At 26.8% G+C, this 72,089-nt stretch overlaps 2 protein-coding genes across 5 annotated transcripts; one reads left to right on the forward strand and one right to left on the reverse strand.

Moving 5' to 3' along the window:
* The first annotated feature begins 4,166 nt into the window (after positions 1-4,166).
* LOC132935545 (DNA excision repair protein ERCC-5 homolog) lies at positions 4,167-24,197 on the forward strand. 2 transcript variants are annotated; one of them, XM_061002137.1, is made up of 16 exons: positions 4,167-4,349; positions 7,451-7,626; positions 11,398-11,612; positions 11,729-11,900; positions 11,994-12,210; positions 12,956-13,114; positions 14,854-14,964; positions 15,033-15,263; positions 15,521-15,838; positions 17,421-17,525; positions 17,649-17,764; positions 17,820-17,918; positions 19,274-19,487; positions 19,567-19,806; positions 19,887-20,074; positions 20,688-24,197. In XM_061002137.1, exons 1-16 carry the CDS (start codon positions 4,262-4,264, stop codon positions 20,895-20,897), a joined length of 2,859 nt encoding a protein of 952 aa, XP_060858120.1. In that variant the 5' UTR covers positions 4,167-4,261; the 3' UTR covers positions 20,898-24,197. The 2 variants fall into 2 exon arrangements, with proteins under 2 accessions (XP_060858120.1, XP_060858121.1); XM_061002138.1 differs by having other exon boundaries at positions 15,078-15,263.
* Positions 24,198-24,764: 567 nt separating this feature from the next.
* LOC132934881 (protein timeless) lies at positions 24,765-45,849 on the reverse strand. 3 transcript variants are annotated; one of them, XM_061001275.1, is made up of 16 exons: positions 45,780-45,849; positions 40,005-40,139; positions 38,454-38,548; positions 35,731-35,789; positions 35,486-35,669; positions 34,689-34,838; positions 32,768-32,953; positions 32,517-32,597; positions 32,177-32,346; positions 31,711-31,989; positions 31,403-31,645; positions 31,172-31,298; positions 30,989-31,088; positions 29,233-29,440; positions 28,927-29,125; positions 24,765-28,811 (listed from the first exon to the last, which is right to left on the reverse strand). In XM_061001275.1, exons 2-16 carry the CDS (start codon positions 40,099-40,101, stop codon positions 28,680-28,682), a joined length of 2,310 nt encoding a protein of 769 aa, XP_060857258.1. In that variant the 5' UTR covers positions 40,102-40,139; positions 45,780-45,849; the 3' UTR covers positions 24,765-28,679. The 3 variants fall into 3 exon arrangements, with proteins under 3 accessions (XP_060857258.1, XP_060857257.1, XP_060857260.1); XM_061001274.1 differs by having other exon boundaries at positions 32,508-32,597; XM_061001277.1 differs by lacking the exon at positions 32,517-32,597.
* Positions 45,850-72,089: the final 26,240 nt, after the last annotated feature.

Here is a 72,089-nt window from a genome sequence, read left to right on the forward strand (position 1 = left end):
ATACTGATAGCTGAATAGCCGATATAGTATATTTTATATTATCATAACTTAATAAAGCGATATTCCACTTATTCCGTGTTCGCGTAAAACCATGTGAAATATGGGTAGGTCGTAGGTACCTAATGATTAAATGCCTTACTTAACGGGTTAAAATAAATTGATAACTGAGAGATCTAGATGACACCAATCTATTTTTTAATTTTTTCTAATTTAAAATCAGTTGAAACAATGAATTAACAATTACAAGTAAAAGCATTAAAATAAAATATGCTTTAAAAGCATATGGCTTTTGTATTTATCGCATCGGTGGACTAGAAAATGCGCTCCAAATGATAATATTGAAATAATTTTGTAAAACAAAAGTACAAAACTATGTAGGTAATTGGTAAATAATGTGTATAAAACTAAAAACTAAAAACCAACTCTGTAAATGAAATATTTTTATTATTCATTTCCTGATGGCCTCAGCTGCCGTTGTTTCAGAACAATAAAATGTTTATTTAAATAATAGGTACCTGATATAGGCAAATAAGTAATACGATTTATTAGATAGTTAGGTTTAATTTTCAAGAAATGTTAGAATGGTTTTTTCTTTCCTGAAAACGACAACAAGCAGGCGATTTAGTATAGGTAACAAATGTACAATTTATACGTACCTAGTATAATATAAACAATTATCTCCATAGGCTGTTTATAATATATAATATATAAGAGCCTATATTATAACCATAGCTGAATATCCCGGCTTTGCACACGTGCACATGTGCAGTTTTTTTGTGGCAAATCCTATATAGTATATACGCTATATATAGGTAATAGGTGTATATTGGTTTGAGTGTATCTCAGTTTTAATGTACCTCGGTTCACGGACAAATCGGCGTCATTGTATGACTTGTATACTTAGCTTTGTGAAATAGTTTGACCTAGACGGATAACCGCAAGTCGCGGATTGGATTTAGCATTTGGTATATTTAAATATTTAAGAGGTTTATAATTCTTACTCTCTATACTTTTCTGATATCTCTAAAAACAGTCTCTGAGATATTCGTCTAATTCAATTGAGTAGTTTTTGAGTATAGACTATAGAAGCTACACCTGCAGATGGCGTAGCCAGGATTAATTTCGGGTAGGGGGGGTGGGAGCGTATCAATTTTTACACTTATATACATTAAATACGTACTAGCACAGATAGATAGCTGAAAAGTGTCAATACTTATAGGTAATTTTTTTAATATTTTAAATAAAATGTAAGACTTTTTGAGCGACTTTCATAGACCATTAAAATAATTTTTAAATTTTCTTAAAATTTGACACTGAGCTACACACATACGTTTGGGTTTAAGATATAGTTTCTTTATTAGAGGTCATATGCGAGACAATTTAATGCATGCTTGTACCTGATCTGCTATGTGCCCGAGTAACCATTTATTATTTATACACAAAATAGTTAAATTTAATATTATAGACCGTCTTTGCTCAGAATCGTTTTTCGTATACAATTCATTGAATTCCGATTTAACACATACATTACTGTGACTCTCTAGAAGTCTAGACACCGCATGTACACCAGAGCGTTACCCTCGTACCCGCTTTTTATACTTAATATATTTTCAATAAAGTTTTTTTAAATAATTATTCCAAAATAAAAAAAATGTTCTACATAATATTTTATAATGTTACTTTTTCCACTTATTTTATAAATAACCGATTTTGGTTTTTGGTGCACTCTAAAACAAATTACCGTAGTTACATGAAAATTTGACTGAATGTTAATATTAGCATTTTCTATACAACCGTAACATTGTCCACATATTTTGACTTATTTTGAACTGTTAACAGACATTTTCAGTTTCCATTTTTTTTAGTTTTTTTTCTATAAGCTTGAAAATTTAATAGAAGGCTCTTGGTATATTGTTTCAATGGCAGATGAAAAAAATTTAAAATCCACAGTCACAATTTTTTTTTATAATCAGTTCAAATATTGACAAAATAAGTAGAAATGACGAAAATTTGCAAATTATTTTAGTTAGCAATTCATAAAAAATGTTCTTTTTAAATCTAAGATTTGAAAATGTAAAACAAGATTCCTCATAAGTTTTCTTACCTTTATCAAAAAAAAAATGTCTACAAGAAAGTCAAATTAAATTTTTACGAGTGTTTGAATTTCATATTTTTACAACATTTGATATTCACTCCATTTCTCATGTAACGATTTTCTTATTTTGTTGTCATTAAAAAAAAAATGACTAGATACTTGAAAATTTCACTGAATGTTTATACACCATACCTACAATTTTAAAAATAATTTGACTCTTTTTAAACATTTTACGGGCATTGCCAGTTTTCAATTTTTTTCTATAAATACCAATAAAATTTAATTTGTTGGTCCAAAAAGCGTGAAAATTTGATACGAGGCTCCTGATATATTGTTACAATAGCGATTGAAAAATATTAAAAATACAAAGGCACAAATTTATTTTTATTAACATTTAAAGTTTGAATTTTGACATATTTTATCAAATTTAAAATTTAATAATTATTTTGTAGTTAAAAATTTATAAAATGTTCAACTTTTATAGCTAAGGATTGAAAATTTAAAACAAGGTTCCACGTAAATGGGTTCCATTAACAATAAATTATTTTTTTTTCTCGTACCTTTTCATCGCCACCTTTCTTTTGTTTTTCACCAGCACCACGCATAATTTAAATTGTACAGTTCAATTGAAATTGTACATTAAACAAACTTCTGTCAGTACTGTAACTGACTCGCGGGTAACTCGTTTGTGTTCAAAAGAGTTCAAAATCAAAATACATACAAAAAACGATAAGATAAGGTTATCAATGTTATCACGCAACCAACTGAATTATATCATTGAGTTTAAAATATTAATACTAAAATACCAATACCACAGATTTCTAAATAATACATTAGCATGAATCGGTGGAAAAATAGTGTAAATACCAAAATTCCTACTATATGAATTTCAATAGTTTAAAATATTAAAAATAATACCTTCGTAGGTATTTGATTTTTCAATAAATTGTATGCTTAATTTATAAAAATATAATTTTTTTTTGTAATTATATTATAATAATTATAGCTGCCTTCACAAAAACCGGCCCATCGGGAAGATTTCCGATTTCCCGATAGGCCAATCTGCCCCTGCATAAGTACATATTATTTTTGTATTTTAATTACATATACATCCGAATCCTATATATATATATACGATATATGTACCGATAATATAATAATATCAAATCAAAATTATTTTTACTCTATTTATTTTAATAGTTATGTTAAATTTGAATTCAACGATAATTTATGGAAAACGATTCTGAACAGAGATGGTGTGTCAGCCTAACATACTTAAACAAAAAAATCAAATTTATTAAAAGTTGATAATATCTCAAGGCTATAAATAGCCTTACTTTCCACGGGTAATATATTTTTTTTATTTTTTTTTTTGTTTAAGGTAGAAAAACGTATAATGAATCTTCCATCGAATTTTCAAATGATAGCTATGAAAAATAATAATTTATGAATTAATTTTTTCAAAAATTCTCATTTTTCCTTAAGTTTTTTTTCTCCCCGACGCTTTTGAACATTACTGCGAATTTTCAATTTTGACCTCTTGTATGCATCAATTAGATTCCCAACAGAAAAGATACCGAACTTCTGAAGTTGAAAGTCGAAGCACTTTTACTAGCCACTAGGAAGGTACCCCAAAAGTTGACAACAGACAGCACAAAAAAAACTCACATAATAATATTTTATTATAGGTACCTACGATACGCTCAGAATCTAAAAAGACGAATGACGTTGAATATTGTAATAACTTCAAATATCTTCAAGTCTTCTCGACCAGTCTCAATTCGAACAGTACCTAATACATTTTACCTTCAGTAGTCACCAGTCAGTGATCACAGATAATAATATTACCACAGATAATATGAAAATAATTAAATAATTTTCATATAATCTGTGATGTTACGTTGATGCTGTGATCGGCTGTGCTACGTCGCTTACGACCACCGATACCACGTTATCGTCGCATACATCGTTATCACAATAATACTGTACGAGTTGTGTTATCTAAGCAGACCGAGTAGATACCACTTGATATTATCACAGAATAGATAAATGGTATTATTGTGTACAATAGTTTGTGGATTATGAGTGGCACCGACCGAAATGTTTTTTTTTTCTACATAACGTTTTAAATTATTTTAGTCTTCCAATTTTTAAATTTAATACATTATGGGTGTCCAAGGCTTATGGAAATTATTGGAATCCGCTGGAAAACCGATTCCCGTTGAAAAGTTGGAGAACAAAGTACTGAGTATCGGTATCCTTTTATTAAAGAATTATTATTTTAATTGGTCATAATATAATATAATAACGATTAGTCTGTTTTCATATAACAGTTGAAACACCATACAGGTATTGATCTGACTTCAGTAAAATATTTGTACACATTTCATGAATAATAATTAAAACTAATTAAGTAAGTTCTACAGTTTGTGTTACCTACCTATGTATTAAATACTTAAAGAACCGGTTGATTTACTTTCAATCAAGTTAACTTTAATTGTCTTATTATTAAACACATTAAAATAGTTTAACTTCCAATACAATACATTGTGTATGTTTGATTATTTCCATATGGTATATTTCAAGTCGGTGGCGTACATACAAATTATTTTAACTTTGGGCCAATTTTGGCAATTTATCACTAGTCAAGCATAGTACGACCAACATAGCCATATCTATACATATTTTAGGGAGCTGGGTGGTTATAATTATTACTAACCTAACCTAACCCATTGTATCCGCTCTTGTATGTTCATAGAATCTACTGGCATACACTGAAGTAGATTTAAATATTATTTAGCAACTTTTGTTGAGTGGTATCAACTACTTTTTAAAATTAAAAATTTTAATTGTTCAATGTAACTGATGTAAATAAATTAAAAAAACAAAACCAACAATTAAAATGTTAATATTAACTCATAATAAGCTGTTTATTTAACAGTAAGTAATAGCACCTACCGCCTTTGTGGCTTTATTATTATTCACTATTATTTATTATTGATAAAATACAGTTTATAAAAACTGTTAATAGGTAGTTTGAATTTTTTATATTATAGTGACAATTATTTGATTTTGCATGATGATTTTTAGGTAAAAGAATGTTATAAATTGTTATAGGATATTAGAATCGGCACTAATTATCAGAAGATAGATTGTATCTGAAAATTAACTGTTAAAATTGATAAGTATTGTGTATTCTGAAAAATCAATTTAAATCAGTTTTTTTATCTACCCAGACAGCAATTTTTTGTTTAAAAATATTATTATAACATTATAATCAAGAATAATATTAGTTTTAAGTTATTTTAATAATATTATAATTTTATCATTACAGAATGCTGTCTGGGTAGTTTATACAACTAGTTTTAAAACTAATTTAATGCCCTAATTTTTTTTTTCAGGTATGTAAGTAACTTTTGACTTACACCTATACTTTTTTCAGTGAGAGAACACGCTGTGGCCATACAAAAATTGTTTCTCCTGCACATCCCTGCGTGATAACCTGCCATACTAAAACCGATCTTTGGCAGTATGTCGCTTGGGGATGCGCAAACTCAGCGTGTTCTCTCGTTGGACAGAGTATAATTATAACTATTGCCTATTAACCTTTATCTATTGATTAAGTCTTCTAATAACTTAAAAAGAATTTTTTTAAATTATGATTAAATTTTAATTTAAACTCAAATTTTACTTCATTATAATTTATTTTCTGAAATTCTTAGAATTTAAAATATGTTATTTATTCATATAAATAGGTAGATAATAAATACTATACAAATTATAAATGAACAAATATTTGTTATATCATAATATGAAGCCGAATTAATTATTATTTAAAATTAAGTTACAAAAAAATACATTTGAAATTAGCTAAATACTTATGATTTGAAAATATTGTTTTATTACATTAAATACTTAATTTAGTTCAGTTAACTCAAGAATTTAAGTATGTGATACTTAAAATAATTTTAATATTAAATAAATATTAGTTATTTTTTTTCAAAATATCTAAGCAAAGTATCTGTTGTTCTTGATTTATAGTTTGTATAATATTTATTATATAAATTAACTATTTTTTTTTTCAATTTCGTCAAATTATAACTCATTTTTAGAAGTATAAATTGCCTAGTTAACAACAGTGTTGATAAGTTTATGACTTAAAATATAATTAATTTAGTCTTGTTATGAGTTTTATATCCTTCAACATTAGTAATATATACAATTTTGTGATTAGAGTAAAAAATCTACCCAATGAAAATTATTAAAAAATAATCAATTATTTAGGAATTCATTACTATGATTTTGTTGAAATGTATAACAAAATAACCAACAATAAATTGTTATAGGCACATAAATTAATTATAAAGTATATATTTGTACCTACTAATATGTTTATTATAAAATGTTCATATATTATGTATTTTAGATTGATTAAAAAAAATGAATCGGTTCTCTATTTTGAAATTTTCATCTGAAGTCTTAATATAAATTATTATTGCTGTTTATTTATTATGAACTACTATTAATTTTTAAAATGAGCTATTTGTTACAATTTTACACAATGCAGTTATTTTATAATTTAATTCACTATTACCTATAAATAAATAAATAATAATTTAGATTACAGTTATTTTCTTGATAGTATAATAATATATCCTTAACATTCTTTGTATTGATTAAAATATAATTAATAGTTTCTTACTATATACATTTTTAGGATGTGAAAGCCCTTCTATTTCAGTTGTTATTGACTTGATATTTAATATGCTCTAAAGTACACTCAAATTTTCATTTTCCCATGGTCGTACAAAGATGTATTGTTGATTGTATATAAAGCAATTATACAACTATTATGTGTACAATAATTAATTATGGGAATTCAGAAGAATATTGTATGTATTCGTGTAATTAAAAAAGAAAAAATTAAACACTTTATCCTTATAACTTTCACAAATTTTCAAATTTAATCATTTTTTTTTGTAACTAATGACCATTGATATATAAAATAATTTTAAAATACTTTTTAAAACAAATAGTATGATTTAAATGATAAAAATAAATTAGACATTCATCAAAGTAACACGGGTTCATACAAATGTAAACTATTTTTTCTTCTATTTAGTGTTATTACAAAAGTTGATATACTATAGTATAGATGCGTTTTTGTTTTTCTTCGGTACCTGATTGAAAGCACAAAAATTTAGATATAACATGGAAAATAAATAAAAGTTATTATTTGTTAAATTATTCTATTTTTAAAAATTGTAATTAGTTTATGAAATATATTTATGACATGTGGAGGAGCAATAAAAATATGGCAATTAAATGAATTTCCTTAATTATATTATCAAATAGATGTTTCAATATGGATGTACCAAATAATTAAAGGTGTTCAAGAAAGTGAACATGGCGCTACAACAAATGGACATTTAATTGTAATGTTTCATAGAATATGTAAATTATTGTTCTATGGTATTAAACCAATATTTGTATTTGATGGCGGTGTACCAGAGCTTAAAAAAATAACTATCGTAAGTATATAATTTGAATGTTAATTACCTATGTGTAAGCTTATATTTTATTGATCTTAAAAGATTTGTTGAACAAATTAGGCTATAGAAATTGAATATTTGTATTGCCATTAGGTAGTATAACAAATTAGTTGTATATTTTAAAATTTTATCGACAAATTTAAAAATTCATTTTTATTAAAAGTAATTAATTTTATATTTGAAAGTTTAAGTACTAAACAATTTTTTGATAGTTTTAAACAAAATAAACATCTAATTTAAAAATTAATTGATCCTAGTTTTCTAAAATAGGTTACGTTGAGTACTATTAACAATTTACTATATCTTTGATTTTGAATGACAAATATTACTATGTTTTTCTGTTTATATTATTTATATTCATAGAGTTAAATAGAGTTTAAAATATTTAATTTAATTTAAATAGTTAAATTATGTTATTTTGGAGTATTTGTGATAAAATAACGAAATTGCATTAAGTACTATTATTTTTTCACATTATTTTCGAGTTATTTAACAGTTAGGTATTAAATAAAACTAGAATATATATCATTGGTTGTTTCTGTTTTTAGTTTTGACAACCACAATCATTTTTGAGAATCCATGGGAAAATTGTTATATGTTAACTTGTTGTTACAGATTCTGTGGGAACAAAAATACATTTTCTTGACTAATAACTGTTTGAAATGCATAGTAATTTATTTTAGCTATAATTAGTCCTTAATTACCATGCATCAGCTTTGGCATTGTTTTCATGAGTGTGCTACTTAAATACAATACAATTTGTAAAAAACCATCTGATTATAATCAAAACTAGTGGAAATGTCAATAATTTTTCCTATTCATACTTGCTTTAATTTAATGTATACTAGAAATAAAACATAAAAAAATATTATTTTTCTTATACACATCAGTTGTGTACACATATTTCCAATTGTAGTAATTGTTACAATATTATACATAATTATTCATCATTATATTATATATATTTAATTAATTTATAATAATTGAAAGTAACTAAGTATTATACTATTATAATTTTATAGAGTACATACATAGTTTATAAATGTATATAAATAATATAATTAATACAAGTAGTTATGTAATATACTGATATTACACAATGTTAGAATTTATTTACTATAGTTTAAAGTAAATATATTTTAAGTATAAAATGTTATTGGTTGATAAAATAAAATAAATTAAACTATACAAAAAAAATATTATAAAACCAAATTATTTTTACATGTATCCTGGTAAGTAAAAGCTTTATCGATCAGACAAGAGTTATTGATTTTGTGATGATAATTGGTAATTAATATAATACAGTACAACTTCTATTTAACAAAATATTTTTTAGAATCAAATGTATTTAATCCTGTTTAACCAATTTCTCTACTGGGCGATTCTTTTATCATTGAACACTCATTATTTCAAAAAGTATAAATGTGGAAAAATCAGAAAATATTTTTTTACATGGTTTCCAACTGTTCAAAAACAATATTTAAAAAATATATATTTATATTCTAATACTTTAAAAGTTTTTTTCTTTTTTGAAGGACAACATACAGTTATAATTTCATATTCCAAAGCAAAATATTTTCTAAGTGTTTCATTTCATAAAAATTAAATTTAGGAGAAGTAGCTTATGAGTTATAAATATTTAAAGTTTTGATTAGCGGAGTGGAGTGGTACGTAGCTACCCCACTAAATGTTATCAATATAGATCATCTAAACTTTAAATAGTAATAAAGTTCTAATTCATAAACTACTCATCCTAAATTTGATTTTTATGTATCGAAATACTTTCAGGAGTTATTTTCTCTTTGGAATATTTCTAGTTAATGATACTTTATTATTTATTCATTTATTCATGCTAAATTAATGATAATGTAAAATGTTTTAGTATTTTTGCAAGTACCTATTTATGGAATAAATACATTTTAGTTTTACCTTACTTTTTTGGTAATTTACAAATAGATCTGTTATAAATGTATACAACACAAGTGTTTTTTTATTAGTTTAATAATATAATAATATAAAATAAGTATTATACGTGTTATTCTATTTTAAATTTATGTTTTCTTAGTTTAAATGAGTGCTTGTATAAAAATACTTTAAGAAGATGTTCATACACTATTTGTTTTCTCTCTCCAACACTTGGAGAATTTGTTTTTTGCAGAATCAATCTTTTGTTATTAGCTTTATGGTTGAAGTAAATTGACTTATATCGAGTTTAATGTAAAGAAGATAATTAAATTATATTCAAATTTTGTGTTTGTGCGTTAGTTGTTTTACAATATTTAAATTGTTTGGAAGTATATAAGAAATTTTAAATTATAATAATTTACTTACCCAGTACCACACCTGGTTAGAATTAGTTGAGGGGGCATTTATATTCCTGGTTCCATTTATTTGAATTTCAATACTCAAGATGGGCATTTAAAAAAAATATTTTTTATATTTGATATTAATGCATTTATTTTTGAAAATTTTTTACGTATTTCTGTAAGATATGTGCCAAACATATAATGTGTTCCATTTTTGAATAGAACGCTTTTAATATTTTTCCCTGCCATGACCATATAAGGGCTGCATCCAGAGCATTTGCATGTTTTTTTAACAGTCCAAAAAGTAGCTAGATAAGCTACAAATTTGAATCATATTTATTAGTTCTGGTATACAAAGTTTTATTTTGCATATTTCATCATTTTTTGAAGTGTACTGCATATTTCCAAGGCTGGGCATTAACGAGTTAAAAAGTTAATTTAATTTTAACTTTTTAACTTAACTAGTTACTTTTGGCTTTTCATTAACTTAACTGTTAATTTACTAATTTTCTTTCTTAATTAACAAGTTAATATTTCACTATTTCAGTCTATTATGTTTTCATGTCAAAAAATATGTATCGTAAATTGTTTAAAGTTAAAAATGTATATCATTCAAATCTAACTTATATGGAAATACTGTATGAAGTATTAACACTATATCCTATAATTTAGTTTTGGGTTGGAAAAAAATTAAGTACGCTAGCGTTGTATAAACAAATTAACTTTTTTTTAACTTAACAAAAAGTTTGTATAACTTTTAACTTAACTGAGTTAACCTATAGTTAAATTAACTTTTAACTTTTAACTTTTTGTTATTGGTGCATATTAACTTAACTTAACTGAGTTAATAAAAAAATCATTAACTTGCCCAGCCTTGCATATTTCTGTATTTCACGATTTTTCATTGCATATAGATGGCACTCACAATTTTTTACTCTCAACGTAAGCTCTTATAGAGTTCATATGCAATGATGAATATTGTAACAATCATTTACATAGTTCTTCCGTATTGTTGAATACTCTGGAACATTTTTAATTTTAATAAGTTTAATTTTTTAATTCTTTGATATATGAAACGTATTTTTGCTTGGACAGCATTGTTTTAGGATATTCAGAAAAAAATGCATCTTGCATGGAAGTACTCTCCTTACTTACATAAAAATTTAAATATTGTAAAAACACAGATAATGTTCCTCACTTTAAGTTTGATAATAGGTTAATTTACTCTAATAATATAACTAACAATGCAAATTTTCTAAATTGCTTATAGGTCACAGAGAGATAATAAATATTGTGGCTCTTCTTTAGGTATTTGGTTATTTTCTATTTTTGTTCAGATATTTTTATAAGGATACATACTTTTTTAAATATGTGTTTGTAATAGTTATCTTAGTTGTTACTCAAGTTAAAATAGCGTTCATTTGTTTGTAAATATTCATTTCAGGCTCAAAGACAAGCTCAAAAAAGCCGTGCCAAAAAATCAACTGGTAAAACCAAAGAAAAATTATTAAAAAACATGTTAGAACAGGCAGCCTTAAAAACTGTTATGAATGCTGGAAATGCATTGACTGAAGATGAAGTGATCTCAAAAACTGTTGACAGTTTGAATAAAGGAGCAGACATTGATTTGTTTGAGCTACCAAAATTGCCAGAACCTATGTAAATTGATTTTTATTTATAATTTATTAAATAAATAGAGTAATTTTGTTTTTAAGTGTATAACTATATATTATTATTTTTTAATTGAAATAGAGTTTTTAAAATTTATTTTATAGTGAAATAGACAAGACTAAAATACCTATAAATGAAAAAGATCGGACATACTTGAATTTGTCAAATGAAAAAAATGAAAATATTCTACTATTAGCAGTAGAAAATCAAAACAATGATTTTTTGTACACAAACATCGCAAAAGACAAGGAAAAAAGTTCTCCTAAGAAATTAAATGTATGTACAATATTATACACATATTGAAAGTTCTAATCATTTATAAAAACAACACCATTATATACAGTTTTACATACCAATATTTGATTTCAGGCATTTTCTTCTATGCAAATTGGTGAACTTTTAAATGGGTTTTCAGAAGATCAAAAACGTTTATCAGAAAAAAAAAATCAACAAAAATCAAAGCGTGAAATGACATTTAATGAATTAGAAATGTTTTTGAACAATGACAGTGAAACTATCAAAAATATTGATGAATTCAGTCAAAAAATTGATTCTGATCAAGATACTGTTTTTTATTACGAGTCTGGTATGTGACTAAAACAGTTGATAATACAAAGGGATTAAATATAGAATTATATTAATGTAAAAATGTCAAATTAAAAACTGGGATGATTAGCTTTAGTTAAAATAAAAACCCTTTGAACGCACTTTTATAACTCCTAAAAAAAAATAATAAAATGAGTATCTTCCCAATCAATATAGCATTACACAACTGTAGATGTAAACTATAATAATAAAGAAGTATAATGTTATGGTTTTAATACCATCTTTAAAATTAAAAAAGAGTTTCATATTTCAATTTTATTTATGAACCCTATTGTTTGTTGATATTAATATAGATTAAAATAATTTCTTGTATCTTATATTGTATTCAATATATTTATTCTTGTAATTTGCATGTATTGGTTTATTACTATGGTATTTTCAACAATAGAAATTCTAGTTCTGAGTAAAACCTGATGTTACTTTAGCCACATTTCATAATTTCATAACTATCTTAAGATGGTTGAATATTCAATAGAATTCATTTTTCTCTTTCAGAGAGTTTCTTAGTTAACGGCATCCAATTAATGCTGTATAATAAGGCTGTAAATCAGCAGTGGTGTCATCATTGTTCCATTATCCGATGAAAACAGAAAATACTCCAAAATGTGAGGGTTATCCAATATTAACATGGAGAATCTCTTAACTATAAAGATTAATCAATGATAAACTATAATTCAAACTAAGCCAGTAGATACTGTATTATAATATAATTTTTGTTAATATAGGTATCAACAAATCAGCCAAAAGTAGTAATTCAGAGAATATTGAAATTCCCAAAAAAATAAAAACTTCAAATTTTGAAAAAAGTGTTGAAACTGAATCGAAGAGTACAAGCCAAAAGATTTTTACTACGGATACCATTGGATCACCTACTTTAACAGACGGTCTGCATTTAAATTTGTTATAATTGTGTTTTTCATTACAGACTTACAATATATCAAATTTGAATTCAGTAGAATCTATCTTGAGTTGTGAGTCTTAGTACAATTATAGTTAACTTACCTAATATCAAATTTAAAGACAAGTATATTATAAGTGTTTCCTTTTCTGTTTTTTTTTTCATTATTATTCTACATTTATACTTTAATTAGAACCAAGTTATAAGTATTAAAAAATGTTAAATATTCTGATTTGAAATAAAAAATAAGGAAAATCATAAAAACATACATAATATTCTTAAATAATTGTAAATCTACTGTAATATTGAAACTAACAACACAAATTTGATTCTACCTGAATGTTATACATTTGTCAGATGGAAATTATACATCCACATTTTCTTAAGAAGATATCAGTGACCCTTTGTTTTTTCTCTGACACATTAGAAACAAAGCAAATGTATGTTTAGCAGAACTAAAACTGTGTTATTACTTTTAATATTAGAGTGAATTCACCTATTTTCAAACTTTAAGCTAAGAACATTACTTCTGTTCCTACGATGGTTTTATTACAATATTTTATTTTGTATACAATTCATAAACAATTTTTTACACGCTCATAACTTACATAAAAATAAAAATATTATAAAATAATCAACATAGAGACACAGGTCATGTTCTTAAGACGATGCGACACGAGCATTTTTTGTCTCCGTCTTCTAAACGTACAACATGGCAAATTTTACATTGATAACAACACATTTTACTCCGTAATTTCTAAAATTAAAATGAATTTACCACTTATAAAATTTAAAGGTAGGATTACTATCTAAGGCAGCGGATCCCAAAGTGTACTCTGTGGCGCCCTGGTTACTTTACAGGGGTGCCACAGTAGAATTTTATATGGTTCAAAAATAAATTTGAAAACCCAACGATGGTGGTGACGGAAACAATGATGATTATGTAAATAAAAATATAAAAATGTACAATTTAAATTAAATAAATATTTTTGTATTACCAATTACAATTTTTACTGGTTTTTATTTAATTTTTCTATTTTTATGATTAGTCATGATATGACTTGGGGAAGGGCACCCTGAGAAAACCTTGGTTCAAAAATGGCGTCGCGAACCATAAAAGATTATGAATCCCTAATTTAGGGTATCTCTGAGGCTTTTATTGATATTTTTATTAAGAGGCAAGTTATGGCCTTTTTTAAACTATATTTATTGTACATTTTAAAATTATCATAAAATACTGAAAAATAATAATATTAATTAAATACTATAATGATGCCATAGATAATATTCTTGGGGGCCGGAGGAGAAGTAATGCTCACCCAGTCCCTCCTCCGGTTCTCGATTCAAACAGTAAAAAAAAAAGATAATATTCTTACCTTTAAATTTTATATGAGTTGAATTCTCGCTAATTTTAGAAATTACAGAATAAAATGTGTTATTGTGAATGTAAAATTTAACATGTTGTACTTTTCTATGACGGGGATAACAAATGACCGTGTGGGGACACTCTTAACTTATATTTTAATAATATGTCAATTCACTCTAAAATTAAAAGTAATAACACAGGTTTAGTTAAACTAAATGTGAATTTGCTATGTTGCGGGTAGGTCACAAAAAAAAATAGTGCACTGACATCCTCTTAAGCTAAGTTGTTATAATATGTTATAGAAATTGTACACTCATAGAGTATATGTATATTAATTATTAAATATATTGATTTTATAGACATTGATGAAGATATATTTAAAGCACTTGCTGGTGATGAATCCCTCGAAGAAGATAGATTAGCTTGGCTTATCTTCAATGAGAATAAAATAGCTAGTAAAAGACGATCAAGTAATCCTTTATAAATTAATACTATTAAAAATACAACTACATTTTCTATTCGGAATTAATTGTTGTAGGTGAATTTGAGTCACCAAATATAAATAGTCCTAAACCTGATACAGGTTTTAGTAGCAGTTCCGAAGTATTAACATCAGACATAGAAGAAGATGTAACTATGAAAAATAACAAAGTATCATCCAAAAAATATTCTTCCAGAAGTATTTTTATTACAGAAGATAATATGTCTAATGAAGATGTAGATAGTTTTAATGAAGAAGATTATCTGTCATGGGTGTCACATAGTAAAGGTACACATAATATATTTCAATTTATTAATTTGTAATTTTAATTTAAGGGTTCCTGTTTTAAGACAAGTTTTATCTCAACATTCCCCGTGAGTTTAAGACAGACATTTAATACATTCAGATTCACGCCAAGAAATCATATTAAATAAAACATAATTTAAAATTTAATATTTAAATGGCTACGTCATCATACTAAAATTATACACTGTTAGTTAATGGTAATTACTAAGCTTATTTATGTTTGTATTATTTAATATTAGATGAACCTAGTGAGACAAAATTGGAAAGCAAGAATCCAAGTATTAATCATCATGATATTCCATCTACAAGCAAATCTCCATCATTTCTAGGAAATGAAGATAATGTATCTAATAAAAAAAATAATATTGTGGATCAGCAAAATATCAATGAGTCAATATATTTTGTATCAAAATCTATAAAAACACAAGAATTTAAGACATTTAGTAATGTTTCATCCTCAATAGAATCTGATAATTCAAACGGCTCTCTTTCTGAAAATTCTGTTAATTTTTCACCTGAAGAAAGTTTATCTGAAGATGATAATATAATATTACAAGGTTTGTTTAAATTTTTATAAAAATATTGTTAACAATAATTAAAACGGATTTATTAAGTTCTACAACTTACAATAATATTTTGTACATATATATTTTTAAGTTAAGCCTAGGCAGGGGCCCACTGGAAAAAGTTATAGTAAATAATATATGTTAAGGTGAATGTCAGCATGTTTAATGAATATTCAAAATATACCAACAGTGACCGGTGAATATTGGTGAGTGTTGACATTCACAATTGAGTTTTAATGAATGTTAGAACTTAGAATTAGTAACTTTGATTTTCATAATAAATTATTATGATAATTATCAGTTGTTGCTTATCAATATTTATCTATATGGAGGTTAGAGAGACACATGAAAGAGTATTAGCTAGTATATACTAGTACCTAACCTAACCTAACGTTAAAAACCTAGTGATTAAAACAAAGCAGGCACAAAAAGCAACAAGCTGAAAGTATGCTACGTTCATCTAGATGAACGTTTGATATAAATGTATAATCTATTTTTTGAGTTTTTATTAAAGAAGCATAAAACACAAAAAATAAGTTTTTTTTAATTTGGAAGAATGTTCAATTCTAAGAATAATGGTATAGGTTTTATATTTCTTCTCACATATTCAATAAATGCAGTGAGCAATTGGAAAAAGTAGCGTGACGTCATTGGCCCCGGCTCATCGTAATTGCCTATCCTATACTTGTAAAAGTTCCTCGCTTCACTCAACGATTTACCAACCTAAAAATTTTATTTACATATAAATGTATGGTATTATGTGTTTAAGACAATACAAGTATCAGAATTTCATTATAACGTTTAATTATTTAAATATTAAAAATTTTTAAAGAGATATTTTTGTATTTGTATTTTATATTTAAATGGCTATGACACGTTTAACAAAATTATCACTTATAAGATTTATTAATAATTAAAAAAATAAACGTAATATTGAAATTCTGATACTTTTATCATCTTAATACATAAAATCACACATTTACACGTAAACTAAATTTCAAAAATAAAATTTTTAGATCGGTAAATTATTGTGTGAGTTAAGAAACTTTTACACATATAAGATAGGCAATTACTATGAGCTGGGCCCAATGACATCACACGGCTATTCTACATTTCTTAATATCTCTTAGGACTATTCTTACAATGTCCGGTTAAGTGTCAGTTAACACTAACCGACTGATAACAGATTTTATTGCCGGCAGAATTCCGCCAGTTAAGTGTCCGTCAACTTTACTTCATCTTTTTTTACAAAATGTCAACATTCAGCAAAAACAGATTGTGCATATTAATATTCACCAGTGAATGTCTACATCTATAAATAAATTGATATTCACCAGAAATGTTTGTGAATATATCACCTTATATTATATAATATATATAATTATACACACATTTAAGTTAAATTAATAATAACTTAAGGATATGTTAAATGTGGATTTTACACAATTTTATAAGGCTTAGATAAGTTGGTTTAGTTCTGTTTCTCCAAGAATAGGATTTTTATTTGTATAGCTATGATTTTTAAATATATTTGTTTACAACTTATTTACTGACTTATATTTAAACTATTTAGAGAATCAAAAAAACAAACAAAAAGTCAATAAATGTTCTAAAAAAGAGTCGGATGTTCCAATAGTTGCTAAAAATGAATTCAAAGAAATAAATTCAACAAAAAATGGTAATAATAATAATTGTATTGCAAATTATGATTTAAATTTTATTTGCCTATATTATAAAACTGTCCAATATTTTACTATATTATTTCTACATTTACATATTTAATAATTTGTTTTATAATTAGTAATAAGAGAAAAATTTAATTCTCCAACAAAATTAAATAAAATATCTACGAAACGGCCCGAACCTCCTGACAATCAAACAAATTCTATGAATGAACAATATTTACAGTCCATACAAGTACTTATATTACATTTTAATATAAAAAAATAATAATTAATAATTGGTTTTTTAGGATACATTAGTTAAGCGTCAAAATGATTTGGCTAGTTTACAAAGAACATCTGATCGAATGGCTTCTTCTGTAACACAAAAAATAACTTCAGAAATAAAGGTAATATTTGTCAGTTATTATAAACAGCTAGTTTTCTATAACAATTTGATTAAAGAAATGCTTAATATTTTTAGAATAAACTGAAATTAAAAACAAAATATATTATTTTTCTGAGCTTTTAGAATATTGTTGTTTTTTACTTTATAATATAATATGTCAATCATAAATATAATTTTATTATCATCTTATTATTTGCAAGGCTGGGCAAGTTAACTATTTTTTTTAACTCGTTAAGTTAAGTTAATATAGAAAAATATAAGTTAGGTTTAAAATTAAAACTTACCTTGGTTTTTTTTTTTTTAAAGTTACTAGTTGATCAGAAAATAAAACTAATTTAATTTAGTTAAAAATCTAGGTTTTTTTTCATATAAAATGAATAAATATACTTACCTTTTTTAATGCAATCAAATTACATAGTAATCAATAAAATAATGTATGTATTAAAATTATTACTGTACATACTATATATTATAATCAAAATCATTATTAGAATATAACTAATTGGTTAAACATCTCACAGCTCCACAAAAAGCAATATAAAAACAAAATTGTGAAAAATAATTTTTAACGACACGTGACATAGTCAACAGACTATTATTTTATTACTTTATGTCCATTATTAAAAACTATACGTAGACACATAGTACCTACATAGTCTTAGCAAGAGAATTCCAAACTTTGTTTTCTGCTTATTACGACCTGGATTTATCGGGTGGTTTATTTAAAAATAAAAGTTAACCCACGTCCCACAGTATTTTTAAATAACTTGTTCATTTATTTAATTAGGTAAATTGTAAATACTATGAAATATACTACTACGGGTTTGCATTATTTGCACCGATGGGCCAACTTTTAACTTCTAAAAAAAAGTATCTCTTTATTTAACTTTGTGAAAAGTAAATTAACTTTTTAACTCGTTAATGCCCAGCCTTGATTATTTGTACTAATTGTATTTTGTTAGTTAAACAAATAATCTAATAAATTAACAATATTATTATTTTTTTTTAAGTATCAATTACAATAATATACTTTTAAAAATATTCCAATAATATTTTAAAGTAAAGTTCATTATACAAATTGTAGAATTTTGTTTATATTTTAATTTATGGTTAAAATCTTATAAAATATAATGTTTAATAATATTCATGAATTTGGTTTTAGCAATTTATAAAATAATGTTATATTATTTTTATTTTGTTATTATTATTACTATTATATTGACTCCAATATTTTATACCTTCTAACACTGAAATCTGTGCATCATTAGTTTTGATCGTCATCTATTACCACATAAAATACATTATTCAAATAAAAATGTAAAACAATTATTAATAAATACTTCTTTAAATGTGTAGGGTCTCTTGAAGTTGTTTGGCATACCATATATAACAGCACCAATGGAAGCAGAAGCACAATGTGCTTTTTTAGAAAAAATCGGACGAACAGAAGGTACTGTGACAGATGATAGTGATGTGTGGTTGTTCGGGGCTAATGTTGTTTATAAAGATTTTTTTGACAGCCAAAAATATGTTAAACAATTCAAAAGCATCGATATTAAACAACAATTTGGTACCTATTATGTCTTTGTGTATAATATGCAGTATGCAGTATAAAATTATATACTTAAATGTGTTTTAATTTATTTTAGCTTTGTCTCAAAATAGTTTTATTCAATTAGCATTTCTTGTGGGAAGTGATTACACAAATGGTATTGATGGTATTGGTCCAGTATCTGCTATTGAAATTTTATCTTTTTTTGAATCTAAGACTAAAAATATGAACATTGAAGAAAAATTACTAAAAATTAAGGAGATTGCTAACTCAAAAGCTGAAGTATATCGTGATATACCATTTATGAAAAAATTAAAATCGACCAAAATTGGCAATGGTAAATCTATATGTTTAATATTATTATAAAGTTATAATTGTACTAAAATGAAATGTTTTAATTTATAATTAAAAATTTAGATTTTCCGAATAAAGCTGTTATTAATGCATATCTCCACCCAATTGTAAATGAATCAAATGAAAGCTTTAATTGGGGTACACTCCAAGTAGATTCAATCGTTCAATTTGCTCAAACTAATTTTGATTGGGATGTTTCTAAAACAAAAAGCAAACTAGCGCCAGTGTTAAAAAAAGTTTCTGAACGGACAGTAAGTTTATTAAATATTCTTATTACAGTGAACTCTTGTTATGTCAAATCTCAAGCGGAACAGGAAAAAGTTTGCGATATAAAGTCTTAATAACAATAATATAAACAATTTGTAATTAATTTGAATGCTTAAAATACATAATTTAAATACTTGAAATACTTACACTAATAAAAAAATTAATTTGATCAACAACAAAATTCTATTTATTATCAGGAATATTTGAGTTATTTATTGGAATTATATCAGTCCTTAAAACCGGCTTTTATGAAGCAATTTAATATATTCTGTGATTTACTGGCGTTACACTTCTCTGAACTTAATCATGAAAATGATTCATTATTATCGATATTATCGACTAACAGTGTCATTATTTCTTCAAGCTAATAAAAAACGAGTTATATATCGATTTATCCAGAGTAAAACGCTATTGAATTTAATAATATCTTCAAGGGAATTTCATTGAGATAGCGACGTTTGTCATAATAAGAATATACTGTATTTATATTGTAAAAGATTTACCTAAACATTGTAATTTTTTTTATTATGTATTTTACATTTAAAAATGTTATATTTTATTTAATATTTGGTTAAAATGTGATTGTTTTTGCTTTAGACCCAAACAACATTGGATTCATTTGTCAAAGCTCTTCCTAAATTGAGCAATACAAATACTGGTATGAGTAAACGTGTCAGTCATGCTGTAAAAAGGTTACGAAATGATAGCAGTTCTGTTGAATCTAATAAAAAAACTGGTGTTTCAAAAAAATCATTAACTGATTCAAATGATAGTACAGATAAAAAACGTAGGAGAAACCTAAAATAAATGTTAATTAAATAATTGTCATAGAGAATGAAACTGTGCCAAAATGTATTATGTCCAATGTTGCACGAATTTTTTTTTATACAATAGGTTTTAAATGATTTTTTCTATAGATACCTACTGTGTATAATACTTTAAACCTATATATATATATATTTGAACAAAACAACTATTTATTAAATTTAAATACATTTTTATGTGATTTACAAGCTTCAATGTTTTTGATATTATATTACTGTTATTATTACAACTCATTATTCTTTGAGTAAATTCAGCTTACAATTTCTAGTCATTCATAATGTGAATTTATTCTTATAACATTCTTAAGTATTGAAATGTCTACTAACCAATAATGAGAGGAAATTTAAATTAAATTTTTTGATTTAATACTATTTTTTTTATTAAAATTATTCATTCTAGAATGTAAAATAACTTAAATCTTTATTTAGATAATAATATTTATAATTATCCAATGAGCGTGGTTTCACATTTGACCGTTAAAAATGTACTATAAGTATTAATAATTTATTATTCTCTTAAATATTATTGTTATAATAAGGTCTGTTATATAGTTTAATAAACATTTATTAACTGTTTACTTACCTACGTTGTATTTCAAAATAAACTATTCTAGTAAATCATTTATTGTAAATATGAACATGAAAACATATTATATAATGCATCACATATTACATTTATATTGATTCATAAATTAAAACTATTTTATGAGAAACTCACCTATGGTTTTTAAATGTTCTACTCTGTATTAAAAGTTCCAAACTACTTTTAAGGAATAATTGTTGTTTTTTTTTTTACACTTACAAGTTTATTAATAATTGTATTAATGTTTATGTGGGACTGATGAAAAGTGTACAACATAATATCTTAGAGCCTATGTAGAATCATAGATAAGTAAATGTGTGATTAAAAATTGATTGAAGGAAATGGGGTTTTCTATAGATATAATACATCTGTTGTTTTTTTTTTTGAAGAGAACTGCCATATAATATATTGTTTGTGAAAACCCTGTTGCACATAAAAATAACCATTGAGGTTACAGTTATTGTTGAGAAACCACATTTATATATGATACTGGAAATATTGTCTTCTTTATTGTGTATATATTTGGTTTCTGAACTAAGATTAGCTTCAGGCTTAAGTGGTTGTTTTTTGAGCGTAAAACTTTTCTTGTATGTTATAATTTACGTTTTTAATATCAACAGTGGTACTAACATGTTACCTCTTGTTAGTTATTTTGAATTGGTATTAAAAATGTTTAATATAATTAAAAATGTTAGTTTTTGATTTTCTCAATATGTCATTATGTATACATGTAATATGTAGCTAATAAAATGATGATACATCGTTACCTACAAGTTAATTATATTTAACTCTTCACAATACATGTAGTGTGAACTCACCGTAACTCTAAATATAACTGTTCTTGTTATGTATGAGATGACATATTTGATTTAGCTTTAACCAAGAAATCAGTAACTAAAAATAATTTATTTTTATTATTAAGCACACTTACTAATCTATGGTACTAGATATGTGTAAAAAGTATTCCTAACATTCCTAACTCAATAGGAATTGAATTGAAAACAGATTTATTTTTTAACACCTTGACTACCATGTGACCGCCAGCAATCACTCAATATCTATTATCGGTACGCAATGCATACTTTTTTAGTGTCATTCCAAATGTGTATGTTTATACTATTGTATTTGAAAAAAACATTTAAAATATATAAAAAAAATATGTTTATTACATCAGAAAAATTGTAATGATTCCTGCTAAGCCACGGTACTTTTTTAGTGCATTATTGTAGTGCTATGGAAATGTTAATAACATAAAACCAAATTAATTTATAATCGCTGGTAGTCATATCGCAGTTAATGTGTTAAACCTTACCTAATCACAACAATTTAGAAATATTCATGTTTTAGACCAGTTGTGAATTTTTTTTTTACACATTTTAATTTGTTATTCTTAGTTATATTCATATGTACATTTAGTCAAAAACGTGTAGGTATATGTTTAAATTTAGTGTTTGAAATTTACCAAAATAATAAAATATTATTAATGAACATTTTTTGTTTCTTGTACCTATTTCAGTACCTACATATTCATATTAATTTTAATTATATTATATTTTTAAATGCATTAATCTATGAAATTTTGCAAATGGCCCCAGTCGCCAAAGTTAAAGATCAATAAAAAAAAAAAATCTGAAAATGTAATTTTTAAGAGATATTTCACCATAAATTATTATTTTGATTCACTTATAAGAGTATATTAAGCTAGTGTTACATCTTTCCAAACTAAGAATATTGAATGATTAAATTCAATCAATTAGATATAATAAGTAATTTTATTTTTTAACTTGAATTTATTATAATTAACAATACATTTATATAGTTTGTATATGGTATCGGTATATCTTATTTATAATTTTATCATTAATATGTTAAAAAACATCCAAGTAGTTAAGAGGACGTTATACTCGCATGTGTTGTCTCCGTCTCACAAGTGCGTAACATAGCAAATTGTACGCTCAGAAAAACACGTGTAGCTCCATTAATTTAAAAATTAGAGTGAATTGACCTCTTATAAAATCTAAATGTAAGATTATTATCTAGGCAACCTCTTAGGCTTTTTAGTATATTTTGATTTTAAAGCGAGTTACGATATTTTAAGATGTATAAAAAATTTACAATTTTAAAATACTCATAACTCGCGTTAAAATGGAAATATAAATAGCCCATAAGGTTGCCTAGATAATAATCTTACCTTAAGATTTTATAAGAGGTCAATTCGCTCTAATTTTTAAACTAACGGAGCTACGTGTGTTCCGCTGAGCGTAAAATTTGGTATGTTACGCACGTGTAATACGGAGACAACACATGCGGGTATAACGTCCTCTCAAACAAAAGAATGTTATTATGTTAAAAGATTTCATAATTATTTTTTGTTTTTAATTTATTATATTATGGTATACACAATTATTTATAAAACTAAGTGTTTAATTATAACAGTAACAAAAAATGTAAAATGTAAAATGTTTGATTGAAGTTATTATTATTTAGTATATGAGTAGATTTTATAATTATAACTACAAGCCGAAAATCTATATTAACATATTTAATTATTTATTTATAATTTATAACTATGTATCTATTTATTTTTTTTAAGTCAGTAATTATTTATATATATATTTATTTGCATATTTATTTAATTTTCAGTAAAAATTATTGTAGTGTCCAATGTTAGCATTTAACACAATATAATAAGTTGTTTTTAATTTAACTTTCATATTATGTACCTACTCAAAGTTTATACATGAACTTGTACTTACTTGAATAATAAATATACCTAATGGTAATATTATATACTCACTAATACTTGGTCAATATTTTAATTTATAATTTTTCGACAAAACTAACTAGTTTATAACAAAAATTGAAATTATTCTACAGTTGATATGCAACTGTTTACATTTCAAAAAAAATGTTTTAATGTATAAGCTAGAGATTCACCATTTATAATAAACTTTTTAGGGGGTTTTATTTTAATGATATTTTGAGAAAAATTTAAATTTAAAATGGTTTTAAATAATAATTAACTTATTTTTTATTTATATTTATTTCTTCAAGTAGATAATAACATAAACATAACCTAGCCTGCTGGAAAAATTTTAATATAGATATTTTCATTAAGAAGTATTGATGGTTCTATCGTTACCTACGCTAAATTTGTAACTAATATTATTCATTAGTCATTACACTTGAAATAAAAAATTGCTATAGATAAAAATAGTTAGGTAATTATAATATAGTCCAATGTTGATATAATTTAATATATTACCATCCAATAAAATAGTTTAATAAAACATCCAATATGAAAATACTTGATTATTTCCTTAGTAGTACTATACTAATGCACTATACCATTACAATGTTCAATATTCATATCATGGTTAATCTAAATTGTAACAATTAATTATTTTAATAGTCCTACACATTTTTCTAAATGATGGATTGGATGTACTTATAAGTACATTTCCTTACATAATGTTATGTTATACACTTATACAAAAAAATATTTTTTGTTAGAAGACATGCTTGTAATATTTTAACTTTATTTGATTACCTATGAGATAGCTGACTGTATCATGTTAAACATATAATAGGTATAGTATAATAATATGTACATGGGTTCAAAAAAAAAAAAATATTGTTATCGAAGCTACATTCATTAATTAACACAAAATTCAAAATTTAATTTTAGTATTTCAACTTAGTTTGGTTAAATTTTACTTGTACATAAATATTAAATATTTTGTTGAATTTATGAAATAATGATAACTAGGGTTCAACATTTGAAGCCATATAAATTGTATAAAAAAACACTTAAAATATAAAAGAAAACATTTTCAATGTAAAACTAAGCTATTTATTTAATTTAGTCATTAAATTACTTTTGTTGTAAAAATAAAAAGTCATGGACAAATGTCAACAGTAGAGATTTTGATAAACTCTCAATTACCAGCACTGGAAAATACTTTATCAATAATTGTATTAGTTAAAATATAGCAAAAACATGCATCTAATTCCAATTGGGTCATTAGTTATTATCTGGGTACCAGTTATTCATAACACATTGTAGTAATAATGAACTGGGCTGTGTTTCGATTTTATAAATTATGTTACCATAAATCAAATTTCTCCAACCTAATGATGATTAATGGAGCAGAAACACTATCCGTGCACTTTGAATAAATCCCAGATATAAAACATAGGTATAATTTAATCTACCTTAGGGCATGCTTACACAGGTGGTTCTATTAGGAGAAAATAAAACATAAACTGGGAATGGCTAAGGAAACAATCACTGAATTGTCTAAAATTGTCAATATAGGATAAGGAAAGAAACAAAGAAATTTCTAATGAAATCGCTGGTAGTGTTATACGATTCAGAGTCCTGAACTATCAATGCATCTTGCTGAAAGAAAATAGAATCTTTTCAAATTATATTATATAGAAAAATGCTGCGTATAACATGGACAGCATACAGAACTAATGAATCAAAATTAGAAGAACTATGTCAAATCTTTAAATTTTTTGGTATCTCATCAAATGATATGACTAGAAAAAATAATCATTCAAAGAAAAGGAAAATAGGACATCCTCCAATTGAATGTATTGATCAAATCAAAGATCTAACAAAAATTAGGCCTGTAGTTGAAATTATGCGAAGCATAGAAATTCGAGAAGTTTATAGAAATATCAATAATAATCATACTTTTGCTTGAACGGTCACGACATTCAAAATTTAACTACCGAAGAAGAGGGAGAAGAAAAGAAGAAGAAGAAATACAATGTAAATTACTGTAATAAATTGGTAATTTAACTTGAATTATAAAAAAAAAAATGGAATTTTTAGGGAAAATAGCAAAATATAATTCAATAAAAGTTCATTACAGTTGAATGGAAATTAAATGAAATATATTTGTGTGTAAAGTATAAGAATTATCTTTCTACATATATTTTTATTATTTAAAAAAATATTTGCTAAATCCTTATTATAATAGTCTAATACTAACTATGTTTGAGATTGATGCATATCATAAACTAATCTATGAAACTCAAGTATTTTTAAATTTAATATTTAACAAATAATTGATTTAGATATAATATTATCATCAAAATTATTTTAATACCTACTAGCTATAGCCTATAAGTAATTAAAATTTTTTCAAAAAATTATTTCAATGTCATATTAAATTGTATGCAAGTACAATATGGGTACCTATGCAACAGGTGATAGTAGTCGATTTTTATTAAGTAATTAGAATTGGAATGAAAAAGTTTTGGTAATATTGATCTTAAGGTGATAATAAAGTGGTTATTTGTTACTTGTACCGTACATATAATTTTAGACTTTAATGACACTACATTATCATAATAATTAATAACTAGTTGTACCTAGGTGGCTAGGTACAATATAAAACTGAGATAAAATAATATAATATTATGATTTGATCAATCTAAACATTCTATAGACTCATTTTAAATACATGTAACATAATACATACCTAGTTAACATTAAATTATTAAATCAACATAAATGCACATTTAATACCTAAATAGTATACACTATACAGGCACATACATAATATTATTATATATTAGTTAATATATAATATCAATGGTGATTTGCTCATGACATTTAACAACTAAGAGAGTGGTTTATTTATTCTAAATTTCTAATTTCTAGCAACATTGTCATACAAACAGGATAGCTACATCATATTGTCCTTCAAGTTTATTAATTCTGGAGTAGCGTTGTTTTGGAAATGTTGTGGAATGCAATAAAAATATAAAATTATTCATTAGTCAATCACAATAAGAGTTGCTCGCAAAAACCCAACGTAGGTAGGTGATATACCTAAATACTCTCAGATTTTAAATACTGTTAAATATTAAGAAAAATTAATAATTAATATATTTTTATTTTTAATACAAATGAAAAGGAGTAGGTGTCTGGTATCTTATGTAGGTACTTAGGTACATAACGCAAAAAGATTATTAATATTTTTTTTTTTCAATTAATACCTAATGATTAATAGAAGGAAATTCAGAATATAGGTTACCTAATAAATATTAATAAAATGCTTAGTAAATACCTATGTATATAGACTATAGTTATGGAGAATCATTAAAAATGTCTAAAACCATCAAAAGGTTATTATTTGACTTGTACTTGAAAATCTTTAATTAATTTCAACAACAAATCTAAGAATTAAAAATATCATCTACCATTTCTATCTAGGTACCTACATGTTATGCAATAATGCAAATGTTTTATCTTGCATCCAGCAAACAACGTTCCTAATTTATCTTAAATACCTATATCTGTGATTTAATGCCTTTCTTTACCAATATGGAAGTCTACAATATTTATTTTAAATACCTATTACCTAGTATTCCTTTTCTCGTAATATTCATTTATCTATTATAGGTAAATCGTAAATCTTTTAACTAGGTACCTATATCTAGGTAGGTACCTACCTACTTTTAATTTCTGACATCTATTATAATTTAGTTTATTATTAACACCAGTTAAATTTTTTTTCTAACCTAATTAGTATTCTGTAAATAGCTATATTGTAATAACTAATAACAAACAATTAAAGTAATACATTTAAAAAAAAAAAATGCTTCCTATGAATTGATAGAAAAGTTTGATTAGGTATTAGACAGTTAATAGTTATATTAGTATCCTAATATAGGTTAATGTTGTACACTTATAGCCGCATAGGCGCAATCAGAGAGGGCTTAGGGGGCTTAGCCTCCCCAGTTTTATCCATAACCACCACTATCCACCCCCAGTTTCTTAATCATATTTTAGTTGAAAATATAAATTATTAGGGCCTGTGCTGTTGATACAATTCTAGCCCATTGCCCCAAGAAAAATGTCCCTAGTTGCACCTATGCTTATGCGTAGATATTATGTCTGGTTTGACATAGATGGTAGCTATATAGGTATTATATTATACACTGCAGTATCTTTATAATAAATAGGTAGGTATCTATTATTATATCAAAGTATTGAACACACATTTATAATATAAGTAGTTTTAAAAATGTCAAACTCATACCTATATTTATATGAATAGGTACTCGTAGTCCCATTGATTTTTTTTATGGCATACCTACCTAGGTACATGTTTGTAGTTTCGAGTAAATTAATTTTATTTTTATTTCGATAGTTATTCAAATTTAAAAGTTCATTCGTTGATTTGTTGATTTGTAGATACACGGAATTCCACGAAGAGTGTTTTCAGAACAGTTCACTGTGTGTGGTATATTTAGAAACTTGTTTAAAACATTTTCAATCAAATCAGACCACCTCTAAAATAAACAAAAACGAATGATATTACCTGGGTGCTTATATTTACAGTGCCTAGGTACATTATATACGCTATTCTTAGGTAGGTAAGTACTGGTGAAAATATTTCATTCTTACTTTGTACTGATAATCATTATTTTCGAAAATTTTCAAAAATGTTTTCAAAATGATCGGTTGAAAGAGTGATGTAGTGTTTTCGACTTTAGTTATTACATGATGCATCATGACAAGCACGGATTCGTTGACAATTTCGCTATTTTTTTCGTAATTTTGGAGTACCAGTCCATATTTGTACATTATGTCAGGAACAGCAAACCTATGGGGTAGAAAAATTCAATTTTTAGTTTCATATTTTGCATAATTTTAGTAATTATTATCTATGCATAATATTATAGTCTGCATGGAATCAGGTATTATATTTACTTTTTGATGTACGCAGTAATATTGTCGTTTAAATTCCAACAATCTTTAAGGGTATCAAACAATGACAATACCATATGATTTGTAACTATTAAATCATGCAAGTATTCAATAATCTGTATGTCACTATCATAGTAACGAATTAGTAATGTGAATAAAGACTTGAGGTCCTTTGCCCAAGTGATTGATTCTGGAGAGTTGTTGCCTGAATCTAAATATCATACATAAACATTAGATTACTAGGTATAATTTAGATTGTTGTTACTGCCTTATATACCTGCCTAGTACTTATAAAGTAAATATTATGATACAAACAAGTAACAACTGGTTACTGGGGTATAGATTTAGCCAACCTAGTCTATGAGCTATACATAATAATTACTATAAAATAAAAACTGTAAAGTGTAATCACAAAGAACCAAACTATAATTTATTAATCAGTAATCGGTAGTCGGTAGGTACCTATATGTTATCTACAGTTGTGGATCCATGGGGCAAAAGGGGCATCCCCCCCCCCATAATTAAGCCCTGGATCCGGCACTGGTTATCTAATAAATAAAAATCTCGTATTTGTGGTCGCATTCCTCCGAAATAGCTAGACCGATTTTAATGAATTTTTTTTTGTATATTTGGTAGGTATGAGAATAGGGCGTTAGGCGTTTCCCCTCTCCTACCACCAACCCGGGGAGGTGCTCAAACCGGGGATCTTGAGATTTATGGTGGACATTATTGTTTATAAATGGTTGCCTTTGGTTAATCGGGCAGATCAAGTGCAACTGTGCAAGCATGCATCAAGTCAAATATTCGCACATTGGCTATTTGATATGCTGTCGCACATTGTCCGTACGTAGTCGGATTGCCCACCAGGGAGGCTGAGTTGCACCCAAAAGGAGTTGAACAATTACAATTTTTTTTTAAAGTTTTAATTTTTTACGTGCAACGTAGTGCGCGGGTCAACTTGTAAATTATAATATTTAATCGTAAAAATTAAATTATTAACGTGTAAGAACCTAACTTATTGTACGAGGCTATAGGCTTCAAGGATGACGTAATAAAGGGTTAAGGCAGTGTTTTATTATGAACCACGTACCTACTGAATTACGTGTGGGTCTGTGAGTGGGTTAACATAATGTTCATCCAGTAAAGCTAATACTTTTACTGCAGCATAGATATTCGAGAGTATAATACCTACCATTAATATGTATTACTAAATGTTGTAAATCATGGCACGAGTAATAGGACCTATACTTACACGACTTATAGATATTCTATTGCTATGCGTAGCTAAGTAATAATAATATGCAGATAGGTAGTATTGTAGGTTCCTACCAGAAAGGACATTTTGGGGTGTAAATATTTAGAAAACTTTCATTTGTCTTTATTGATGAAATGGGTGAGTGGGTTTTAGTTACAATACACGCTGCACGCCTACACCTATCGATCGATTTTATATAAGATAATGATGTGCGAAACACTGGTATTAGGTAACCTTCACAAGATAGATAAATAGTTATAAAATCAAAAATGATTTTTTTTTTCATTTAAGACGTACGTAGGTATATACAACTAGGTACTTACGTACAATATTATAGGACACAAGAACGTAACATAATACCTAATAATGCATAATAATATATATTTTACCAACATAATTCAACGCGTAAACGAATAGTAAGTACCTATCTTATAATTTATATTATTTTGATACATTTGTTACTAAAAATATATCGTATTTTGTTCTTTTATGTGTTGTACTTACTCTGAAGATCTTTTATTAGATCTGCGTAAATTGGTGACTCAACAGCAGTTTGGCGATAGAACTCGATGGTTTTTATCACCTCTTTAATAGCCATGATGGCCTTTCGTGGTATGAAAAAAATAATCATATTTTGAACACATGAATTTATGAATGATAATAGTATAATATTGTGGTATGACGTACCAAATGCAAATGTCTGACTTTTAAATGAATATTAGGAGATTTTTGCAGTTTTGCAATAGTTAATTGTTCTGATATTTTAAGACCCTCGTGAACGATGAATGAAATCAGTTTGAAAGATACAATTCGTCTAGGTGTCATAAATAATATATTTGTATTTTTTTTTACATATACATCCAGTTAAATATTAACTTGGATCGTAATAAATAATAATAGATAAAACACAATATTTACCTGACTAATTTCAATTTAATGTTGTTCAACTTGCAGAATCTACAAAAGTATGTTAATATCCAGAAATAAAGTGAAGTATCAATGTGTTGATGTGAATTAGATGTGAGTAAATTATAAAGTTCGTCGACTAAAGTATTGAATCCATTTTGTAGAAAACGAACAGTAAATTTCTGAAGAAAATATGATATCATGCATATCTCATTTGGCACATTGAACTGTATTGGTAAACTTGGTAACTTCAATCTAAAAAATCCAACAAACAATTAATTTAAACAATATTAGATATAATAAAATCATTTATTTCCCACTTGGTTTTAAAATTTTTTTTTGTATATTTTTTTTTGCGTGATTTCTCTTTTCTTCTACAAATGGCACTCCCCAAAGTTGGTTTATAGGATTTCATTTCAAATTCAAATTTAATTTGTTCAAGCGAATTTCTTCTAGATTCTCTGTTCGAATTTCTTCTAGTTTCCGTGTACGAATTTCTTCTAGATTCTGTGATCGAATTTCTCCTAATTTCTGTGATCGAATTTCTTCTAGACTCTGTGTTCAAATTGTTAGAATTACTTGTTTCGTCATCATCTCCCCTAAAATAAACCAATTTTTATACCTAATATTAAAGTATCACGTAAGTCGTAAAATAAAGAACTCAGTTTGTGATAAATCAAAACGTTCGTATAATATCTTATAGTATAGTTTAATATTAGCTCGTATTATATTATAAACCCGTAGATTTATTATTTAGGTATTAATCATTGTAAACAAAATTTTTACTTTTTTAAGTTGAGCTCAGCTAATAGTAGAAGTTCTTCAAATTTAGTTTTAGTAGAGTCGAGTTTATCATTTACAGTATGTACGTTTAAATTATGTATTATAGCTTCTTTGGAACTCTTGTCTTCTTCATCCATCAAATTGTTTTTGCGTAGATTCCCTATCATTTTATTCTGAAAATAAATGCATCATCTAACTAACGATTTCTTAGAATTTCAACTTATAGATATAGGTACCTATTACCAAACATGAATAAAAAAGTTGTGTCAAATTGTATATGGGTAGCTATTTATTTTATTCTAAATACATGGAATAAGAAGTTAAAAAAAATTACTATAAATACCAATTTAAAATTGGCATCATCATCACAGTCCTCGTTTGATAATTCGGATAAATTTTCTGGCGATGAATTTCTTCCGTATTTCTAAAATTGTTAAAAATTATCTATATAATTACCTACCTATAATGATTTAGGATATACCCATTGATTTTAAAAATATTTGATGAAATGTTAAAACATTTAAAACTTTGATAATTAGTTATTGTAAGTCAATTGGCACAAATCTTAAATGTTATTATAATATATTTTATTACTGGATATTTTGACGACGTATTGCTTTCATTGTCTTCGGAACTATCAAACTTTTTAGTTTCATTCATTTTAATGATTTGCATTGACATCTGTTCAACGTGTTGATTCTTAAAAATCAGAGCAATTAGTTCGATGATTAGTACTGCCCAATGTCCTCGGTTAGAGTTGGCGATCAAGGAAATAATAATCTAAATAAAATATAAATGGGTAAAATTTAAATTAATACCTAGTTAATATTTTACACTTTTAGTTAAGTACTGCAGAGTGGAGCGGTAAATGTATCGATTTTACAATGATGTGTGTTTTTTTTGTCTGTCATCACCTTTTAGGACAGTAAAAATGCTTATAGATTTTCTTCAACAGTATTTTTTTCTGATAGGAAAGTGGATTTAGTTGATACTTTTTTTTGAGGGGGGGAGGGGTCATAAGTTAAAAAATCCTAATAGTTTTCAAAATCACAGGGAAAAACAAATTGAAAAAAGTGGGCAAGTGGATGTCGCTCTGATGTATAGTAGGTTACAAGTGGGTCACTGTAATGGATGGTGTAAAATTTGAATTCAATGATATAATATCATTGTATAAGAAAAACGATTCTGAGCGAAAACGATTAGTCAGTCTATGATATTACTAAGTATATTCGATGATATTATTGTGAATAAAGTAATTTATATATAATCCATTTATGTGGAACCTCGTTTTAAATTTTTAATCCTTAGCTATAAAAGTTGAACATTTTATACATTTTTAACTATAAAATAATTATTAAATTTTAAATTTGATAAATGTTGTCAAAATTTGAACTTTGAATGTTTATTATAGAAATTGTTGTTTATTAATGGTTGCTATGGGGTATAGGAGTTAAGAATAATATTGATTTATTATTATTATTTATTATTACGTAACAGGATATTATTTATAATAATTGATAACTCCTTTGTTTATTAAGTTAGATAATCGATCAAATGTCATAAACCTTCTCCGCAATGAGCTCTTAAATTTAAAAAAAAATCATAACGATCGGTTCAGTAGTTTCCGAGAACATAGGCCTCAAAGGTTTTCATTTTCACATTTATATATAAAGATAAAGATTAAATATATACCTATTACATGTTTAGACAACTGTTTATGTGTCAATGGGGGGGGGGGGGGTGTACGGACCCCATGGACCCCAACCCTCTGTAAATAAGCCACTGAGTGAACTAACATTTTCAAATTTGAATTAACATTATATTAAATATGCACCTAAAATCATAAAAATAATAAACAGTACTTATAGTGTTTTTAAATGTCAAAAAAACTATTTGTGGATATATTATAAGTTTATTTGAAAAATGTCCAAAATGCGTAAAAATATTGGTATATCCATTCAACTAGACATGAAACAGATTTGTACCAAAATGAGCATCGCGAATAGTTCAACAGTTGAAAAAAGAGCAAAGTGCATATAAATCCCAACCATAGAATTATTATATTACCTCATAATAATAAATTAGGTTACGTTTCATGTACCCATGCTAATATGAGCAATGCATATCATTAAAAATCTAATGGTTATACAATACATAAATTAAACATTTAATTAGGTACAGTGTGCGAGATACATTGCAAAAGTACCTAAGTAGTTGGTTTTTATTGTAAATAAGTGATATTCATATAAGTTTGATTATATACCTATAACATAATAAATAAAACGTGTAGTTACATAGTCACATACAGATAAATATAATAGATACCTACATTATTCCTTGTAAAAATGAGATGCCATATTATATTGAAACTTGTTATAATGATTGATAGGTACAATAATCATGGGACACCTTAAGTTGCATTTTATGTAGATTTCAGTGGTAAACATCCGTATTTGTGTAAGTCCAATGTTATAATTTACTTTTTTTTGGACAATGTAATATAGTATATAATTACCTCATCGAATTGTTCGGAAAAAATCATCCACAATATTGTATTTTGGTACTGCTCGTTGGGTATGTGAAGAATATTTTTTATTAAACGCAAACAATCGCTTATAAATGATATACTGTAATTGTTGGTATATCCTACAGGGCAGCAAGACAACTGAAATAATAAAATATACAATGATGATCAGTAAATAGTAAATACCAAATAATACAACACAATAAATTCCAATATTAGTATGAATATTGTAATACCTGTAATATTTTATTAGGGAATGGAATTTTATGCATCCTTCATTTCGGTGTTAAAAAAAGGGCAATGGCCTATGGCCTAAAATCGTATATTTCAAATTTTTATACCCGTCAATGATATATATTATGATATAGGTAGGTAAGTTTAAAGTTACTATCATAATACCTAGGTAGTGCTTTATGGTTGTTTAGAATATTCGTTAAAAAAAGGTGTTAAATTGAAAAAAAATGCCTAGATTATGTACTTTTATTATGACTGTATACAGTTTGTGGACGACCGACGACCAGGGAACCTAAAAGATGCATTAATTAAGATCCTTAAAGGATAATTATTTTAGTAATTTGTATTGTAATGAAATTGTACCTATACAATTAAAAAAAAGTAATTTTGTTAAATTTGTTTAACACTTTAAAATCTTTTATTTGTAGATTCATAATTATTATAATAAAAAAGTCAGAATAAATAGGTAATATTATTTAAATTAATAAAAGGTTGAATCAAATTTTTATCTATTCTATAATTTTCTTACAAAATAATTAAAATTAATAATTTACTTTTTTCATATGTTCTTTTATAACTTCCATGATACGTTTGATGGCTTTTAAGTCAGCCCATGCTGCTTTGCTCATCGACATCATCCAATTCAGCCCAAGTAAAGTGGAATTATCTCCGTTTTCTCCAACATTTTTTTCAACAAGCATCAAACTTTCAATTGGTGATATTAAACTAACCAGAATTCTGAAAAATTTAGTCACGAGTTAAGAAAATTAAAACAATTACATGTTAGAAAATAACGTACTTCAACAAAATGTCAATTATATTGTCGTTATTGACTGCAATAAACATCGGTATGAGGTGCTAAACATGAAAATATAACATTTTATCAACAATATAACTAATAAGTAATTAGTATTTTAATAATAAGTATTATTAGCAATTGCATTCATATTTTAACCATTATTTTTTTTATTTTTTATTTTTTTATTGAGTTAATACGATTTAAATTTCTAAGGTCATTAGCCTATAATAATTACAAAGTAAGGTCATACAGCTATGGGAATACATTATGTTTAATATTGGGGGAGAATATGAAATATATTATGAACATGTATTTTATTTTTACAGTAATTTTGCCAAGCCTATGTTTGAGAAAAAATTATAGGTATATGTTTTTGGAATTCTCTTTGCCAAGTGCTTGTTTGAACGTTGATGGGTTTCGGAGAATTTGGAGCTGTTGAACTTGGGGCATTTTAGTGTGATGTGTTTGATCGTCAGTTCTTTGTCACAGAGTTCAGAGGTCGGCAGTTTTCTTTAGTTATGAAGTGCAAGTGTGTTAGACGGGAGTGTCCAATCTGAGTCCTTGTGATTACTACTTCTTTAAACCATTTTTATTTATGCATTTATGTACAGACATAATATATAATAACATATATACATAGTTACACAACTTTGGCTATTATATTTTAACCTATATATTTATTTACATTTATTTATACTAACTGTATGATTAATTTTTTTAGGTACCTAAGCAGTAAATAAAATAATAAAAATATATATTAATTACCTATAATATACACAATTGAAAATGCCATAAATTGAATATGATTATATTACGAGTGTAATAGACAATAGTGTTCCTATTTAAAGTTTTTATGAGCGGAATAGACCAAAATTTTCGAGGTACTGCTGTGCCACTCAATACTCCGTTTATCTACATTTTAAACACTATTATAAGTCATGAGCCATAACTTATGACAAATTAACTATTCGTAAGAAAAACAAATTTTCTGTATAAAAACACTACAGAAAATATTCTTTATTGGAATATGTAATAAAAAAGGTTTACTTAAAAAATGATACGGATATAATTATATAAAAATATAATATATTATTTTCAAAAATTTTGTTTTGCAATAATATATAATTATGTAAAAAAAAAGTAAAAACTTTTCAAATTATGAGTATATGGAACCCTTAAGTCCTAAATGGACCACTTAGCGTAGAGTTTAATTTTCATAAAAGGTTAATATTATAACGTTTAATATTTTGAAAAAGAAGATTGAAATTGAAATTAAAACCTAACTCAACAATAACAATTATTTAACTTGACCCCATATTTTTTTTATAAAAACGGGTTTTAGTGTACCTATACTTCATTCATAGTTGAGAAACCAAAATATGTAGGATGCGCAGGAATGGCATTATACAGAAACATAAGACAATATCTTTCACATATAGAACTTTTTCAATATCATTAACATTAACAAAAAAAGTTTGAAAACGTTATAAATAAAGGACCTTAAAACAATACCATTTTTTGTATTAATGATTTCAAAAAAATAAAAATGGTACTTTGTGGATTATGGATTCTTCTTTATTGTGTAGAAGTTTGGTTTCGTAAGTCTTAACTACGACATATGGCTCGTATTGGCTTAAGCCAGAGGTATTAAAGCTTTTTCATCTCGTGGCTTCTTTGTGTGTACACAATATTTTTACAGCTCCCAAATTATTATGAAAAATTGAAGCAAATAAACTCATTTGTTTATGAAAAGGGCCAAATACATTCATTTAAAGTTCTTAACTAGCACTCTCACATTTAAATAAGTATAGTGCATAAGAATACAAATATTTTTTACAATAGTAATTGTATGAGAAAAACAGTTATTTTTAATTTCCGAAACTTTTACACTTTGGATTTAACTTTTTTCATAAATTGTTGATTCATAATATAATGTCTTAATTAAGCATAATAGTCAACAATGGTACACTGATATAGGAACACTAATTGTAAGTTAAAAAGGTACATTGAATTAGAATTTCAGTATATTTAAGATATCAGTTTTAACTTTTCTCAAAATATCATAAAAATGGCCAATATTATACTCCCCTAAAAAGTGGACGAGTGGCATTTATTTTTCTTTGTTTTTCACTTGGTATTATTGTATTTATTATTCCTATAAATACCTATATAATTATGTTATGTATTGTGCGTATAGAGTATATATAAGTTATTTTAATAAAATAAGTTCAAGTTGATTAATTTAAATAAAAGGTATTAATATTAATGTGAATTGGATATTATTTGGCAGATGGGGCAATTTATACATATACCTACATATTTTAACCCTTTACTTTATGAGACTTAACCACTGAAAATATTTTAACATATTAATAACTACCTATATCCTGATACACTAGACAGTATCCTAGACAGTCTCCTTAAAAATACTTTTTAAAAGCATTTAAGTATAGATTCATATACTTATTTTTAAAAGTATTGAAAATCCGTAATTCATTTTAACTTTACAATAATTTACAATTGTTATAAGGTCAAAATTAGCACCTTGACAATAAATATACATTTTGAACCAGCAAATTACATCTTAATTGTTTGGACAATATTGTTTTAAAAATAATATTTTTTACATAAATTATAAACTATTTTAATATATTATAACCTATTACTTTAAACATTTACAGGAATAATACATATACCCAGTATAATAATGGAAATAAACAAACTTGGCTTAATAGTTGTGAGAATCCAATTATCTGCCTAAGATGTGTTGCACTTCTTTCTGATGAATTCAATTTTTCGTAGATATGCATAAGTATCACTGTAAAATCGAAAAACAGACATGATTGATATAAAGCTATAAAATCATAACCAAATAATAATATGTAATTCTTTTTTGTAACAATATTAATAATAATAAAAAAAAATTTAAATATTAGGATAATTATGATTTTTTAACACTGAACAGAGCGATATATGTACTGATTTTACAATGAAGTGTGTTTTATTTTGTTTGAAGAAATTTACAAACAGCTTTATTGTAGATTTTGAGTTTACACCGTCATTGAATGCATTGAGTTAAACATAAATTCGACGATTACCTCTATTGAATTGTATTGTACTTCAGAATTTATAGGTACATAGTAATTTTTCTTATACGAAAAATTATTATGAGTGTAGACTATGACTTGTCAGCCTCTAATATTCCGTGATTATTTTGTAATACATTTAGTTATAATAGGCTCTAAAGTAATATTTTATTCTTCTATTAGTAATGAAGGCAGAATTTTGTTTAAACTAATTTTTTACTAAATCATAATATAGTACCTACCTATATGTTGTATTATATGAATATTTTGTATTATATCATATAATTTATTAGGTATCAACTTATAAATTGTAGTTTGGAGTAAGTACCTACTGTAAATAGTATAAAATATAGGTTCAAGGTATAAATAGATTATAAATTCTGTAAATAACTAGTATAACTATTTTGAAAAATTAATTGTGTATAGAAAATTATAATATACCTATACGTAATGGAAAAAGAAATCAAATCTCTATAATTAATATTTTTTGAATATTATCTACAATAAAATAACTAAAATCATTATTATCAAGTTCCTATACAAAAAGATTATGGATATGTATTTTTATAATTTTAATCTAGCTAATCTAGCCAAAGTACAAACTACCTAGGTAAACATCCAATTTCCTACCAAAAACCACTTTCGATATTAAAAATCGATGACTTTTTCTGCAAAAAATGCACACACATTTTAAAACCAATACATTCATCGCTCTGAGTGATTATTACGGTAAAGTATATACCATTTTCCATTAAAGGAATAGCTTTTACCATGTGATAATTTATCATTGCTTTGAAATATATAATAATAATAATAAAAGACACATTGTTGCTGCCCCGTTGTTTTTTTTTTTTTGGGGGGGGGAGGGGGTTGGCATACTATATAATATATAATACTATACATAACACGTCAACCATATAATTTAAAATATTATGTGTTAATAGTAGATACCTATAAACTTTTATGTTTTTTTAAATATTTTATTTCTGAAATTGTATTACATTTTTGATAAACAAAAAAGGAATTAGGTAAACTTCAGCTTTTGTTGCACCACTGAAATAAGGTACTTGATGTTTAAAATAAATAAATTCCCATATTTAACACCCAACATATTTGTGCATATTATTATAAAACGTTGATGGTAATAAATATAATAAGAATAACGATTTAATTATACATTATACTTACTATAACAATTCTTGGATGGGACATAATCATTACCAACTCGAGTTCCCAATTGTGCAAACATATTTTGCGTGTTACTATTTTTAAATAGTTCATCCATTTTAATTATTTTTGTTAAAGATTCCCGCTGGATATTATCTAAGAACACAACAATACAATATAGATCAATTAATAGTATCCAAGACAATAATTTTATTATATTTTACTACAATTATTCATTACTGACATTCAATATGACAATATAATATAGCATTCGTTCAGACAGTGATTTAGGGACTCAAGGTCCTAGCTGATTTAATTGTTCAGCCTTTGGGTATGTATAATATACTGTCCAATGACCAGACATGTCTTGCTGTAGTGCATCTAGGTTAGGGGGGGGGGAAGGATATACAGATTTTGATAGACATATTATTCAGAATACACATATAATATTCATATTATTATACAAATTTCGCGTTGTATACAATTTCATATACCTAGGGTCGTCAATCTAGTTTTTTTTTTGTTCGAAATTTCAAAATCAGTAGCAATCATCTACCTGCAATGAGTAATGAGTAATGACGTATTTTTTATACGATATCGAGCTATAATTAGTACCTACCAATAAATCTAATCTACACTAATATTATAAATAAGAAAAATTGTTTATTTGTATCATGTTTGTTTGTTCAGAGGGATCTTAACAGATTTAACATTTTTTTGACCATTAGAAAGCTAGCGACTATCCCAAGGATCTATAGTCTATATTATAATATTAACTCGATTTAAGTAGTCCTTAATTTTTGTATTGCAAATTTAAGAATTTTTCATAGAACACCGACAAATAATATATTTTTATTTATTTCTAGCTGTCCCGCCCGACATTGTCCAAGCCAAAGATTTTTATTTTTAATAAATATTTAAGTACAAAATGTATATTCCATTATATTTCTCTAATAAAATGATAATAATAATATACCATGTAATCGATTGCAATCATTTAGATAAAAAAAATGTCTTTTTTCACTACCCCCCTACAGCCTATAATATAGGAAATTAAAAATTAAGCTATAAACACCCTCTAAATTTCAAGTCATCTATTGATCTATAGGTAACTTTGATTGAAAATGGGGCCCATTCGTTTTTCGAGGCTGTTAACTTTGGATGAATCAACATCGCATATTAGTTGTATAAACCAATTTTGCCGTGTGAAGAAATACAAAATTTAGATAATATAAATGTATCTTGGTTTTGGTGTATTTATCTACATTTCATTGGCAAATTTGTAACGCTTTGAGAACCAGTTTGACCAAGATGGGCAATTAATTTCTGGTGGATTGGTATAAATCGAACGTGGTTTGAACTAATCTTTAAACTTTCTTTATATTTCCAAGAACAATTTGAAATTTTTACAAAATTGGTTAAGTAGTTTTTGAGTACCTCTATAATAGTTACAAATATACTTTCAACTGTTATATTTGTTTAATGATATAATTTCTTTTTCGAAACCATATACGTGACAATTTGATTGAAGTTTTTACCTCATCTGCCCGAGTAACTAATAATAACCATTTATATACAAAAAAATATACTAATTTCTACTAATTATTTCTCCTATAACCAATGGTTGCCATTTATAAACAAAAATTTATATCAGAAATCTCAAAATCCCCGTTTGACCACCTCTTCAAGTTGAACCTATCTGGTCCAGTTGTAAATCTAAACCATTCAGAGAATCGCTTAAAAACACAAAAAAAAATTCATCAAAATCAGTCCGGCCGTTTAGTAACCGCTTCCAAAAAATGTCGGTTACCGGTAACCAATTGAATACCGGTTTTCTAAAAAAAAATTGTACTACACCTTTGTACCCGTATACTTAATACAATATTCGTGTTGTTATAGGAATCAAGCTATTTTTAGATTTCCCAGTACAATAAACAATGAGGGAGACCGGGAATATCGCTTATCGAGTACCGTCACAACTCAAGAAATGTAGAATACCAATTATTTGAATTATTATTACAAGAATTGAGACTAGAGAAAAAAAACGAAGATATAATAGTATGATTTAAGAATAGTTTTAAGAAGTTATTATTTATTATAGCATTAGTAGCTACGAGCGTGTAATCATTTATGTAGCTAAAATAAATTAAGCATAATAATATTATAGTTCATACGTAACGGTAGTCAATATTTATAAATACCGGTTATCGGTTATTAACCGGTTAAAACATATTACGTTTTATAACGTTTTATGTTAGCTGAAAAATTGTCACAGTAACCGGTTACCGATAACTGGGAGTACAAATAGGTTTATAATAACGGTAACCGATTATAGGTTCCCCAAAATTTCGGTAAATTACCGGTCTTTGGTAAAAACTGGTAACCGGTTTCAAGCCCTGATTTTATATTTGATCAAAACCATCAAAATAACTGTCTTAAACATCTTTAATTGATTTATTTCAATATAATATTATCTATAAATATAAAAATGTCCATGATACAGTTGGACTGATTTTAATGAAATGTTTCATGTGTGTTTAAGTGGTTCCCGGGATGATTTAGATTCATAGTTGGACCTGGAGAGGTGCTTAAACAGGGATTTTGGAGTTCAACAATCACAATTTTTACGGGTAACTAAGTGCGCGGGATCAGCTAGTCATATATAATGTATAATGGTTGGGTGTAATTTAAAATAATGTACTACAAAACCATCAGTCATTAATAGTTTTAAGAAAAAGTTAGGGGCACTATATACATACCTAGCTTTTATATTAAAGTCGTGATAACGATATTTATGTATAAAAAAAAGAAAATTATTACCAATTATTATCTTTAAGTTTACGTACTAGGTGTAATATTTACAAAAATGAGCAACAAAGTGCACGGGGTTAGTTAGTATATTGTATACCTAATCATAAATAAGATGAACATTGGACACAGACCAAGTAATGTTTAAGTGGCTTTGGAAGACATTCAAACAATTTTAAAAGTTATGATGTATTAATTCTACACAGACATAGTGCATTATATAAATAGACGCCAATGTAATATGTCACGTTGACATATCGAGTCACGTGTACTGCAATAGTTTAGTACATATACCCTCCCCCTTACCACCACAAAAATACTCACTTCAAGAGAATGGCACCTGCAGTTATATAACAGACGATCACGTTGTTGAGCATCAAGTTTTCCCTATTTTCACTGTACATTGACGGGAAATGGGAACAATATTTTAAACACAGACTATAGCTATTATTTAACAACGAATACCTACAAATTCAATATCACGTCGCACACAGATGTTTCAATAACGTTAAATTATTGTAGAATTGTTAATTACATAGGTATTAAATATAAACACATGACCTTGAAAGATACAACACGTAAGTATCTGAAAAAACGTACTTTTTTCAAGAAAGAGATTTTTCCTAGAATATGTTTCTCTCATTAGGTACAATGATTTTGTTTTGTATAATCGTAATTTGTTGTCAAGTTAACATAATTTTCTACGATATTTATCTTTTATAAGTTTTAAGTACAATGCCCAAACGCTAGGATTATGATGCAATTTTTATATATTTTTGAAGTGGAAACAATATAGCAAACAAGAAAAACTAATTATTTCATATTTTTATGCCTACTAGTTTTAAATATAACTAAATTAAAATATACAACCTACTAAAAAAATTCAATTTTAATAAATTTATCAAAAAAAAAGTTAAAATATTGATATTTTAATATTACGTTAAAATAATTCAATTTAAATATAATATAATACAATTTAAGAGAGCGCCACACTCACTTTTTTGTCTCTATCTCACAAATACGTAGTAAAATTTTTGTTCATCAGTTCACGTTTAGTTTCGTAAGGTTTTAATATTAGAGGGAATTAATTGAATTAATTGGATTTAAACATAAAGGTAACAACCTAAAAATATCATACTTAAAAGTATTAACAACACTCACCGTAATGTATTGGATGTGTTTACTGTTTTTCGATATTTTAATTTTGAAGCGAACTATGAGCATTTTTTAAATTGTAATCTTTTACAAACTTTTAATTTGTTTCAAAATTGCAAAATCATAAAAACATGCTTTTTAGCAACATGTTACTTACTTTTAAAACAGTAACATAAAATTCAAACAATTCAAATAAAAAGTTAAAAATAACGTTAAAGAAATGTAAATATTAGTTTCTCGAAGGAGAAATTTAATTTGTATATTTAATTTTACTGATTGCAATGACGCGCGTGTGTGTGTGTGTGTGAGTGTGTGTGTGTGTTGACTTACCACTCATCATTAGTTAAACACAGGTAACCACACAAGTAAAAAAAATAGCAACGAGAAATCCTTTAAAAATGCTTGTATATTTAAGTTTAAAAACATTAATAGATTGAGGTAACAAAATGTTTTATATTATTCTATGTTTCACGTATACATATATAATATTATTATAATCATGGTATTGACTATTGCTATATTTTTCAATTTATGACATGTATAAATTTCCCCAAAATTATACTTACTAATTTATATAGTTAGTTATATCTTATATCTTACTGTGGACAGTTATAAAATACCGAGAAAACAGAAACGCGGCATTGGTGTGCCTAAAAAGCCTATACAGAACGCCGTGTTATCATAATTATCATTATTATTCATCAATCACTATAACCATAAAACAGCACTAATAACTAATAATTAATAAGACGTAATATTATAGTATAGACTATAGTTCTAGAATAAATAATAATTAGGATTAACATGTTAATCAATTGTTAATATTTTTTAGTACTTTAGGTATTTCTCAACATTGTCTGCTATTTGTGATAAATGATAATCATAAACACTTATTATGTTCAAATTTAAATTATTTACTGCATAACTAAGTATACAAATTGACAGTTCAATATACACGCCTATAATTTCACGAGTTTTTGTTGTAATTGCATATTATGGTTTTTTTCAACCTGTACACTTTTTCATTTCAAATTGAATTCACAAACTAATAATGCAACTTCTTATTTACTATCCTTTTTATTTTATACAACTTTCATGTAATTTAAGAATAACTTGATTGTATTTTATTTTGTTTACGTCCCAATTATATTTAAATAATTAATTGAATCTTAGTGTAGCTGCTACAAGTAAATATTAATTAATGATTATTATGCTAGTGTGATTATTAAACAAAATTGATTGTTTAAGCCTAGTTATTCTCTTTAATAAACATGAATGTTTAATAGTTATATTATGTTCAAGTGTTACAAAGTCAATAGCCAGAAATATATAAATATTGTCTTATTAATTTCTACATTTATAATACATTGTCAATGGACTGTTGCGTTGTTATCATGATTAGTAAGCATATTTTAGCGAAACAATAAAATTATTATTTTGTTGCTGATTCAAAATAACACATTATACAGGCTGAACAGTTTTATAAGTACATAAATAAATAGGTTCAATGAATAAGGAAAAATTATTTAGATATTACGACTAATAATAATTTTGTTATGACCATTGTAATTTCCTATTGATGAAAAGGTTAGGTAAAAACTATCACATTGTTTCGAATGTCATCACTATTATAATATGGCATACGTCATATACAAATTATTTTTTAAAAAGGCAACAATACGTTTACAGCAAAACTATAACAGCTAGGTGCGTAATTTTGAATATAAATACCGGGACTTTTTATATATAATCAATAAATTGATTAAACGCATACAATATCATAAATACTTTAGTCTATAATAATGATTTTTAGTATAATATAATAATAGTTACCAATAAATCCGCTTTGCTTTGCGTTCTTGCGGTCTTATGAGTATTGAATATAACTGTAGTACACTGTAGGCGAGATCGGAGTAGAATGACGAAAACGAAAAACTCTGACGGTTGATTATATAATTTTTATACTTGAGTACTATGAAACATATGCAGGTGGGTATCACGTTTTCGTGTAATGTGACGTACAGCAGTCACGTGTATAGTGTAGATATGTGTGTGTAAAATTATTACTATGAGTGTGACTTGTACATTGGTGGTACAATGCCCAATTATAACGTGTTGGTATTATGTTTTCTTAGTCTGGAATAATTGAGAGAAAACTAATATTGATATTTTATGGCTTTTATATGCACCTATACTAAATGTCTACAATATTAACGATGCCAACATTTCCAACACTTACGAACTATAATATGAAAAAAGTAAAAACCTCCTAACCAAACCTACTTTTTACTCCTCAGTCTTCCAACAGTAAATTTTGAAAGTTTAACTGTTCAAATTATCTAGGTAAACATAAACCTAAGCTATAGTACTAAAATTACCATGAAAGCAATTGAAGGGCGACATTTCAAAACGTACTATCTTCAAAATGTCATGAAATGAGTTATACATGGACGTGGAATCGAATGACGTGGTCACATTGAACCAAAACGTACTATTTCCTTTGTTAAAATTTAACCTGAAACTCGTAAATGACGCAAAACGCACTATTTACAAAGGCAAAATTTATCTAAATGCACTATTTCCAAAATTATTTCAAATCGTAGTATATCCCATGTTAAATAGACAAAAATAGTTTGTTCATTTGACAAATTTTATTGATGCAAAACGTACCAATTCCTCAAATTGTGCAAAACGTACTATTTCCAAAGTTAAATAATATAATATAATTGAATTAAATACATAACGTAATATTTCCACTGGTAACTAAAAATAAAGAATCGTGATTTCTCAAAAAAGTGTGAAATAGAAATAGTACGTTTTGAAATGTTGCCCCTCAATTAATATTAATATATTAACAATAATAAAATGTTTCAATATTTTAAGCATGACTGTGAATTCAACCCATTACAAAATAAATTCAGCTTCTATAATATATGTAGCAAACAATTATAAAATGCGCAGTTTGATAATAACTGCGCACGCACCCACTAATTGAAAATACACATAATAATATTTTAACCCGTTATCACAGATCACTTCTTATATTTTTTTTCGATATAGTGTCGCAGTGAATGCGATTGTGACTGTTTTCGAAATTTTTTCATTCGATATCAGAGGGAATGTATGGGACAGAATAGGGTTATGAGCCATTGGGCTTTTAATATTTATCTCTAATACTGGTAACAATGATTTAAAAACTCGATATATGGGATCCTGTCCTCGGGCTTATGATATCAAGTTGTAAAAATGTAATTTTCATAATAAATTAACTTCTGAATTAACTTCTTAGTTCTTAGTAACACATTAAAATCATTACAAGCCCCTCTGATTAGTTTTTGATATGATTAACTGTTACCTATTATTTATCTTTACCTAAATGTTAGTGTTATATATTTTCACTTTTCTATAACTTAATTTATTTTTAGGCTATAATACTATATAACTATATTTTAAAAATGTTAAGCATTTTCTAAATTATTTGTGTTGTTTATCATTATGTAAATTAATAACATATTGACATAATATATTTATAGAGGTGTCATTATTTTTTTGAAGAAATAATCATTACCATAAACAATTTATTTTTTTGTTAGGCCGCATATTACTTTTTCTTTATTTTACAAAATGCAAGTCATTTCATAATATATTATAAATAATAACTCATAAGTTTGACTTAGATACTTAGGTAATATTTATTATGAAGTGCTCATTTTATTGGTATTATGTTGATTATTGTGTGGTACTATGTATACTATATAACTTTAAGAGTTTAAAGTGCCTTTCAAACCTTAGCTAAAAAAAATTATAAAATATTGAATACATTTTTAATTATGTACAATGCAATTTGCAAATTTTCGTAATTTTTATGAATTTTGTCAACATTTGAATTTTAAATGTTTATAAAAAAGTCAATGTATTTTCATTTTTAATATTTTTAATCTGCTATTATAACAAAAAAACTTATATAAGGAGCTTTGTATTCAATTTTCAAGTTTTTTATACCCAATGAAAAAAAATGTATAACACTTGTAGCGGTGGATAATGTTACAGTTTCACCTTTGCCATTTTGTTGTGAGTGTTGTAAGATTAAGAAAGTTCAACTAGCAAAAAACTAGAACAATCGCAATTCGTAAAATGTTAGTTTATGGACATAAAGAATTCAGTCATATATTATGTTAAACTTACTTTCGCAGTCGTCAGGACAAAACGAATTTAACATATAACATCAGCGCGGAAGAGTGTGTACATCGAAAGTCGGACGACGAGAGAGCGAGACAAGTTGTAGGCGGCGCTGCCAAGCTAGTCAGAAGCGGCGTCGGCTGATGAGGGAGGAAGAAATTAGTTGGCTTACATTTAAAAAGGACACGACGAGTAGGGATACAATATATATATTCACGAACAATATGGTAACAAGAATACAATACTAGGAACACGGTTGCGACATTGAGACCATTGATAATATCGCTGATAGTGCGCGACAAGGTCTCACTTATCTCCACATTACTCCCCCCAAGAAAGCAAAAAACTAACTTTCTTTTTTGAAGGGGCTGAAATTGACGATATTGGTGGCATATGTGTGGTCAACCAGCAGGTTCTCGTGTAGAACGAACGCTGCTTTGATTCGGTCGATATACCTTAGCATTTAATATGTTAAAGAATACAATTACCAATAATTTACAATTACACGCAGTGTGCGAATACTTCTTGTTATATAATATATTACATATATAATATTTAAAACAAAATATTACAACATTTTTGACCGATTTCTACTAACGTATTGATAAAACGTGAACTGATTTTTTTCTAAAGAGGTTGAGTGGAGCTACTGAAAGCTTTCTTCAATGTTTTGTTTTCACTTCATAAAAGACATAATAATTCCGTTACATTATATTTTTTGTTTATAACCAGTTTTCTGTTTAGCTATCAGAGATAAGGCCGTAACACGTTTGGGAACAAAACGATATTTTTACATGAGATTCGGGAGAACGATTGGGAACACACGTTTATAGGTACCCATTTTTTTAGACCCCAAAAATCAATACAACTTTTAGGTATCATAATATTTTTAAAATAATACTACGTTTGAGTACATTTTTTTTTAGAGACTATTAGCGTTACCCAGGAGACACCGCGAGGACAATGGCTCTTAATTGTCTCCCAAAAATGTTTATTACTTTATTTTTTATTGTTAATATTTTAATTATTTTATTTTGTTATATTATATTAAAATATTTGGTCATCCATTACAAAAATTTTATTAAATTCTTATTTTATTTATTTACTTATCTATATTTTTTTAAATATACTCAACAGTATCTGAATTATTGGTCGATAACAAGTACATGTATTACGAATAAATTCGTAGTCGCGTATACTACGATAATAATCATAGAATAATCGTTCAGCGCCCAGAAATAATACCGACCCGAACACTTTTCTTGAGTACCTATTAAGTAATATGCGATAAAAAAAAATAAATACACACAATTTAATATAGGTAGGTCTTTCCCACGGACATATCCGTGTATGGACGATATTACCTATAGAAAAAAAAAACGAGCAGCTGTCCATCTTGTTTCGAGAACATAACTCAAGATGACCACCTTGGGAGATTTCTGAGTCAAGAATAAGAAAATACAAAAAAATGGTTATCTATTTTTTTTTATCTAAATAAATTACATTTATCTATTATCTTTATCTATATAAATAACTATCAATAATCTATTACTTACATTTATCTATTATCTTTATCTAGATAATATTTTAGTTATCTATTCCCACTTGTGTTTTGCTTATAATTATGTTGTATAATACTGACATCATAGTTAATAATTTAATAAACATGTACAAAGGGTTATACAGGTTGTACAAAACTGATCGCTATACTAGTTAAAAATGTATTTAATAACCTTATTATGGCCGCCCCACAACCCTATTCACTCGTCAAGTCCATTGAGGGATCGTGGTTTATAACATTCAATATAATTATTTAAGTTTATAATAATACAGGTCATACCCATACAAATTATTGTAATTATATATAAATATGATATTTAAAAACTTTTTAGTAATAAATAATAGAAGAAGAGAATATTGTGGATAAAAGTTACTATGGATAGTTAGAGGTGGGATTTATCAATACGCATACGACGATAGAAATGGGAATTTATTAAATAATTAACAGAGGAAAATGGAATAAAAAATGGAGGAGTGACTAGTATAAGATGCTTCGAAACTTTAAAATGTATTTGTTGAAGTAGGGTAGGACAGAAAATTATGTTAGATAAAAGTTTAGTAATAAATTGTAAATTTGATTAAGATCATCAATATTGGATAAATAAATTAAACATTTTACTATAGTCTTATAATTATGTGGAGGACAAAGCATCTTCAGAAAATCATACAGTCGATTTGCGATAACATGAACCTGGAAAACTCGAAAAACTTGATAATTAGATTTTTTTTTATTCCCCTCGAGGTTATGACGTTAAGTAAGTTAGGTTAAATTTGAGTTAGGTATCTCGAATAATACACATCTCAAAGTAATTTTTCATCTCCCTTCAATTTCCAGTTATCGTGACACGACTGTATACTCAATGTAGGTACCTATATAGTATTGTTATTATTATAACACAATACGAAACACGTGTTCGACGTCATGTCAAACAAATACTTAGTACCTATTATATAATAATTTTAACGAAATATTATAGGTCACATAATATTATTATATCACTTAATAATATGGTTTAGTTGTTGTGACACGCACACACATAGTATTATATAATAATTATTGTATTATCAAAATATTATTACATAACAATTATAGTTGTGTGTTGCTGCATATGTTGATTCGAAACTTTATATCACTGATTATTCCCACCACAGTAATGAGTGAACTGTGAATCAGGTACCTAATACGAGTATATGCACCAAAAGTTGAATGAAATTAGAAGAAAAGTATTTACCATATTATAAAATATAATATTATCGAGTATAAGTAAATTCACATAGATATGTATAAATGGATACATTTAGTTGTCAGAAAAATATTTTTATTTAAAAAAGTAAGCAATATTTTAAAAGAAAATTATTTATTAAGAAATTATGTTATTATACACATAGAAAGGATTCCATATCATTCCGCTCCATCCGACTAATAAGTAAATTAATAATATATTATAGTTAGAATATAGATAATAAAACAATAATATATCCCTGTCAGCAAAAATTGTTGTAACGACATAATCGTAAATTGTATTTAAAAATGTTCACCTTATCTTAAGATAAATTTTGATTTGATCAATTTTTTCAGAACATTACTATTATAGGTAAATAGTTGCCACCAAATTACTTTAATAATCATAGTAAATATAACAGTAATATTTAGTTTACTAACAGAATGTCGTTAAGAGAGAATTTATGTAAAGGGTTTAATTTCCTTCAACAGATATGTTACAACGTTAAATATTATTATAATTGGTTTAATACTTTAATACGTTTATGAATCTCATTAAGAAATTAAGGTTTTATTTTAGTGTGATATAGGTATACTATAATTGTATATTTTTTGGTAAAAATAAAGTTAAAAACTTTGTACTTGCTTTAGTAATTTTTTTTTAATGCAGTGTAAATAGCATCGCATAAATCTGATACAAACGTATAAAATCTATACATGTAATCGTACCATAATTTAAAAATATAATCTGTTTAGTAAGCTTTAATGTTGATAATTGATATGAGAGCAAAAAAAAGCTGTGTAATAAAAATGATCAAATGACAAAATAAATAAGAAAATAAGAAATAACGAATAATACCTTTTCTAGTTAGCTCTGTCCCTCTCAAATAATATAGTAATACGTATGCGTGAGAGAGACAGAGTTATCTAAGAAATTATTTACGTTACGTTACGGGTTTTCTTCTATCAGTTTTAAATTTAGGTGTTTTCGTCGAGGTGTGAAAATATCGTTTTTTGAAAAAAACATTTTAAAAAACGACCACACACGTCAATAATTTGTTTGGACGATGGCGGCGGCTATCGGTTTATTCGTTTTCAATCGACGTTCGCCGCCGCTCATTTGGTTATCACAGTGGTATATCGGTATAGAGTTGTACACCACTCAATTATACCTATCGTTAAATTATCTTCTCAGGCGTATTCTAATTCAAATTTTAGATATCTGGTTGAAAATTGGTATTGACCTTCCATAATTGACTCTAATTGACTATAATGATATTTTATTATAATTTTAAGGAATCTATAAACGGATCAAGATTTTTCTTACATCTATTTAAAATTAAAACAGGAAACGAAATTTTCATTTTTAATAACCAAAAAGAAATACTGATACCTAAATTGTTGTTTTTATGTTGACTGGTTTGTGTTATTATTTTTTGTCAATATAGAAAAACAGCCGTTCTCGATTGATGAGGTAACATACATTTTTCACGCTACATTTTTAAATATATAGATGAATTTTTGTGTGTAGATTAGACTTCTGGGAAGAAGATAGGTTAATTAAAAAAGCATTAAATTTGGTTTTGTATATTCGTCGGATTTTAGTACGGTTAGGTTAGGATAGGATTTTGTATTAATTGATTATATTAATCCACCTTAGGTGGAATTAAGTAAAAATGACAAACTTGGTATAACTTTGATGCTCTAGACTCTAGATGTTAAACAATGTCAAAAAAAAATAGTAATTACAAATACGTTGTGTGTGTGACACGGTCTCTTTGAAAGCAAGTGACTGACTAAATATTGGAATACAAATATCAAACAAACCATTCACAAGAATAGTTTTATCTGAATTTAAGATAAAAATAGTATGTAATTGTGACGAGCAACGTTACATTACCAGATTACATACAATCTTATCGTACCGCCGCGCCGCCTAGAATGATATATTATACCTATTATAGTATTATACACTTATACTAAATCGTATAAGTTACGAAAAACCTATTTACAACATTTACAATATTTCACTACTAGTTTTACAAGTAATTTCAATTAATTACAACAAATTTCAATTTTTCCGCCATTACGCTTTTTTTTCCGGGGACCCCCTAATACCTACTCGCGGACCCCTAGGGGTCCGCGGACCCCCGGTTGAGAATCGCTGCTCTAGAGTCTAGAGTTAAATCATAAACTTACGTACAAACAGCACGGGGTTCGCGATCTACCGCAGGTATGTTGCCTACCCGATAATATACCTACTGCTGCGAACCAGAATTTTTATTCCTGGCAACGGAAAAGTTAAGATAAGTTTTGAACACCGTACACCTAATATTAAATAACGAATCGAACAAAGTTTGAATCATATATAGAGTTGGTACATTTAACGGGCATCGAAGTGTACGGGATCAGCTAGTATTAGTATAGATATTGATTATGAATACTATAATTATTTATAAGTATTTTATAATCAACGGTATAGGTAGTTATGAATAGGTATACTCCATAATAGGCGTATAGAGTACTATAGACCATACTACAATAGACATATGTATAATCATTCGTTATAACGACCAACGGGCAAAATCACCAAGTACCGATTGGGAAGAGTCACTGATACACACAATATTTGTTGAGAATGTTTTAAAAAGAACAATTTTAATTGCATTTTGAAAATCTCACATAATGCTGTTATCAGATACTGAAATACCATGTCATTTACATCAGTCGTACGCTGTTCAAGAATACGAGATGATGAACGTAGACGAGCAAAGGTAACGAACTGCTCGTGTACGAGTAATAATAATAATAATAATAGTAATAATTAAGTCTAAGTATGGTCGTTCTTTTCGAGAATAGATCTCCAGTTTATTGTACAAATATGGGACGATCCCTACAACCTACAATGGTTACTAGAGTGCGCTATCAGTACCTACACGATCTGCTTCGTCGTCGCGGTTTCATACAATCGTATAGCCACATTTGTACAATTATTTTCCGTCTCTTGATATGTATTTTGTATTTAATTTATTTTATTTTATAAAATAATATTATATTTTGTCATTTGTTAAGTTTTTTGGTAGTGGTAGGAGCATACCAAAATAATTCCTAAAGAATAGCCTAATTATATAGAAGATCATGGGTTCCACAATATTTTTAAAATAAAGGAAGTACCTTTGTTTAATTTACTACCGTTTTTAGTAGTTTTTAAAGTTATGTAAACGAAAATATATTTATTTTTCCCGTGACTATTTGATATGTACTTGCCCCTGCGAGAGGTAAAAACGACGTACGTGTCTCCAACCACCATACAAAGAAAATCTCGAAAATTTCTATCCAAATATTTTATACGTCATTTTTATGAATTTGTAAGACCATTTTTGGAATTTGTACGACACCAGTATTCGAGCCCTATCAAAAATACAGAAGGGGGGCTGGAGACATATGTCTCCAGCCCCCCTAATATAAATAATTAAGTATTCATACATTTTATACTGCAAGATTCAAGAACGCCATTTGCATGAATTTGTATGACCATTTTTGGAATTTGTATGCGACCCCCTCCTGAGTTATAATCGAAAAACCAATTTTCCCGTGTCCCCCGCCCCCCTTCATCGGAATTTTCTACTTTTTCCTACGCGAAACAATTAAACGCTATTTGTATGAATTTGTTTGACCATTTTTGGAACTTCAAAAAAAGTTATTAAAGTTTGAAAAACACAAATAAAAATTGATTTTCAACAGTGATAGCTTGAAACGGTAAATGTAGAACAAAACAGTATAAAGTATAATATTTGAATTGTGTGTGTTATTAGTATACGTTGGAAGCAATCACGGTGTATACGATAATACAAAATCCAAGTTCTTACTTAAAAATAATATAAAAATGCAACGTTTAATGAATATTATAATATTAATACAATTTGGACATTAGATTATCAATATTGAAACAATGATATGTAGAGTTAGGATGTTGATGACCTACAAAACACACAAAAATGCCCTAAAAAAATGCAGAAACCTTCAAAATGATCTAATTAACATATCATTGATATGTATTCAATTTAAATAGTTGCATAATAACGAGGTCCTGATGTTCTGACGTAAAAATCTTATACAAATGTCCTGCAATATTATAAACGTTAATGATCTAAATACTTAAAATACGCACATAAAATTATTAAAGTCAATACAATTAATTATTATTGATTTTAAAACTTAAAAACCTACGCGATTTTGATTTAAATTTACAGATATTAAAAATAATAAAGTTGAGGAGTTTTTAGGATTTTTCGAAAATAATATAATATAATAATGTCAAATAATTTTTTTCTACCCATTGACCATTGTAAATAATAATGTAAATAAAATGCCCTAAAACAGAAAACTTCAAAAAATTACCTTGAAAGTCGGACACATGATCTAAAAACAAATAAAAAGCAAAATAAAATTTAGTTGTATAGATTAGTATATTATTGCAACAAATTTAAAGCAGGAAGGCATCGTCGATGATTTTAGTAGAAAAGAAACACGAAAATATAAAGGAAATAGTAAGAGTAAAATAAATTAAGAAAAACGGGAATTTTTGCACAAAACAAGTTTTTGACGTAATCGATTTTGTTTTGTAACTAATTCGTATTAAATATTAGCATCTTCTATACACAATGAAATCTTGAAAATATTTTGACTCTTTTTGAATTATTTATAGGCATAATAAATTTTCTATCATTATTAGTTTTCAGTTAGTTGCGTCAGTCACGAACGGAAACGTTTTGGTGTTTCGAGTTTGGCTCGGTTGTTTTAATCGAAAGAATAACGCGAAAGATCAGAATATATGTAACAGGAACATATGCCGTGATAGTGATTTGCGTTGGCTATAACTTTGTTGAAAGGTAGCTAGTTACCTAACCTATTAGATTCCTATTTGAGGCGCCCGGTGTTATAATTGAAGGGGCAACTAAAATATAAAATTTTATTGAATTGTGGAAAACTTGAAAAACTGGCACCGGGACCCTTAATGTCAGCGCACTATTTGTTTTCTCTCTCTTGTCCACGCGTAACATAGTCAAAACGCATAAACGCAGAATCACTTTCTCTATGTTTTTTATGTAATCTTAGAGTAAAATCACTCATTACAAAAAAGATAGAGAATAATATTTTGACATATCGATTTTATATTTTATTGTTATTTGACTTTGTATTCGACTTGAAAAATAAACAAAAAAATGTTGTTTTTAAAATTATGTTTAAATTGTTTTGAGACAATATTTAAGCAAATCGATATGTCATTCCCTCAAAAAGATTATTCTCGATTTTTTTGTAATGGGTGATTTTACTCTAAGATTACATAAAAACATAGAAAAAGTGATTCTGCGTAAATGCGTTTTGTCTATGTTGCGCGTGGGCCAGAGAGAGAAAACAAATGGTGCGCTGACATCCTCTTAAGAGGACGTCACATCCGCATACGTTGTCACCGTCTTACACACGTACGGCATAGCAAAAAACGTTTTGGCGCTGGAAAGAACCGAAAAGGCTACTGCAATCATAACTAAGAAACGAAATTTTCACCACATATAAAGGGGACAATTTTGGCTGTGCAATATCGTTTTTTTTTTTTTTTTTATTGATCTTAAGCTTCGGCAACTATGGCCATTAGCTGTAGTGGTTTGTTTGTGGGTTGTTAGTGTTGGTAGGGGAAGGAACACGTGTGTGTTGGGTTTGGCAGAATTTTTGATTGGGCACCCGTAAGTATCTGCCATGCCCGGGTGGAGGATGGCGGCACTTGTTCTCCGGACACCGTGACTTGCACGGAGAAAAATGCCGCCCGGTGGTCGAGGATCGAACTCGGACCGGCTGTGCCGAATCCGTCGCGTTAGACCACTCGGCCACCTCGTCCCCCAATATCGTTTTTATTTTGCTGATATCACATATACAAAAAAAGTACTTATTGTTTCAAAATCCATTAGTGTTTGTGTTTTTCAAACTTTAATAACTTTGTTTGAAGTTCCGATAGCAAAAAATAATAACGCTAATGTTCTCCTTTTTATGTAGTGATGAAAATTTCGTTTCTTAGTTATGACTGTAGAGTTCTCGGTTCTTTCCCGCGCAAAACAGTTTTTTTATATAGGTATTATGTTATACATTTGTAAGACGAAGAGACACATGCGGGTGCAACTCGTTAAATTTTAGGTATTTAGATAAAAAGATATAGCAGATGTAAATAAAAAAAGGTGGGTAAGTGGATTTCGCTCTGCTATATACAGTAGGTTACAAATGGGTCACTGTTTAATGGATGTTATTATTTAAATTCAATGATATAATATCATTGTATACGAAAAACGATTCTGAGCGGTGACGGTTTATCAGTGTGGATATTTTATATTATATTTATATTGTAATTACTTTATATTGTTATATCACGGTAGCCGGTAAGTTTAATTAATATTATAAAATTGCAACAAAATAACTAAAATCGTTAATCTTAAGTTATAAAATAACTATAAACAAAAATTGTGTTTATGTATATTGTTTAGATTTTTTGGTTACAAAATAATCTACTTACGAGCCACCTTGTTTTAAATTTTCGATCCTTAGCTATAAAAGTTGATTTACATTCATAGAAAAAAATTTTAAAAATTGAAAACTTTCCATAAACAGCTCAAAACGAGTTAAACTAGAGAACCTTTATAAGCCTTTATATATTCTCTAGGCTCTCTAAGTTAAACTATTTTGAAAATGTTATCAAGTATAGAAATTGATAAAATAAACATAAATGTGTACATTTCAAATACCTATACCTATCTACAGTTATTCGTTTTTGAATTACAACAAAATAAGAAAATCGCTACATGAGAAATCTAGTGAATATCCAATGTTGTAAAAATTTGAACTTCGAACGCACATAAAAATTTAATTTGACTTTCTGGTTGACATTTTATTTTTGATAAAGGTAGAAAAACTTATGAGGAATCTTGAATTATATTTTCAAATATTAGATTTAAAAAGAAAATTGTTTATGAATTTATGTTTTAATTCAAAATAATTGGAAACTTAATATGTCCGTAAACAGCTCAAAACAAGTCAAAATATTTTGTAAACTTTATTCTGTATAGACAATGTTAATACAAGCATTAAGTGAATATTTCTTGTATCTACGGTGATCTACGGTCATTTGTTTTAGAGTAACACAAAAAACCAATACCGATTTTGTCGAAAAGGGTACTAGGTACTCGAAATTTTCACCAAATGTTTATTTTATTATTTTCAGTACAAGAGAAAATTTTTAAACTTGACTCGTTTTAAGCTATTCGATATTTTCGATTTTTAGATTCTATAAATGGAGCGATTTTACAAGATTGGATATTCGATACTCGATTTCTCATGTAGCGATTTTGTTATTTTGTTGTAATATTCAATAACAAATAACTGTAGGTATATGAAAATTTCACTGAATGTTTATATTTTCATTTTCTATACACCATAAAAATTTGAAAATGTTTTGAATTGTTTTGAGCTGTTTGTACTTAAAAATTTATAAAATATTAATTTTGTATTCTTAAGGACTGAAATATTTTTAAATAAGGATTATCCTAAATGGTTAATACTATTACTGAAAAATTTAAAAAAAATGTATGTGAATACAGTTTTTTTCATAGAGATTTCGAGTTCAAATTTGGACGAAATTAGATATGAACGATAAATAACGATTTCAGTTAGGTATTTTGTTACAAGTTCAAATATCATTCATGGGTATTTGCAACCTTTTAAGTGTACCTATATTATATTATAATATTATATAGTAAACTTTTTTCAAATGTAATTTTTTTCGGCAAAAATTAATTTAATATACTGTATTACTAAATATGTCTAATCTCTAATAATAAAACAAATTACTTTATAACTCATAAGTAGTTTTATACCAACCACTAACGCATAAGTGTTAAGCCAAATTACAATTGTTGCTGTATTTTTTAATATATTACTATTATAACCTATAAATATAATGTAACTAGTTGCCATTCCTGTTCAAAGTTGTAAAAAAAATAAATTTAACATATTGCAGATTTGTGTTTTTAAAATTTACCTTTTAAAGTACCGTATGCAATTGTTTTCTTCGAGTTCTTAATATGTTTAATAGAGCGCTATCTATTGACGAGTATCTTTAAAAATATACGTGCAAGCAGACACACACAGAGCATGTAATACTTCACTTTTGATAAGTTATTTCTATTATTTCTATTATACTGTATAATAATAAAAATAATAATAATAATATAATACTATTTACTATTTAGGTATGTACTACTATTACAAGTAAATAATATCAAATTATATTATATTACTTTATTATTAATATTAAAACAATATAATATTCTTATTTTTGTGGTAGCCATATTAAGCAATTGACAAATAATTAATATAGGTGTATGATTCATAATAATATTATGCAAATTATAGGTATCTATAAGGATTAATAACTCTGAAATGACTGTTGTTCTAATTTCCATTTAGATGTATCAAAAAAGTAAAAACCATCTGCTAAAGAATTCAAAGTAGAAAAAGGCGGTTCTTTAAAAAATACGTCATTAGTCAGGACACTTCTTAAAAATGGTAAAATATCAATGTACCAATTGAAAATACAGTCGTTCAGTCTTTTCCTAATGTCTACAATTAAAAATTAACATTATATTTTAAACATTACTAAAGAATAAAAGTGACTGAGCATGATTTGCGAATCACCCTGTAAAGGTAGTAGTGGTGTTCAGATGTGCAGTGGAGAATCGAGCCTTGATAAACGGAATCTCCCGACCGATGACGACGCACATAGTTATATATTGCCACCCATTTCCGGGACGACTCGTCAAAGTGCACATAGGTCAAAGACAAAGTCACCTGTATTCTTCACAGGCTCTTTTAGATATATACAGTTTTATATGAACTTTATTACCGTTATTTAAAAATGAGAATTTGTCGTTTTATATATTATAAAAAAATAAGTTTTGAAAGTTTGATTAAAACCTTGTAGAAAAACAAATACAGCAGTATACCTCTCCCGAATAAAATTATAAAAGATAATAAATTATAAATTACTATGATGATATAATATGATACTTATTGAATGTTTATAAATTAATTTGTTTTAAAAAATGACCTTGATAATAATTTCTTTGTTTTTAATAAAAGCCTTTTATAGCGAATATAATTTCGTATTTGTTGGCATATTTTAACATTTAACGTTTTCATTGTAACAGTCTCCGACCCCGCTTAACGATTAATAAGGATAGAATAAATCGATAGTTAATACGAGTGTTTAAAGATATATTGCACGAAACGGAGTGTATAATATGAAACATTCACTTAGTCATGTCGTCATCTTCATAAAATGTAGTAATTTCGTGAAAATTACGTTTTAATATGCCTACACAATATGAATAGTTTTTTGATGTTTTCGTGAAATGACAATACTAATTTTATCCACAATGTGTAATAAATTTTTTATATTTTTAAATTAATACCTATATTATACAGTTATTTTAACTTAACCTATTATAATCAAATATTGTTATGGCTAAAACAAGTACACAATATAGTGTTATAAATTATATTTATTAGCATTGTGATAAATACGTATAAAATAAAAATTTTTAAAAATATATTGAATATAGGTAGTAACTAGTGAACTAAAAATATAATACTTTGGTGAATTTATTAAGTGGATACGACATATGTTTGATTTTCATATCTGATGCGGTAAAGTATAACATAATTTTATTTTAAAACTTTCAAAAGTGGTGACTAGTGACTTGTATTTTATTTTATACTTTTGGATTTTATTAATAAATTGTTAAGGTGAATAAAATTTGAATAGAAGGAATAAAACGGTTATTAAATTACAACTATTTTTATCATAATATAATATAATATATAAATATTTATTAGAAAAGTGTGATTGTTATTTAAATAGATGTCTTTATCCAGATTTTTCTTTTAATACCTACCAGGCAGTTATGCGACTGTCGAATGAACTAATTTCAACAAAACCCGGAGTTTAAATACAATTTAGACGAGGCTTTTTATCCATAAGGCATAAATACTTTGTTAAAATGTTCAGTATTATCATCTCTGGACTCTGATTGATTCAAATAATTGAGACCTATCTATGTTAGTAAAATTAAATTAAATATCATCAATAATTCAGTTTATAATGTGAGTAAAAATAATATATAGGTGTTCACTTATGGTATCATAATTTATTTATGATTTATTTTAGAAAAATGCTAAAGCTATCATCATCCTATATTCTATAATATAATATAGTTATTACCTATAGGTAATATATAATGATGAGATGTCAGTGCTTATTTTTAAAATAAATTGCCGTTAGGTACTTTCAAAATATAACGCCCTATATATAGATTAGCTTGTCACCAAACTTTCACTCTGAACGCTTTACCATTGTATATCTGTTTACCTTTTACGTTGTTTGTGTAATATTTTAGATTCTTTGAAGAACTCAAATTGCTTTTATTGGTTTTACAAAAATGTCTCATAAAACGATACAACGGATGTACCTTAAATAAAATGGCTATGTATGAATATAATAGGCACTGAAGCAGTCTGCGGATAGATTGAACAAACGCCCCAAGAGTATATCAAGTAGGATATGATTTCAATTGGAAATTTAATTCGTTTATACATAGATTATTGTTGTCTACGGAGCTCGGGAGTGTTATGTTTTTGTAACAGAAACTATTGAAGAGATCCTCTTTGTTATATAAAATAAAAAATATATAAAAAATATATTCTGCTCCGAATCGTTGCAAAATATGATGATAACATTATATAATATTGATTTGGAATGGCTGTCAACTTAATGCCACTACAAACCCATACAATTTTCATTACAACGACACATATAGCCGATACAATGTACCAACTTTGAACTTCTATCCTGTTGTTCGATGTATAAAATGTAATAATGTTTGAAAGTAAGTTTACTTTGCAATTCACAGTTAAAACATATTTTTCTCTTTGAAAATTGTTCTTTAATGAACATTTATAACGTTTCAAGTATTAATCTCGTAAGCAATTTGTGAAGATAAAAAACGCTTCAAAGGAAACCTAAATATAAATTCGAATTTCAAACATATGTTTATATTTAAAATAAAACTACTGGATGGAGTTACATTTTTCTTAGGCTATACATAAGTAAATTGGTTTTGAATATGTAGATAATAATTCAGCGACACGGTAATGTCGCGAGCTAAGTAAAAACAAAAAAGAAATCGTAGCACACGATCGTGTATAATATATACACAGAAACCTAAACATTTCCATTTAATATGTGTTAATATTTTGGTATTCTTTACTAAAGGATATACGTCTAATAAACGGACCAAATCGTTCGAATGAGGTATCAATCGATCGAGAAAATCACAGGCTACGTGCTTTTAAAATTTTCAATGGAATTGGTTAAATAATATTTCAGTTATCCTTATCAGCAAAAAATAGTGGATATTTTAGTGGTCATTTTATACTATTTTTGCCGCCGGCTGCCGTATTAAACGCGCCATGGTAACAAAATATTAATAAACAATTACCTCAAACGTATTAATACAGTATAATATTAAATATGACAATTTATAAGAAGCCAATGATATCCCGACAAAAACACTCCGTGTAAAAACACTAGGTAAGTGAAAAAAACTTAAAGACAAAAGCTATAAAATGTGTGATATAAGGTAGAATCTAAGTAAATGGTCTAATGTGTAAAATTTATAATATATAAGTAATTAATACAGATTTAATAACAATTGGTTATTTATATTTATTTATTAAATGAATTATTTGAACTAAAATTAATCCAAATTTAGTTTACATGGCCGGAAACAAGCTAATTTTTTTAATGGTGTCTGCATTATTTATTACATAATACTTAGTACTTGGCAATACATTTTTAGACTGAATCTTCCGGCCAAGTAAACTAAATTTCGATTATTTTAGTTAAAATAATTCATATAAGAAATAAATATAAATAGGTAACCAATTTTTATAAAATTTGGATTAATTATTTAATTATACATTTTATACATTAGACTAATGTTTCCCAAACTTTTTGCAATGGTGACCCATAAATTTATTCTTTATAGGGTAGGTGATCCCCTGCTAAAAAAATGAAGTATGCCAAAAATAAATAATATTTTTATTTTTTTTATTAGGTTTTAAGACTTTGACAACAGAGGCCAACCTGTAGGTTGGTAGGGTTGATATATAAGTGTTGGTACGGATGGTACGGTCGGTTAGGAACAAGTGTATGTGTGTCGAGGTTATTGCGCACTACGAACCTGGGTGGTCACCCATCCGAAAACTAGTAGCAGCGGTCGTTGCTTACTCTCAGTAACGGCGCATGATTGATTTCAGCCACTACGCCGCGCCGAGCCACAATAATATTTTTATTACAATCAACATTATCATTGAGCTTTTATAAAATACAATACTGAATAATGAATACATAAAGATTACTAAAAATATATTGATATCCAATGTAAGATCATCCTACAGTACTAGTTGGACTTCACATTATTATTATACAATCTAGAGGTAGCAATTTACGGCTAATCAAAACAACACATGGTTTGGGAAACGTTGCATTAGACCATTTTCCTAGATTTCACCTTATGTCACACATTTTATAGCATTTATCTTTAAGTTTTTTTTTACTTAGCGTTTTTTTACACGGAGTTGACGGAGTGTTTTTGTTGAGATAATATTAATAATATATACTGTCCAAAAAAATGTATTATACGTAATATTTTGTTATCTGTATAATACAATGATCTTTTTTTTACTCACTCATTAACAATGACGTGCGCCTGTGGACAACGCAGAATTTCCTATACATAACCCCTTAAAAATTACGCGTTTCCGACATAATTCACCAAATCAAAACGCATAAAATATAAGCTATCCTGTTTTATACACGATTGTTCTTTATTTCAGCTTTGTGTCGATTTATTCTGTCAAAACTGTTTCTACATTTTTCTCCCAGTTTACATTTCGATTCCGGTTATTCCGTATTAATTATTGTAATATTATATAAATACTACAGTTCGGATTCTGAGCGGATCGATGAATATATTGAATTATTACAATGATGCGTGTGTTTTTTTTCTTATATGTGTCTGTTATTACCGTGTGTGACAGTAAAAATTAAAGCATTTTTTTCAACTGCATCTTTGCTGAAAGGAAATTTAATCTAGTTGGTCTTTTTTTTAAGGGGGGGGGGGGCGGTAAAAAAAGTAAAAATTCCCAAAATGTGTTAGGAAAAACAAACAAAAAACTAAGGTAAAAATTCTAGGCACTTAATGTTTAGCGGACCGTTACCGACTTTTTTACATATTAAATGCTAATTTATTTTCGAGTAAAAATTTGCAAATAAAAATATAATACTATTGTGTATGATAAACGATTGTGATTATCTGTTAACACATTATCTGTATAATAACCACGAGAAATAATGTCGGTGACAATAGTTGTTGCTGACAATAAATCCAGTCAAAAATCGTAGAAATGACAAAACCACGGAAGTCGGTCTGCTGTATAGTAGGTTTTGAGTGTAGCTCGTCACTGATTAGGTGTCACTATATACTAGATATGTTGAATTTAAATTTAATTATAAATCATTAAAATGCACAAATTTGTTTAAGGCATATTATTTTAGTACTTTAGCATATCTGCAGCATCTGCAGATTTAAAAATAGGTTAGTTGGACGTATGATAATTATTCTGTACTCCAATAATAATAGTACAATTGTACTATTCATAGATTTACTTTCAAATTAGGTAGTATAGGTACCCACTTACAATAAAAATGATAAATAATATACTTAATTTTTGAATTTCCACCTACAAATCTACAGTACAATAAACATATAAAACAATTTTAATTACGTTATGTTATATTTGAACAGAAAAAAGCTTATAAAAATTAACTCGCCCCCTAAGTTCTACCTGAGGGGATGAGGAATTGCTTACCCTGGCTTCCTACATACGCGAATGTCTTGTTGTGTATTTTATTATTTTGGTTGTACCTTGTATGGTTGTTTGGATATTAAATTTCAAACGGAGGGAGTGGAAATATTATATTTTATTGTGTATTTCGTATTTTCATATAATTTAACTGCAGTGACAATTATTTACTAGATGGTATAATAATATAATAGGTACCTATAATGCACAACAGTATAATAATAGTCTTATATTATTACCTTGTATTAAAGTCCTATTCTATGTTTTCATATTATTATTATTATTGTTATTATTATTATATAATATATACATATATATTAAAATTAAAATTATTATTGCTACATGTAATATTATAATAAATAATAATGTATGATTTCGGTAGGTTTTTTTTTGATGATATTTAAATTATTTTTAAAGAAGCCATACATATCAATATAATGTCTTACGCGTGGCTTGGTGTGGCGCAGTGCGTACGCTCAACTGTGGAAACGCACTGAGTGTACGTAATGGCCGGCGTCGCTAGTTCCCGGATGGGTGACCACCCGGGATTTTTACCAACGAATCCTTGCCACACATACAAAAACGTGTTCTCAACCGTCCCTCCCCCAACTAACAATCTACAAATAAACAAAAAAAAACCAACAGCTAATGGCTTAAGTCGCCGGGCTCGAGCTCAATAAAAAAAAAAAATATCTTATGCGTTTATGATAATTTTTTATTGCGTTACACTTTAGTAAGTTTGGTTTTACACATATGCGCTTGTTACTGCATTATTATGCCGCTGTAGAAATGGTAATAAAATTATTTTGAAAATGTGTATACCAACAACTTATTCACTCATCGCATACCTTACATACATTACAGCATATATATTATTTATATTATGTATATATTATGTATAATATGTATGTATACGTATATAATGTATAATATATTTAAATAGTTTACAACATTCCGAGCGTTACAAAAAAAACTATCACATGACGTTTATTACGTTTTTAGTTTTTTTATATTATTTTTTTACATTCGAAAATCCGTAATGGCACGTCACATGCACATTTTATATTCGTAGTGTAGGTAAATAATATACACATTTGTGTTTTCTGCACAGTTTACACACATTATAATACATACATAATATTATATAGTGTCGCGCAGCGCTCACAAAAGCAGAGGACGTACCTACCACATATACCCACGTATCAATATATAATGTGTTATAAGGTTATACAAATATAAAAAAATCAAAGCCAGGAAAAACATCGTTACTCGTAACTACTGCCTACTTTTTAAACTACCCTTAAACTTATACATAGGTAGATAATTCGTGTTATCGATAGGGGCAGGATTTTAGGGTTTATATTATTTAAATAGAGTACAACTTTTATAATATATAATAACGAACTTCATATAACAACATTTTATGCTTAAGGCAATATTTTTGATAGCCATATTAGAACCAAATATATGTAATATTTCTATTTCGTAGTATGGAAGTTTCACTGATGATGTAGGTACCCGTGTAATATATTTTATTAGGTGTCTTTTAAGATTTCAGATAATATATTTTGATAACGCTGATAGTTATTAGTGTAATTTTATTAAGATTTCATTTGTTGATTCTAGAAAAATGCGATAGTTCAATAGTTATGTAAATTATCCAGATTTTTCTTTTAATAACTACCATACAGTATCTATCATACGGTTATACGAATGCCGAATGAACTAATTTCAACCAAATCTGCAGTTTTAATACTATTCAGACGAGCCTTATCCATAACAACTTTATTAAAATGGTTAGTAGGTATACGATTTACGATTGATTCATATAAGTGGGAATTTATTTTTTTTAAACTTTGAACTGTGTAGTTATACAATCATCGGTACTAACGATTTTTTCGATTTGTCTGATGAGGTTATCATTCCACGTGAACATTTCTGAACAGATACAACACGATACCTTATATTTGATACATCGTGTAACTTGACATGTCTACATGTGCTACAATTTACGAATACTTATTTATATTTTATCGCATGCACTACAGTCTACAGGCGAACATATGATTATCTACTTTGAAATCCAAATTGATGAATATTGAATACAAAACGATTTCACAAAGCAGAAAGTTCAACTTAACCCTCTCGCAGTCCAACGAATAAAATATAAATTATATTCTTCTTTGTAGGTATAATATACATTATACATGTGTGGTTGTTTTAACTGTAAGTTGTTTTAATTCAAGCAGTTTTTTTGTGCATAATAAAAATATTCACAGAAAAACAAAAATACCGTGTTAAATGGTTTGCTATAATAAAACAAACGTAATACGTAAATCAATTATGGAAAAATAAATAATAATATATTGTAAGAACTGGTAGGTCTCAACGGCATGTGTACCGTCCATTTATGCAAACAATCGGGTTCGCTTTGGTAGGGTTGAAAATCTGGTAGAGGGATGAAAATATAAAATACTTTGGGTCCAATGCAAACATTTTTTTCAGAAATTATTCTTGACCTGGTATAACTAACTTATGTCGTCGAGTGACTACCATTTCTTATGATATTTAACCGTATGCTTGAATCTTTTAAAGAATAGCGATTGGTCTGTAAATAATAGAAAATAGCATCTGACTTCAATATTTTCAATTTCTTAGAGAAAAGACCCCATTATGGTATGATATACGTAGATAAATAAACCATACACATTACACGTATAGAAATAGTGAATCAAATATTAAACAACGAATTGTAAATAATATTTATTCCAATGTTGCGTTTCTATTGACTAGGATTGTTTCTGGTTATGAAAAAAAATGCATTTGTTTTACATGGCCAAATTCAAAGACAATTCTAAGAAAAATCTTTGATTTATTTTAGATACAAGTAGAAATTTTTAATTATAAACGGTACTTGAACAGTTTCCTAAGTTTTTCATGAGAAAAATCCTAAGTTATTCTTATATTTTGGTATTCATAAACACGTTTTAAGAAAAATATCAGATGTTTCTTAGTCAAATATAAGTAAAACATATTTTTTATACCTACTCTGAGAAAATATTTGTATTTAAAGATTATTTGGAAATAGAAAATTCAGAAGATAATTTAAAATAGTTTTGAAGTACTTTTGATGCTAAGTTAATAATATATTTAGCAAAAGAAAATGAAAAAAAAAAAATGATCATTAAAATTTCTAAAACCATAAAAATATTTTTATCTGTGTTAGACAAGTGTTTTTTAATTTAAATTACAAATCTGTAAAATATAACGAGGAAGCTAATATGGACACCTTGCATCGATAAAACGACGCCACTACATAGGTATCAATATTATTTATCGATTGTCCACAAATGTTTCTCTACATTCACTATACTGTTTCTATATTGTGCTGCTTAGTTTTTATTACTTATGATTTAAGTTTTTACTATACTTTTTTGTTTCTTAAAGACTGGAACCATTATTAATACATATTTATGATTCATACATTGTCTTTGATGTGGAAAATATTGAGACTTCGCGAGTAGAATAATGCTACGTTTATATCACACGATCACTTTGGCTTACGATCGTTAAGCGTACCACCCTCTGAACTATATTATTATTGTTTTGTTGAATTTCATTAATAATAATTAAATCTTCTACAATTTTTTTGTCAAGTAACATAAACACGTCACGGTGTTTATATTTTAGTATATCAATATTTTAAACATTTTTTTCGATTCGATTAATCTGTAGAAATGCAATAATGACTTTTTTTTGTATTGGATAATATTGATTATTGGTTTTGTTTTTGGCTGAGTTGTAAATTACGTATAGAAACAAGGAAGTCAAAATAATTGAGATGTAGAATGTGTATTTTATATTTTTCTTACTTGTTTAATAAGACATAATTTTAGTGCCAAAATGTTATTGGCTGTAACCATAATGTTTTATTGTATCATATATCAACTGCTGTGATACCAAATATATTTTTTAAATACTTAATTTAACTATATTTTATTTTAAATTTAGCAGATATACCTACTATGATTGATTACAGTTCAAAACCGATTTCCAATTGTAAGCTTTTTTTCTCGAATTAGTTATATTTCGGTGATTTACCATTAATTGGAAATGAATCGTCTCGGTCACTAGCGTCTTGGTAACTACCAATAATAACATAGCGATATCTATTGTTATATTTTATTCTTCTAGTTTCCTTCACGATAGATTCATAACTCATAATTATTCATTAAGAAGACGCCACACCCGCAGGTATTATCTCCGTCTTACAAGTGCGTAATATACATAGACAATTTGCGCTCCTTAGTAGATCACCTATAACTCCATTAGTATAAAAATTAGAGCGAATCGGCCTACTATGAAACTTGATGATAAAAAAAATATCTGTATTCTTATGGTCGTTTCTTACGATTATTCAGTTTTTATGTGAGCTATGAGCATTTTTAATATACACTATATTATAACTTCCTAAACAATTTAACTATCATATAAATCAACATACGAGCACAAATAATTTTCTTACCATCAAGTTTCATAGTAGGCCGATTCACTCTAATTTTTAAACTAACGGAGCTAAACGTGATAATATGCTAAAAGTAAATAAACGTTTTTTACTGCGTAAATGTTGCGTACTTGAAAGATGGAGACAACTGTACATGCGAGTGGCGTCCTTTTAAATGACAAAATATATAGGCTTACAATGATACTGACATAGTTAATATTTTATTTTTCTGCTATATAGCATGTATCGAGACGTCGAGTAACTCATGTGTATCTATCTTTTAATTGATCATAGGTTCTAATGGTTGAGATGTCAAATTTGAATTTAATGATGAATTATTGCATAGCGGTAGGTACGAAAAACGTTTCTGAGCGGAAACTGTCTGTCAGACTACACTTTTAAGGATATCTCGTAATACATCTATATTGCTATTTGCTATTGGTAATTTATTTTTCTTACGGTAGGTTGCATTTTCGCCAATCACAAACGGCATATAATAATTTTTATTTTTTATAATATTTTATCATATTATTATGTATAGCATATCAGACAACACCTCATCTCGCATATAGAGTGGTGTGAATATTATGTTCATGTTATAAATATCTTAAGATTAGGTAATCTAAATATTTCGAAAATATTATTATGTATAGAAATTAATAATATACGTAATGTCAAAAAATGTCTACGTTTAATATTATTTAAATTACGACATAATAAATAAAATCATTATTTTACGTTTAAATATTCAATACTGTCTAAATTGTAACTTAGAAAGTCTCATTTTCACTACTCATTTGCAGTATTTTGAAGTTTTTTTTATCAAATTTAAAACCATCCAATTTTTATCAAGACTTTTAAGACAAAAAAACACTAAACAAATTCGAATATTGCAAATGCTTATCAAAAGATTAGATAACTTTTTATGAATATTAATTTATAATATTGTTTATTTTATTGTATTATTATATATACATACTTAGATTTAATCATATTTTTAAGATAAACATTTTATTTCAATATTTATAGTAGGTATGTAGTATAATATATTGGGGTTCCTGTTTGACGTTTATATATCAGTTTTTCTATAGATTATTCATAGATAATTTTTAACGCATAATAATTAATACATTATAATATTAATTTTGTAGCCTTATCGGTGCTATCAGATAACAGTTTAATTAGTAAAGTTAAGTATAATATTGTTTTAGGAATACAATTTAAGAGACATCTAAAAGAAATGCCATATTTGTATAAACTGATCTCAGCTCAGAATTAATTATCAAATGTGATGATTTATTATTGTTTTCAGATGTACTGTAGACCAGCGGTTCTTAACCTTTTGTAGATCACAGACCCCTGATGAAAGATTTCTAGAAATCGCGGACCCCCTTACCAATTTTTTTCGAATACCTTTTTTTTTACAAAACATCTCATGTTATCATAACCAAAATTATAATAATTATTTTATATTATAACAAATTACATAAGTAGACATAACAAAACATACACATTTATAATTATTTTATTACAATTAATTTTTATAAAAATGTAATATAAAACCATGATTGAGTACGATAGATCAACTGCACTAAGTGGCAGTAAATATTAGACTGCCGATACTACAGTGCTGTACGCATGTAAATTTCATATGAACAAGAAAAACTGATTATACTTAATAAATATTAATAATACAATTATTTGGTATAGAATCTACATATTATCAGTGTTCGAATTAGATAAATAGTTTTTTATCTAGATAAAGATAAAGATAATGCAACTCTAATGTATCTAGATAGAGATAAAAGATAACTTAACTCATATTTATCCAGATAAAGATAAAGATAAATACCTTTTTATCTAGATAAAAAAAAGATACAATTTTTTTTAAATGGGTTTTAAATGTAGGTATATTTTAGTTGGGCACTAGGAACATAATAATAATAATGATGATATAAATAAAAATAATTACATTATTTATAAACCATAAACTTGGTTTGAGAATCTGTATAAATATTTAAATGCGTTTGTACAATTTCGCGATTTTTATCAATTAAAAATGTATCTAGATGAATTCATTTAGATGAGTAAAAAAATTATCCAAGATGAACGTTTAGATATCTTGTAGCTATTTATCTAGATAAGATAAAAGATGAACAAATAATTATCTAGATAAGTCCGAATACTGCATATTCTATATGAAAAAAAAAAATAATAATAATCCAACAATATTGTAATAATGCATTCATGTCACTTATTGACGTATGTTATGTGTTAAGGCTGCCGCGGACCACAGGTTAAGAACCGTTGCTGTAGACTATTGGCTCAGTGGCCAACGCAAATGTTCGAAAAAAAAAACTTTAATTATTTAGAGCACTAACACTAGCCCACAGGTTACATGTGTTGGTATACACATCGTATAACTTCTACACTCGTTGTACAATTAATATGAACTCATTTGTTATTATTTATTTATTTATCCGACATTTTTTAATTAATATCAATTATCCTTTACGTTATGACTTATGAGAACAACACGCTTGACGGCGGTGACAATACGAGTATTATATAATATTATCTTATTCTTCTTCAGTAGGTATACCTACGGCCTTTAAGATTTAACTGTCAAACATAGGTATATCCTGTCACT

The sequence above is a fragment of the Metopolophium dirhodum genome, chromosome 1 (assembly GCF_019925205.1).
Source record: "Metopolophium dirhodum isolate CAU chromosome 1, ASM1992520v1, whole genome shotgun sequence".
NCBI lineage: Eukaryota > Metazoa > Arthropoda > Insecta > Hemiptera > Aphididae > Metopolophium > Metopolophium dirhodum.

Bases quoted from the DNA above. Each gene is read 5' to 3' on its own strand.
- LOC132935545 (XM_061002137.1), top strand. From the start codon at position 4,262: ATGGGTGTCCAAGGCTTATGGAAATTATTGGAATCCGCTGGAAAACCG. The intron at 15,264-15,520 runs GTACACATAATA...ATTTAATATTAG, and splicing joins ATGGGTGTCACATAGTAAAG to ATGAACCTAGTGAGACAAAA. The intron at 19,488-19,566 runs GTACCTATTATG...AATTTATTTTAG, and splicing joins CGATATTAAACAACAATTTG to CTTTGTCTCAAAATAGTTTT.
- LOC132934881 (XM_061001274.1), bottom strand. From the start codon at position 40,101: ATGGATGAACTATTTAAAAATAGTAACACGCAAAATATGTTTGCACAA. The intron at 35,670-35,730 runs GTACGTTATTTT...TAAATTTTTCAG, and splicing joins ATAATTGACATTTTGTTGAA to AATTCTGGTTAGTTTAATAT. The intron at 31,646-31,710 runs GTGGGAAATAAA...TGGATTTTTTAG, and splicing joins AAAAAAAATTTTAAAACCAA to ATTGAAGTTACCAAGTTTAC.